This window comes from Haliotis asinina, chromosome 2 (assembly GCF_037392515.1).
Source record: "Haliotis asinina isolate JCU_RB_2024 chromosome 2, JCU_Hal_asi_v2, whole genome shotgun sequence".
NCBI classification, from domain to species: Eukaryota; Metazoa; Mollusca; class Gastropoda; order Lepetellida; family Haliotidae; genus Haliotis; species Haliotis asinina.
Window position 1 is genome coordinate 74,653,769 of NC_090281.1, and position 72,089 is coordinate 74,725,857.

Genomic DNA, 72,089 nt, shown 5'->3' on the forward strand with positions numbered 1-72,089 from the left:
TTCACATTTTCGGCCTTAAGGAGCTGACAAGTTTCTTGTGTATCCTACAACATGTCAAAAAGACAACTGAAGTGCTCTTTGATCTACCGTACATAACGCGTGGCACATTTGTGTCAGACCTGAAGTACATTCATCGTTTAAGACGCCAGTGGCTGATTTTTGTAAACTGGATAATCATGCTGGAACTATTCCATAATCGTATATTTAAATATTTAGTCAATGCTGGACATACGTAAAGCTTCATTTTAAGCTGAAGTAAACTGCAATACAGAAAGATGACAATTTTTTAATGGCACATAAATGACAATACATGTACTGTGAGAACCTACTCTATGTTGGACGACAGATCACCACAGCTAGCAGCTATGTACACTATAAGAGTTAGCTCCACGCCGAGCTGCTGCTGTTGGTATGTACATCTCTACACGCCAACATTCCATACCAGGCCATCCCAACCGTTTTGCCTTTTGAGATCCGGCTTTGTCCGGAGATCGAACAACTTCCGGCATCTTCAGAGTAGAGGTCAAGGTCACATCTTCAAAACTGCGCCAAATCATGGAGTCTCTGTTTGGCTTTTTTCTGTGACCATAGGCCCAGTATTACTCTGTGTTATATGACGTCACAAATGACGTCATCGCAGTTTGAATAGTCCACAAAATGTTGCCATTAAAACAACATTCCGGCTGTAAGTGGCGGATTTTTATCCAATGAGGTAGCGGGGTTGTAATCTGAGCCAGAGTTGCTTAACACGCTGGAGTAGGGTCCATGAAGCGATGGGGGTGTCTGGTGTCCCGGTGTTGCCTTGCTTGGGGCTGGAGGTGGACTCGACCATTTTGTGCTGTCAGACTGGACCTTTCCTGGAAGGGAAGCGAAAAAGGAGGTTAGTCAGGTGCCACGTGCATATCACCGATGTCATAAATGTCATCAACAATTTTGACATTTGACATTTTCTACACATTTGTCTTTGGCTACGACAACGGAAATTAATTTATGGCTTTTGGTGCCAATCAAAAGCCACCTCTTGAGATTGTAGAATATTTGAAATATTGTGACAGACACTTTCAACCTATCTAGCAGATGTCCCAGCACCCCAAGTGTTATAACAAATGTCACTTTGGTAGACAGTCTATCTCACATGTCTAATATTGCATGACGTGTTTCCAAACGTTTCAAATCAGAAGGCACCCGCCCACATCTGCAGGGAAGGCATTCTGAAGGTTGTGTGTCACCGATGTCTATTTATGTGTCTGTACGTTGAAGCATACTTTAGGGAATGCTGCTTAACGCTGTTCAGCTTTCTAGAAATATTACAATGGCTTTTGAAGCGTGTTGACCAACCAGTTGAGTACAATGAAAAATAATCGGCAAAGGCAAAGCCATAGCTTGTCTTCTTCATTGTCGTCCAGACAAGTATACGATACAGGGGATCTATATTTCCCGGTTTTCAAAAAACGTTTCCTTTGACATCGTCCTGAGCCTATTCATGTCCACCCGATGCAATGTTGTGATGATATAGAAACCCACAACCCCCGGACCCGAAATATATCTGGAAATGTTTGTTTGGTTCGTTGTTTCTTTGCTGCTTGTTTAACACCGGACTCAGCACTATTCCATCTAAATGACGACAGTTTGTAAATAATGGAGAGTGATGTTATGAGCATCGATCAACGCAGTAGGATACAATGACATCAATTAAGTCAACAAGCCTAAGCACCCGATTCCGTAAATTTGCTCTTAAGACAAGGCAGGATCACTGCAGACCACAACCAACCCCGATCTTCGTAAGGGGTTTATTTACGTGGCTGCATGAGCTGTTTTGGGCTATTACTAACATCCGAAACGAAATATATTGTGAGTGGACTTAAGTGGACATCACGACAAGAATGAACATCAACTGTAAACATTTGGACGGGACTGAATCTGGATCATCTGCAACAGACCGTTTTAACCATTCCCATAAATCATTTGCAGAGGGGGCATTGCTGTACCTGATTGGTTCGTTGGTTCTTCCATTGACTTGGGTTTGTCTTTATTGATGTTGTTATTGTTGTTGTTATTGTTATTGTTGTTATTTGAGTTGTTGCTGTTGTTGGCGTCTTTATTACTGGAGTTGCTGTTCTGCTGTTGTGACGACTGCTGCTGTTGCTTCATTCGCTCCATCTTCCGGAACTTCGCACGGCGGTTCTGGAACCACACCTGTGAACAAACAAGGAAACGTCATCAACGACGCGTCTCAAACAAAGTCTATCTTTAGGCGATTTGTCGTGTTTGTTTGCTGGTTGGTTGGTTGGTTGGTTGTTTAACGTCACGTTCAGCAATGTTTCAGCTATATGACGACGGTCTCTGAATTATCGAGTTTGTCAGATACTCTACTTACTAACATAATAAAGTGGCGATTCGATGACATCATCAAACAGGCCAGCGAGTCTGACCATACGATACCGTCAAACGCCAATTACGACAAGCATGGGCTGCACACAGCCACCATTTAGCTGGAATATTGCTACCCATTGTACCCATGTGGAGAATCGAACCCGGGTCTTCGGCCTGACGAGCCTGCGCTTTAACCACTAGGCTGCCTCACTGCTCTACCCAGTGTGGGCTTCAGTAAGGTACCTCTGCGCAAACGTGTCCTCACCTCACAATAATACATAAGTACACCAAAAATGCTCTCTGTCTTTGAGCGTGTGCCCACGACCCAAACTCTCACACACACGTCTCTCCCCGCCTCCTCCCCCGTCCCCCGATCAAGGCATCCATAAGGCCCCCTGCCTCTCTGTACATGTGTCGTCACTCCACAGTCTCTACCCACCTGGACCCTAGCCTCCGTCAGGTCTGTCTTCATGGCGATCTCCTCCCGGGTATAGATATCCGGATAGTGAGTTTCGGCGAACGCCTTCTCCAGTTCCTTGAGTTGTGCAGAGGTGAAGGTTGTCCTGATGCGTCGCTGTTTCCTCTTCTCAGGGTTCACGGAACTCTCGTGCGCATGCTGGTACATCTTATAGGGCAGACCTGCAGACCAAATGCCACACGTCTGAATACATGCAAAATCATGTATGCACGATCATTGTAGATAATGTATCAACAATCGACGTAGACAGTCGACGTCATATTGAAGACCTAACGTCGTAGTGATAACATACTAATATGTCAGCGATACGTATTTAGAAAGCATTTATGACTCCTACTATGTGTTCTGACATTATGGCAAATTGTTTCACACCGGACATGACGTAACCACGGCAAAGGAACTCAGTGGGATCGTTTCTGTACAAGTAAACAAACCAACTCGAGCAGTTCTGATGAATAAACTCATCATTTTAAAGGGGTATTTCGAACTTAAATAATGCTTCCAGTGTTGAAGTACTTGGATTTGTTTTCACAAACATTACTTTACTTATTACTTTACCTTACTAACTCAAGGCTACAATGTAGCCTGACGAGGTTTACAAGAGATATTTCATGATTTAAACATTTTAATTTGATAATTGTATACGGGTGTATACATGGTTAAGTATACACACTGATATCATATACATGAACAGTACATTGATGGAATATTTATCTGAATACCCAGGGCACATGACGGCGAAATATAGACGTAAGGCCATATATGGCTTTCATAAGGCACAGTTTATCTCCTGATCCGTGATACCGAAGCTAAAATGGAAACAGCTCCCTTATGTTCATAAAGATAGTGCTTTGTAAAGTCCATGTGAATTAAGGAAAACCAAACGGTTCTAACAATCTACTGCTCTGCTGGTGTAACAAAGAGATTGGTTATGTTGTGCTACAGGGATGCAGGCACACAATAATGTTTCCAGTGAATAGAGCATGCAACTGTGTGGGCTGCTAAGGAACAACCCGTTGATCCAGACAGATAGCGTACGTATATGAAATGAGAATATGACAACACAAAAGGGTGAAAGTTCTCCAACAGATTGGTAAAGAGTACATCCGAAGTGGCGACAACTGGGAGGGGTCAAGACGGGGAGAGGATAACAGGGGCAGAGAGGGGAGATAAACGATGTTATTCACCTCGGATATGTCCAGCGCGTGCCTGCTCACCCTGGCCAAAAATTCCTGAAAGTACAAGGTCAAAGGTCAGCGACCGACGGCATGAGGCATGTGACTAAAGCAACAATGGTAATTTTGAGTGTGGGTGAAAACGCCTGCAGATATTAACTTTAAGCATTCCAAAACGGAACGACACTTTTTAGAACCCCCGTTTATGTTTTAGCAGGAAAATTGAACTGTTATCAGCTCGTGCGAAAAGCGACCACTTGCTTAGGCTCGGGTTGTCTCCCGTGCTAATAGAATGCAAGTGATAGCGTTGTTTTCGAATGTTGCCTTTTGGGCCTATTGTTTAGCCACGTAAAGCAATATTTTGCCAGTAATGCATGGCTTGTATTTTTAAAGTCCGAGACACACAAACTAGTGGTTGACATTACAAACAACGATCCATGTCGTTATTGCGCGATGACATTCAATCATCGTTATCACCAAACCTGCCCAACCTAGTCAGTTTATTCGCCACTTGCGGACAGTTAGAAAACCTAGCAGTTTTGTTGAGGTACGTAAAGAACAGGGTTTCATGGTGTAAAACTGAGTTTTACAATAACGACTGGGGAAACCCAGATATTATCCCCTTAAAATGATAAAACTCTGTATGGTAAGGAAGCATCGATTTCATTTTAATAGGATGGGAGTGGGTGGGTTGGATACAATTTGGGACTCATTCTGTTAACATGTTATTTGTCAGAGAAAATATTCTCCCCAGCAGTAACAAACTTGTTAAAGACTATATTATGCATGTCAGCGTCTTCTTTATTGTATACTGAGCTCGAGGTCTTATACTTGAAATACCATCTTCTACATACCTCTCAAGGGCCGCATTTACACTTTTGTCACTGGGCAAATTATACATTCTAATCATTTTCCCCACTGACACAAAACTTTGACGTCTGCATTTTAAGGGGTAGTTATAATTTGATTTAAATATAAAGTATGTATTTAAAGCCAACATTAAACATGCAAATATAAAATTCATCACTTACATATTAGAAATATTTCTAAACGAAGTGTTTATTTGAAGAGATAAACCCTCTCAATACGAACAGAAGCAAAGAGCATATTCCATTACTATGGAAGAAAATAGATGAAAGCTGGTTTTAAAAATGAGAAAATATGGTGACCAAACCATTTCAGATGAAGGATTATAATAACAGGTTTTAAAAAATACGCTAATGAATGACAACCATTAGCAGTATGGGTCTAGGTGCTGTACAGAGTAGCAGGATTAACCTCGTGGACGTCGTCCTCAAAACAGTTCCATCATGATTATTATTGGGTAGTGCTGTTGAAATATTGAAAGACTGGCTTGTGGATCTGGCTAGAGCCTCTAACAGGTAAAGATGTGGCGTTTACGAGCCTTGACCACGTTTAATGAGTCGGGATGGTGCCTTGAACAGGTGGGAATGAGTTAGACCAGTGCCTTGAACATTCGTGGTGAGCGGTACCATAGCAATACCTGGCAAATTCGACGGGACAGAAATTGCTTGAGAACAAGCGAAGTGCCTGATGTTTCGATGCTGATGACATTACTTTGGTTGAGGCATGAGTCGACATGGCTGAGGTGAGTGAGTGAGTGAGTGAGTTTAGTTTTACGCCGCTTTTAGCAATATTCCAGCGATATCACGGCGGAGGACACCAGAATCGAACCCGGGACTTCGGCGTGACGAGCGAACGCTTTATCCACTAGGCTACCCCACCGCCCCTGGCTGAGGTAGTGTAACTTGAATCAAAGTGAGCATCTGAAAGACCAGGGTTGGGTGTTACTCAGACCGAGGTGCGGATCGAGATTGCTGTGGTTGGGCATGACATGGATCAAAGTAGACGGTTAAAAGACTACGGTTGAACTTTACCCTCATCGAGCCTTGGGTAGAGATTGCTGTGGTTGGGCATGGCATGGATTAAAGTAGATGGTTAAAAGACTACGGTTGAACTTTACCCTCATCGAGCCTTGGGTAGAGATTGCTGTGGTTGGGCATGGCATGGATTAAAGTAGACGGTTAAAAGACTACGGTTGAACTTTACCCTCATCGAGCCTTGGGTAGAGATTGCTGTGGTTGGGCATGGCATGGATTAAAGTAGATGGTTAAAAGACTACGGTTGAACTTTACCCTCATCGAGCCATGGGTAGAGATTGCTGTGGTTGGGCATGGCATGGATTAAAGTAGATGGTTAAAAGACTACGGTTGAACTTTACCCTCATCGAGCCTTGGGTAGAGATTGCTGTGTTTGGGCATGGCATGGATTAAAGTAGACGGTTAAAAGACTACGGTTGAACTTTACCCTCATCGAGCCTTGGGTAGAGACTGCTGTGGTTGGGCATGGCATGGATTAAAGTAGATGGTTAAAAGACTACGGTTGAACTTTACCCTCATCGAGCCATGGGTAGAGATTGCTGTGTTTGGGAACTACTTGATTCAAAGTTGGCACACGAAAGACTAAGCCTGGATATTACTCGGATCGAGACTTGAATCGAAATAGCTGAGATTTGTTATTGCTTTGATCAAAATGGGCAATCGGGATGACTAGGTTAGGTTAGCTTTTGTTGAAAAATGAAACCTTGAGATGAGTAGTGATCAATGCCAAGATTTAGGCAGGTCAGAGGAACTCAAAAACATCTGACGAAAAAACACGTGCGAGTGACTTTCGCTATTGCACTTGAAATATTTATGACGTCTCTAAAACTGATATAGAATATTTTCGACAAAACCTGTCACATCAAAGACTAAAATGAAGTACGTCGAAGAAGGCTGTCACAAGAAGTGCCATAACAAAGTAAGCAAGCAATGAACACAGACTGGGATATTAATCACAGCTCATATGCCAGTATAATGGGATACACAGCAGCGCAACTGACAGGTTCCAGCAGGATTAAAGCAAATCATAGCGACTACTTGTATTGCCAAGTGGACCCGAATAACCCATGTAAATACGTGTACGTGTCCACTTTAAATAAATGGATTTAAGTTTCAGGGGATGAATATTCATGATTGAACTGGCTAGCACCATTATTTTGCCTTAAAATGCGCCCTGTTATCCACAAGATGGAACTGAACAAGCAAGGAATCTGCACTGCAAACGGCAATCTAGGAACCTAGCAAGAAGTGAGTGTCCATATTCGACATTTCGCATATTTTAAGTCTGAACTCGTTCCGTAAATATTCATTATGTTGTTGGAAATAGAGGCAAAAAGGCGAAAGGCAATCTGCAGGTCACCGTCTGGAACCAACATTTTGGAAAAAGGACACACAAAGATAAAATTTAAGCTCTAAGTAGGCCGTAATTGGGCTAAAAACATTGGGCATTTTTTCTTTTATATTAACATACGTTTCGGATCAAGTGGCAAATATGCAGCAAAGTGAAAAAATATATTCGCATTTTGAAAAAAGCTATAACAGTAACAGATTCACAAACGGGCTTTAGACAGAGTCCGCTTCTCGATCACAGAGAGAAAATGGCGTGGATAACACTCGGTCAGAAAATAACGTTTATCTCTGTAAAACTATTTGTGTACTTGTCAGTAGCATCTACATCTGCAAAGCAGACCCTGCTGGCGAGAAAACCCAATAATATTATGGATATATGTTCTTTAACGTCAATTCCAATACCAAATATATGACAAAATTTTGCTTTCATTTTTGCTAGCTGACTGTTGGCTAATTGGGCAGACTTTGTTGTCGTCAGTCCCTGCTTACATCTCGTAACTAGCGCATGTTTACTTTCGGTCTCTGTCACGTTCGATTAGGGTCAGTTTGAGGGATGGTAGTCTTCGCCGCAAGCAGAGGCAGGCCATTATTCCACAGAGACTCCAGAAGAACGGCCTCCTCGGTGGCTATCACTCACAACCGAATCGATAACGTTCACCAATCCGGGTTATTTATTTATCGTGCGTTTATCAAATCAATTCCCTCTACAGAGTCTGTTTCTCTTTATTTGTGGGATCAAAATTGGAGAAATGGAATGATTTGTCGACCCCGGCAAAATTAGATAAGCTGAATCGGGCATCTGGTCTTCTTCATCGCAATGCTGATACGTCTAGGAGCGAGTCCCTTTGCTGGTCCGGTGCTGCGCACTGATCGTATCTTGGATGATTTCGTTACGACATGCACACCCTTCGTAATTACGCTCCTCACAGTTATCGCTTGACCAACTATCCGGAACCGTTGCGTGAGCATTCCTGTCCTGGACTTGCCATTTAACGTTCACTATCGAGATCAGAGCATTACAATGACTGTCGGAGATAGTAATTAGTGACAGTTAGATAGAAACTGCTGGTCTGTCACGAAAGCAAGATGGCTGCGCGGTTCCCACAAGACACCGCGCGCCCCTTGATGTTGCAGCGGAATGACCTTTGTCCGCGGGACGCGTGTCTGGATGTATTTGAACGCAACGTACGCAGTCATCGTAACAACATCGGAGAGTCACATATAAAAGAGCCAAACCCGATAAAGGACTGTGATTCTTGTTCACCGAGCACGCCACGTGTCCCTAGGCTTCAATGTGGATGCTTTATTAGATGAGACAAGCGGCTACGAGGCGGGACGAATTTTGCAATCCCTTTTTAATGGTATAAATTTGATAAAAGTGCCTAATAAAATAAATATTGCACAACAAACCGTTAACCGTAATTGAAAATGGAAACAGTTTTGATCCAGAATTAGGTACATGAAGTCAACGGGCTCCACGTAGCCGACAAAGGTTCTGCTTGACGGAAGTGACCCATCAACGTGTTTAATTACGCCGGCGCCGTGTATCCTTGAAACCACCGTGTCGCAGGGTGACGAGGACAGCATGTGAGACCAACTCGTTTGATACATGCACTGAGAACCACAACAAGGAACCCTACATAGACATGTAATTGCCCAGTGTGAAACCCTTTGTAATTATGCTCGCCACACTTTAATCAAGACGCCAAACAAGCGATATACGTTTGCTCCCTAAAAATAGCACCATTTGTAACGAACTGCATTAAATATTCATCCCCACACCTGTGACCATGAGGTATAAAGTGAAGACGAATTATGCCGAAAGAAAATTGTGTTCGGCTCCCTTGCTACATGAAATGGGACAAAGCGCCAAATGTATATTTGTTTCGAGGTTTTTTTCGTGTTTTGTTAAACAGGTATTGCTTCATTTTCCAAATTGGACGATGGCGGTGGAGAACGCAGACCTGGGTAGTCACGTGATATAGGACACTGTGACGTCAGAGTCGGAGTTATCCCCGGCTGATTTCGATCAGGCCTCATGGGATCTCGTTCAAGAAAAATTTATCTTGATGGGCGGGTTAGCTTTTATCAGGCTGTGCTCTCAATGCTGATTATTCTACAGACGGTTTATTGCATAAAAGTACAATATTTCAGCGCCAAGTCCCGCGGGGCTGCGGCTAATTCTGTTAAGAAAAGGCTCGAATCAGCGCTTGTGACGCAAATTGGGTTTCACATATTGATATTAGTTTTATATTCTAGTAATAAGATTAGGTTGGAGAGGTTTTCAATATAAAATGCGTGTAATTGTTCGCAGAAGCAAGCCTACATGGAACTCTTCTGAGATTGAGGGAGAAAATTAAACGGGCACTTGTTCCCCTTCCCTCAACCTTAAAACTCCTCTAACAATGGCGGACTAAGTTTTGATTAAATAAATTTCCAATTATTCGCCAAACGGGATGACACCTAATCTATCAGAATCGTCCTGGTTGATATTCGCACTAATACAATCAAGCTGTTTGGGCGACCGGGGAAATAAATTACGATCTACACAGGCGATCACAGAGCCCTCTATATCAAAGCGCCTGACGCTAGGGGGCGCTCTCAGTTGAGAATGATTTAAAATCGGAATTTGGTTTAATCCGGAATCGATGCTGATCACATTTGACTCACGCGTATATTGAACATCGTCACCTCTTTAGCACCAGAATCAAGCACAATTAAATGAAAACCAACACCCTGGATCAACCAGCATGAGTCGGTGTTTGAGCGAGGGAGACAAGGTTGCAGACCCCAATTCAATTTGCTATCCGCGATTGTAAACCTGGCAGACCCATCCATCCGGGTATTTAAACTAGGAGTATCCTGTGCGTTATGGAACCAGACAACCCTGATTACAAGAGGGATGGAGATATGGGAAGAGACACTATTTCGCAATTTGCTGTGTTTGTTTACGCTGAATCACCGATGGAGCTGGTTCGCAAAGCCATCAACGTCACTTCCGGCGTTGTCTTCTCAGTCTGTCATCAGATCCACATTAGTTGAAATGGTGATTAGAAAGGATTTGGCCAGCCCCAGAGACTATACTTTATTATCAGTAATGTAATCAGTCACATAAACAGAAATAACTTGAGAAACATTACTGTCCTATTATAGTAACCTTGACATTTAGTGTTTCATTCCTCTGAAGTTGACAGCTGACCACTTTCGCACTGCCCACAAGAATGACCGCGTATGTCGACGAGTTATAATGACTCCTAACCTGAATTTCAAACCTCACCAATGCCTAAGCATACAAATTATGACTCCCTTGGGATTGCGAGTACATTTTGTTTAATGTTTTAGCTTTAGCAAGTTTTTGTCAAGTTTTGAAATCTCACACTTACTGAAATGCTTCAAAACATGCCTTAACTTACTGACACTGTCTTTACGAACCAAACCAACTCCAAACCCGTTTGCACAACTGTTAAATAATATTACACGACTTCGCTTATCCTGTTCAGTGGACTGTATGTAACACCTGTCACCCTAACACCCATCTGCTCTTCCAACTCCGGCTTCAGTCCACCCACAAGTCATCAAACACTGACCTGGTCTGACCACTTGTCTAAAAGTCTCATTTACCCAGGAAACATCCCCGTCCTCCCCACCCCATCCGTCAACAACAATATCATACCTGGCCCTTTTCACCGTTACGTGTGGTTAAATCACTGGGTCGTCCCCACCACCACCACCCCCTCCCCTTCCCTTTCACCGCAACACATACACGCACCTGTCCATCATTTCTATACTAATGGGAACAAAGCGGCCTAGGTAATCAAAATCTACTCCAACCCCCTGGCGACACATTATCTCATTCAGCTCATTGAGATATCTATTTCACCGTGGCTATAATTGCAGTTCTACTCGTTTGCACATCCGTGTATACATGCTTCTCTTACCGGCCACTAATCTAATCACATCATCATAGATATCGCTTCCTATTTCACCAGTGCTCTGATTTATGCAACATTTGGGGTCGAAAAATGTCCTGTGACATAAATTTCGTTTGCAATCTAATAACCGTTGCATCAAAACGTATTCCAGGGTCCTGTCCTTAATTTTTTTTCATCATTTGTATATCTAAACGCTTTGAGCATGTATGTATATGGGATGGACTATAATTATAATAATCTTATATAGTCTTAGTACTTACACAAATAACGAAAATAAGTTATCACTAAATATATATATGTGTATTTTGTTTCCTTTAATTTGTCATGTGCGTAAAATATTTATGGCACGTTCACCTAAGGTAGAAGCCAAAAAATCTGGCGAAGCGAAACAAGTCACAACTCATGCAAAATTTTAATTCTTTGCGATTTTGCATGCAGATAGTGTCGTCTGGATCGAGTTATGACACTAACTGCTCTTGTATGGTATTTAAAAATATCGAAACAAAAATATATCTGACGTTCAAAGTGGGCGGTCACAATGATATGCCAGGTCGAAGTTGAAATAGTTACACTTGTATGATTGGACAAGCTGAAACAATGCAGCGAAAATGTTACTTACCAAAAACAAGAAATAGGATAAAAAAAAATATTTTAAAACAGTTAAACGAATGAAGATTTTGCTGTTGATGATTTCGTTTGGTGAACAGCATGCTTAAAACATTTTTAAATATAGATAGAAATATTTTATATCTTATAAATATCTAAATGGAATCATTTGCGTTTTGAATGAAAAGTGGAGTTTATTTCGTGCGTGCACTTCATTTCAACTGGGATATAAACAAGACATAATAGATTCGTGCAGGTTATGTTCAAGGGTATACCCAGGTAGCCCTGCGGTATGAAATGTACACCATGAACAAGGAAAGGCACAAGAGGTGTTCTAGTGTGTTTCTCGCGGCCGTGAAGGCTATTTCACAGGCGAATGCTGCTATCTATGGATACCGACGTGCGTAAGTTGTTGAAAGGTTCGATACTTCAAAGAAAACCATATCATTCAGTTCCAAAGTACCCCGTTGATAAAATGACGCTATGTCTTTGCCACTGCCGTTTCCCAGCAACCACTAGAGATGGTGGTGATCTCAAGTATCATGGGGTATATATTTTTCATTTTACAAACAGTGAATTTATTAATAATACAGTAAAAAATAATGAGCAAAAAATAAACAGATTCATTTTGTATTGTTCTTGTTTAACTGCGAAAAGCCCTACATACAACCAATAGTCTCCACAGTAGTCCTAGAAACAATTTGAGTGAACGGGAGCCCAAAGAAATACAATTTCCTCTTGTCATGACCAAAACAGATTTCAATCAACGGACGATGTTTGCGGGCCATGTTGTCTTCTTACGAAAAATAATTAATCCCGGGTTTCCATTCAGAGGGGAAATCTATGTCCACGTCAACAGCTTACTCTACAGGGGATATTTTGTTCTTGTGCTGTTCTTTTTTCAAACCGGTGGATCTGTATTTCTGGGACAAGGAATACAACATGAGACTGTGAAAGATTGCATCATTGCCAGATTTAGATAAAACAAAGTATGCTAAAATCTATTGCTGTCGCGACGATGCCAAAAATATTGTTGCAAATAAAAATATTAAGAATTTGGTAAATGCAACATTGCTCATAGATAATGTTATGGAATAAAAATTCAAATGATTTTGATAATGCTGTAAACTTTCACCTATTTGCGCATTGCTGCAATAAGATAAAACGTAAAAAAGACACTGCTTATATAATGCTATAAAATAAAAAAATCAAAGCATTTTGATAACGCTGTAAACTATTTTGTACACTGGTGGAATAAGATAACACGCAAAAACGATACTGTTATAAAATAAAAATTCTAAGCGCATTGATAGGGCTGTAAACTACGTCTATTTTGTACACTGATAGAATAAGAAAACACGTAAAAACGATACTGTTATAAAATAAAAAATCTTAGCTCGTCGGTAACGCTGTAAACATTCGGTTTTTTGTACATTGATGGAATAAGAAAACACGTTAAAACGATATTGCTTATATACTGCTATAAAATATATAATCAAAGCACTTTGATAATGCTTTATACTACCTGTTATTTGTACATTGATGGAACAAGAATCGGTTTCTGTTTACCCCGTTATGTTTCTTTTTCTCTCAAAAAGAAATGTTATGTTTTTTGTACAATGTATCATTATGTGTAATTAGGCCCCGGTCGCGAGAATACCGACTGACTCATTATCGTGATCCTTCCTTTAAAATGGTTTTCTACCGCCTTGATTTTTTCCTTTCCTATTTTTTTTTTCTTCAAGGCACACTACATCATGTTGTACAGCGTTATTCGTCATCTCGCTAGTCGACAGCGGCATAACGGTAGAAAATTCGTTTCTCAATGTTAATGAATTCAAATTACTATTTCATCAATTACAAGCGCCAGCCCAAAGACCGCGCACGGCTTGTGCTCCGCTGTGCAATTTACCCCCCTCCGCGCGCCGCCTCCCCCAAGGCAATGATATGGCGGGGCGTGGTTGCAGAGGGCGGAACAGCCAGGATTAATCAAACTTGCTTAACACACCGGTCACGTGACCATGTAGCAATGATACTGTTGTTGCGCCGTACTGTACACCCATATCAAGTGGGGACAAATTAAACCTATTCCCCCGTGACATAATTTGTCGGTGTCACGTGATACAGGGTTGAACGCGTGGCGGCGACGTGCGCGTCACGAAGGCAGGCGGAATCCACTTCGGTCCTGAACGTCAGAGGCAAGAGGGTAGGGTGGAGGGGGAATTAATTGGGGGGCATGAATTCATGAGCGACGCTGTGTCCGATCTGTTTTCACACTCACATCTGTGCGTTATTTTACCCGCGGGACGTCATTTCTTAATATTTGACAATTTAAGAATTAAGCGATTTATTAAGCATTACTGATTGTTTTTACTTGTAAGCGCGTCACCGCCCGTGAAATATGTGTATTTTTTTCACACATCCGTATACAATGAAAACATTTGTTCGAATGAATAAGAGATCTTTCAGGAAAGGTAACAATATACACAACAGTTTGTCTTATAGGCAGTGCCTTAAATCTTTCACATTGTGACCATTTAGTCTTGCTCGTTGACAACGTAGAAAGTGTTAAACTACCAGATGTAGTATAGCAGCACCAATGTCAATAAAACACAGCAGCAGTAGTGATAGTAGCAGCAATCGTTGTAACAGATGAAGACTAGCAGCAGCAGCAACAGTAGTAGTAGTAGTAGTAGTAGTGGTAGCAGCAGCAGCAGCAGTAGCAGTAGAAGAGGAAGAAGCAATAGTCGCACTAGAAGTAGTTGGGTATGTTGTTTAGCGCCGCACTTAGCAATATTTCAGCTATATGGCGGCGGTCTGTTATATAATTGAGTCTGGACCAGACAATTAAGTAGTAGTAGTAGTAGCAGCAGCAGTAGCAGCAGCAGCAGCAGCAGCAGCAGCAGCAGCAGCAGCAGTAGTAGTAGTAGTAGTAGTAGTAGACGAGGAAGATTACTAGCAGCAGTAGTTGTAGCAACGTAGTCTGTTGTTGTCTGCTTAGCTTGAGTCAGGAAACAAGATGTAATCTTGTTAGCTTCCACTAAACATCCTAATCGGGTTAGAACGTTACAGACTCGAATTTAACTACGTTTGTGAAACAACTCGCTCTAATTCGATAACAACCATGTCACGATCACATCCAGCCACTACCGTCCAACACAGCCTCTAATCCAGCTTCTAAACTAATTAATTATAGTCTAATTTACGTTGTGTTAGGTTATTTCATGAATAGAGGGTTGAAATAGCGACACTCTAGAGTCCGGAAGGCACTTAAAACAGTGAGTATTTCTTCCATTCAATCCAAAATCAAAGTGATTCTTATACTTAATCTCAGAGAAAGAAAAATGCGCTTCCTTGATGAATATTTACAACTAAGATGAGAGACTTGAATACACACATTAAGCCAATTAGCATGGAGATGTCATTTTATGAAACTACAATTTCTCATACTGTTGCAATATAACAAAGACCGATAACTCTGTAATCCGTATCTCATTTAACAGCCCGTTTGGGACGACAGCTGAACTTTGTAATCAAAAGGACAAGCGAAAACATTTCGTAGAAAATTTAAGATATTGCCAAGACTGGTAAATGCATTTTACCAATATGAGAATACTCAATGCATAGTACGCGGAAACTCCAACAAAACAAACACGTGTACTGTACTCCTAAATGTATTCAACATGTTTTACTTTGTAAGTTAACCGAAGTCCTTTATGCTGAATAAAAAAATGATTGAACACGTGTATTGACTTAATCGATTATAAAGAAGTGGGAACAGGTACATATTTTCAAACACATGTAGCTTAAACGTACGTCTATTTCGGCAATTTCATATTACAGCATAACTTGAATAAACTGAAACGATTAGTGTTAGGGACTAGCGGGCAGTGTAATAAAACCTGAAATATATCAAGTGCGCATGCTCAAATTACCAGCACGTCTTGTGAAAATATCTAACAAAAATCCTCATGAGTGAGTTTAGTTTGGAGGTGCTCACAATTTCGCGCACACTTCCTGTTCACCTGTTTTGTGCAGGAATTTGCGATCTCGGATCGAATAGATCGGTCATCTTTAGACTTCTTGTCACTTGATACGCGCATGGGCGTATTTATTCTCACTATACATACAAAATTAGTTTCGGTAAATTTCAGGGAGTAACCGGAATGATTATCAATCTTGTATAATTCGTAATAATTGTTATCCCTATACAACATCGACGGACATTATCGTTGATTGTTGCAGTGCGCATGTTACTATGCCCATGCATTTCCAAACAAGGAAGGTGAGCTACGGACTTATGAGACACATGACAAGGTCAGCCAGCTTTGATACAGTGAATGCCTCTCAGTCTCGGCAACTATCAAAGTGTGATCATGTAGAGATCTCCACCAACCAATTAGCCATATTGCCCATTACGAGAGCTGGCCTCAGCGAGCGTGCGCGCGCGAGACAGTTGCCACGTGACCACAAGTAGCTGCGCCAGCGATGTGGCGCGGAACTAATCGCTGTAAAATGGCCATTTTGTGATAATGTTGGACTGAAGATGCGCGGCGCGATAGCAGTGTTTTCACACATTGGAAGTAGCTTCGATCATGCGTCCGCTTGGTGACAATTGTGATTAATCTGGACTAAACGTTCGGGGAACAGAAGGCTTGCAATCCCAATCTAGTAATTACAGTCCCGGATACATTAGCGGAATTAGTTGATCTTTTTGCGGGGTGACATTAAAGAGAGACCAGAGGCTGGGTGCACGATGTCATAGCTACCTGTCACGGGTTATGGGCACTCGCAACCGGAATGAGACACCCCAGAGAAACTAGGATGCGCCCACGGGTTCTCTATCGCCGGGAGACGAGCAACAAATTTGTATTTGCATATAAGCAATTTTATACAAAGTGGTTTTACAAAAGCTTGAAATATATTCACAGTTAAACCAACACCATATCATTTAATGCACATCTCAACGTACCAGCCGTTATTTGTTGCAACTGAAATTTGAGTATAGCGGTAAACAACAAACCCGCATGATGTTTTATTTCGGCCTAACGAGACTATGAACATGTCAACATTAGAGTGAACCGGAACGTACGTTTCACACAGACGTCTGATTCTCAAACAAAATATGCAAAAACAGTGTATTTGTTTACATTTAGAATACTGTTAGCGTTTGTTAAATTTTGAGTCAGGGCGTTAGTTTCTGTTAGACTTGATGTTTTTAATTTAAATACACAAAATAGTGCATTTCTCAAAATTTCTGACACAAAGGCCAAAATGATGACTGGTGCACATAAATGGAACTGATTGTGCTCTTAAATTAACTATAACATTCTGTATCCCTATCATCATGTCAGTCATATGAGCTCTTTGTAACGTTGGCAGAAATTCTGCAGAATGACCGAACAGCATGATATTGGAACTTCTGAAGAGTGCAAAATTTCCCTCCTCAACTATACCCGCTGATTATGAGAGGTTCGTTGTTAACAATTCGTGGTGATCATGGCACTGGGCGTCGGCTTTGTTGCTGTAAGTTGGGACATACGGGGACATGGCCGAGGCGGCAGACTTGAGAAACACTACACCCTCGGCCCCTCCCTCTCCCCCTCCCCATCTCACTCCTACCCTATATCTCGCAAATTGATCACCACCCAGGGGAAATCACGCCCTCGTGGAGGTGAAAAGTGCCCTATTTAACTATCTTTTAATCGTGCTCAGTTTACACACTTAATTGACAAATTAACTGATTAATTCTCACTGAGATGATATGGGGATTGCGAATGGACTGGGCAAAACCAGTCGGCCTTAACGGGAGAAATCTGCCACGCTTATCACTTTCTGACTCCTTGCAGCGACAACGCTCCGTCCTGTATCGAGAAACCAAACCTGCGGATTTGTATTCTCAAGCATCATGTGAGGCTGCAATGCCTCACAGGCCCCATCTTCCCTGTACGATATCACCTGTCTTTGGCTGTTTATGATATCATTTGTTTCAGAATCCAACACTGTGACAACATGCATAAACATCCGTCACACAAATAGCTTCTTACGAACACGGGTATAAATGATCAGTTTTTAGTGCGTGTACACACAAAATGACACATAAACTTAAATAGATGCCCTGCAACAACGTGATGTCAGTTTTAAATTATAATGACGATTAATGTCTTTTTTCGTGTGCGTACGTAACACAGTCAATATCTGGACATAAATAATGCTTTCATTGTTATAATCAAAACAGAATTAAGAGAAGTTAACGTCTTCTTGAAATCAAAATTAAAAATCAGCCTGTCTGCACACTTTCCACGATGTTTTAGATCAAGTCAGTATGACATTACAATGAGGTCAGTTTGATATATAACAACAGTAATGATTCATGTGAGTTGTACAACATCCATGCCGTTGACACCGTATTGTGTACCTCAGTGCAACACCAGATAGTGATGTGCATGCAAAGTATCTTGTCAGGTATAAACACTGTTTCATATATGCTCTGTACATCAATTTGTGTTGTGTCTATGCAATGTTTCATATTGGGTATATACAATGTTCCAACGTGTTATGGTTTCTCTGCTATCCATAAAATGTTTTATATGAGGTATATACAATGTTTCAACGTGTTATGGTTTCTCTGCTATCCATAAAATGTTTTATATGAGGTATATACAATGTTCCAACGTGTTATGGTTTCTCTGCTATCCATAAAATGTTTTATATGAGGTATATACAATGTTTCAACGTGTTATGGTTTCTCTGCTATCCATAAAATGTTTTATATGAGGTATATACAATGTTCCAACGTGTTATGGTTTCTCTGCTATCCATAAAATGTTTTATATGAGGTATATACAATGTTTCAACGTGTTATGGTTTCTCTGCTATCCATAAAATGTTTTATATGAGGTATATACAATGTTTCAACGTGTTATGGTTTCTCTGCTATCCATAAAATGTTTTATATGAGGTATATACAATGTTTCAACGTGTTATGGTTTCTCTGCTATCCATAAAATGTTTTATATGAGGTATATACAATGTTTCAACGTGTTATGGTTTCTCTGCTATCCATAAAATGTTTTATATGAGGTATATACAATGTTTCAACGTGTTATGGTTTCTCTGCTATCCATAAAATGTTTTATATGAGGTATATACAATGTTTCAACGTGTTATGGTTTCTTTGCTATCCATAAAATGTTTTATATGAGGTATATACAATGTTTCAACGTGTTATGGTTTCTCTGCTATCCATAAAATGTTTTATATGAGGTATATACAATGTTTCAACGTGTCATGGTTTCTCTGCTATCCATAAAATGTTTTATATGAGGTATATACAATGTTTCAACGTGTTATGGTTTCTCTGCTATCCATAAAATGTTTTATATTAGGTATATACAATGTTCCAACGTGTTATGGTTTCTCTGCTATCCATAAAATGTTTTATATGAGGTATATACAATGTTTCAACGTGTCATGGTTTCTCTGCTATCCATAAAATGTTTTATATGAGGTATATACAATGTTTCAACGTGTTATGGTTTCTCTGCTATCCATAAAATGTTTTATATTAGGTATATACAATGTTCCAACGTGTTATGGTTTCTCTGCTATCCATAAAATGTTTTATATGAGGTATATACAATGTTTCAACGTGTTATGGTTTCTCTGCTATCCATAAAATGTTTTATATGAGGTATATACAATGTTTCAACGTGTTATGGTTTCTTTGCTATCCATAAAATGTTTTATATGAGGTATATACAATGTTTCAACGTGTTATGGTTTCTCTGCTATCCATAAAATGTTTTATATGAGGTATATACAATGTTTCAACGTGTTATGGTTTCTCTGCTATCCATAAAATGTTTTATATGAGGTATATACAATGTTTCAACGTGTTATGGTTTCTTTGCTATCCATAAAATGTTTTATATGAGGTATATACAATGTTTCAACGTGTTATGGTTTCTTTGCTATCCATAAAATGTTTTATATGAGGTATATACAATGTTCCAACGTGTTATGGTTTCTCTGCTATCCATAAAATGTTTTATATGAGGTATATACAATGTTTCAATGTGTTATGGTTTCTCTGGTATCCATACCATGTTTCATGTTAGGTTTACACAATGTGTTATTGTGTAATGTTTTATGAGGTATTCATACATCGTTTCGCGTTAGATATGTATAATGTTTCATATTTGCTCTGTGCAATGATTTATGTGATGTCCGCGCATTGTTATTATGTCTGCAAAAAAGGGTGTTTCATTTTGGTTTATTCACCGTTTTGAAGAAAGTGTACTGAATGTTTCATAATTGGTATATACAGTGTTTCATATGTGATCTGTGCCGTGTTTCATGTGAGGCATAGAGTGTGCCATTCAAGTATACTATGTTTCACACGACTATCCTCTGTGACCTATGAGAGTACGATGTTCACAACAGATCCACGTATTGTTTCATGGTGTGGGATCTATATATCGTTTGATATGAGGTCGATATAACTTTTGCACAAGAGGTCACTCCATGTTGTATTTGTGGTGATTATGTATAGTGCAGAAGTATTATCATCCGCACATTCATTGAGTTACAAACAAAACGGCAGCTATAATGATGACATTAAGTTTCATTTATAAAAAGAGGAACAAACTGCCAGATACAATACTGCATCCACCCTAGTTTAATGACGGCGAAGTATGAAGCAAAAATAAAATGGTTATTCGACGATGATATTTTAGATAGTGTCAGCTTTGTTTTTATCATAGGATTGAAGTCTTTAGGCCATTGATCTAACCTTGTAACTGTTATTTTATAATGATGTAATAATTTTGGTCAAACCCAATTTTCAATCGTATACTTTCCCGGTGTTTAATTGCCTGTGTGACTACACAGAGTAGTTAAGCTAAATTAAATCAACGATATGGCTGAAATACTAAGGTTCACAATACCACGTCATGTAATCAATACTGTATGTTAACCGTACATAGAAAATAAAAAGTGAATACTCATGGAAAGAATATGCAAGGACACATCTGGAATATATGGCCATACAATCACATTCAAAATACATCCCCTACTCCCCCACCCCCTCCGAATTCTAGAACTAAGCATAATATAATACACAATTACTATAGCTTTTGTGCACTGAAGCTGTATTGTTATTTTTTATTTCTTAATTACGTACGATTATCAACACAAGAAAAATACACAGAGAAAAAACGTGTTTATAAACATTTGTTTTAATGGACGGCACCATAAAATCTAAGCGATCAAAGTACGTTTTCCATATTTGTGTAATAATCGTTCCAATGGCGAATTTTCAACTTTCTTTTCCATGTACAGTAGTAATGAATGTTATTACTTTCATCATTATAATCGTCATCATCAGAAACACCATGATAGGGAGCATTTGTTTCATTAATGAGGGAACACTTACCATAAAACCAACAGTGAATTATCTAGGCGGTCATTTCCATGTAATACTCGCTTGTCGTGCATTCCGTTATACATAAATACACCTTTTTTTAAAAATAAAAGCAGTGATTGTACATTTATTGTTTATGGTCTACTGGTGTTTGCTTTGGTAACTGTTAACTCACAATTCGTAATATTTGAGAAGACCCCATCCTACCCTGCTGTAGTGAGCGTTCGCTCAAAAACATTACAAGCGACATCTATAAGTTACTGGGCTAAACACAGTCACCGAATTACTGTGTATTTGAGGTCCAAAACACCACTTTGATACTGGTATCTTTTGGAGTGAATAACCTTTACACATTTGTTTCATTGTATCTACCACCAAAAGTGAAAGTATATATTCTTTTCCACTTCACAATGTACAATTGTTACCATGTCTTTGATCCCGTGTGCTGAAGAATTGTCTTAACATATAACACTATTTGTTTCTAGGTTCCAATATTACTATTCTATTAGAAACAAATTTAAAATGTCTTGAAACGTTTAGAGCGCAGAACATTTATCTGAAACAGAAATATGATGGATCCGGCCATCAACACTGTATTTTGCACATGAAAACGGGAATTACAAATTGTCTTCTTAACCGTTGTATATGTACAATATACTGTCGTATAGTATGTTTGGTATGTTTTGTATGCACTGCACAATGACACTGATACATTATATTGTAATCTAGCACCTTGTATTGTTCCACACTGTTTGTTATGTATGCGTAGTACTTTGATATTGTTGTGTTGTACGCGAGCAATTGTGTTCTAATTTTGCTGTAGGAATATGTACTTAGACTCGTATGTTGTATTTGTTTTGTTGTACATGGATTCTTAATTTGTTTTCCTTTATTTGTCTAGCAATACATCTATCGTACACACACGCGCGCACGCGCGCACACGCGCACACAGAGTGAGAGAGACAAACAAAACGCGTATATATATTTGGACTTGGGAATGTATTGTTTTTCATCTGGTATTGTTTTTAATAAGGAACCTATTTTATATTTTTCATTTATATTTTACATTAGACAGTAACATGCGTGATGCTGTATCTTGGTGTGAACAGTATAATGTTTCTTTCGGACTGAAATACATAATAGGTGATCATCACATTCAAGGAGGATGATTTTCGTGTTTAAAAATTCAATGTAATTCATTACGGTACAAAGCATACCGGTACCACTATTACGAACTATTTCAATATAAGTAACTCGTGCACAAGGTACACTGTTGGACAAAAGTAAGCACTTAAAATGGATTTGACCAAATATTATTGACATTGTCAAAAAGGAACTATGTTGAAAACAGTCATCAGAAAAGTGCAAACTCAACGGCCATGCACAGTTAAGATCCTGTATCCAGTACATCACCTTCTCATATCATCATCAAGACCTACACATCATCCCACAAGGATGTATACTAGTATTTTCTTTTGACTGGCAGTGTACATATTTGCTTCAGATTGTATAACGGATCTTTTCGACATCTTTGTGCCTACGCCAGACACCGTATAAAGAATGGCAGTTAGTTTGGTCTGATAAATCTTGTACAATACACCGTGATGTGTAGTATAAATTTTCCCTTAAAAACATCATAACAAATCATCAGCTGATAAAAATATTTTTTAAAGTATCGAATAATCCATCAGATTTACTAAGCTACAGAAATACAGTTGCGTCTTATGTTAATCTAGAACACACTGTATCGATGGCCGTTTGTCTTAATGAATATACATTTGTATAAAGCCATTACAAAACAGTCCCCCGAGAAGTGGCCAGCCATCCTGCATCTATATATACATTCCTCAAGTCAGGCACAGGCCGAGGTGCTGTACGTACATTGATTTTCTCCAGTCGTAGCGAGACGGAATAATCACATCACCAAGATTTCATAGCTTGTAATTTTAGTCTAACGGGAACAGATGCCTTAAGATTCATATATGTATTTCCTGGACATATAAACGTTTTACTATCAACGACCAGGAAACACTATCTATTTGTTATCAGTGATTCTTTTTGGGGGACAATTTTTTTTTGTTTTCCAAACCTATTTTTTCAAAGATGATGAACGTAAAACTAAAATTTCAACAAACACATGAAGCGCTATATTGGTATTGCAAATGCTCTGGGTATTTAAACAACGTTATTGCTAATTCCTTGTTTTAAGACAGTGCTGAAGTTTGTTGAATTTAAGATCGACCTCTTTCTGGATCTCACCCAACCCCTTTGGTTCCACCCATTCGCGACTTCACACCTTCAGTTGTAGAGTGTACATGTTGAATTGTCTCAACAGTTTTACGACCCCTGCTCTTATTCAGGCTCTTTACATAGCATTCAGGTGGTAGTAGCTGCATCGCCCCTTCCTGCCATCCAACCGCCCCACCCTGTGTTTACCACCACCCACCAAACATACCTCTCCTGTACCCTTAATCGGTAATGTTACATGCTTCTCGTATAATATCTAGTCTTCAATCCTTTTTGAAACACCCGTGAACTACTGACATTAGACTTACCACCCGTTCTCCTCATCACACCCAAACCCACCCTGTGTACCCTTTACCCTTCAGCCATAGTTTCCCTGTATGTTAATATTATTTTATATGTACGGCGTTATCCTTCAAACATTTTTAACATGTTTAACTGATAGTTTTAGCTTCCCACCCACTACACCCCACCCCCATTGTCGGTGACCTATCCCCTCCCCTCCCCGCCACCCTGGAGCCAGACATGCCTGCGTGAAGGACGCCTGACAAAAGCAAGGTGAGAGTTGAAGCAAAAAGCCACCGTAGTGTCGACTTAGCGCCGCATCGGCCGCGATCTGACAACGTCGGCGTCTTGAGTTTTTGGCAGTCCGCTTCTCATGAAGAAGCTAAAGGTCGCACACCGATCTCTGAGGCCAAACATTGAATATTTCATTAGCTAGTAATTATTTCTGTTTTCTCCCTGTATACAGTCTCCGGACAAGGTCTTAGATTCACAGGATCGCTAACGGTGACCTAGGTGTTTCGTTGTTTCTCATACCTAATGGTGTTCCCCGTTTCACCAGGCTACCTTAAGGACGATATGTTTCTCAATCAACACATACTTGTAACTGAAACAACCAGGACGTGTGTTATGAAGCTAGGGTATATTGGTCTCACACAAACGAAGAAGTATATACCACCATCAGTCTATAACATACACATGTTTGAGGACAATATATTTTTATTTAGTGAGAGTATTGTCAGGAGAGGGTTTAGGGAAGATATTTACACGCGTATATTTTTGATGACACAAAGCAGTAATGCATAACGGGTAAATGTATAGTCATTGATATGAAAGATTCTTCATGTTGATAAAGAAATATATGTTTAAAAGAATAAAGGCATAGTTGAAAAAATTGGTAGTAATTACTTGCATTTTCGATTGAATAGATGTAGTGTAGTTTTGTTTATTGGTAATATGGAAAGGTGTTTACAACCGTTGTTATCAAAGATACTTGGTTGGAATAGAAATACAAACACATCTTTGGGTGAGAAACGTTAATGAAAGAGCAGCTATAGTTAATTCGGGGCTGCACCGATGAAAACTGTAATAATGAGGAATATGTATAAAAAATTGTGTGTTTAATGGTGTTACATACAATTATGTCAGACACAGCGTACTGTAAACAAGTATTACGTTCAACTGTAATCTTCAGTTTGTGTTCTAGTGAAACTTCAGTTTGCGGTTATCTTCTGAATACGTGCATTTTTTAAATGCATTATAGTATTAGTGTTGACTACATGGATGAGAGATCACACAATTGCTTAAAAGCAACAACCATTTGGGATGAGGTAAATTGAGTCGAGATATGTTCTAAATGAGAAATAACAGCAATCGGCATAACAGTAATCAGTATTACAGTACAGCGTAATATTGTAGACCCCCGCACACACACACGCACACACACACACACACATCGTAACCTTTGGGAATTAAAGATACAAGTACAACACTGGAAAAGGTAAAATCTAATTGTCATAAATAATTGACTAAATGTTCACAGAATATGCATTATATGAATACGTATATACATCATATCGCTTTGTAAAAGATGTGATAATATTAGTACCATAGTAGGACAGACGCCTGATATCAACCTTCTTACTGATAATAGTAATGATAGATACTCCACAATTATCAATTATAGACGAGATAGATCAAGGTAGAATTATCACACAGTGAAATCGACACATCTCGTTGGTAAACAGCTGATGCATAAAAAGTGCTTCTACTTGCTCATGATAAGTATTGAAATGTTATATTGAAAGCGTGATTGATACAGAAGTATGGTTTCGTTAGTTCTTCGGAACAAAACATTTAATTTAAAAATATGTACATTAATCAAAAATATATACATGTGTTTAAATACATGCGTAGTTTGTGTAGACAAGGTAAGTGCAGTGCCCTTACATATTTAAACGATTAGTCTAATATTTAAGGAAATATACACCATGGAAAACTCGAATTCGTAAGTAATCATAATAATACTCTGCGCATACACCATCACTGGACTCCAACATCTTCCCATCCCCACATCCTTAGAGTGTGCTATATCTCATGTATAGTTTCAGTGCACTGATAAAAGTCAAATTGTCATTATTACTTCTGCAAAAAGAAAAAATAAGATTGTTAAAAAATATATTGATGTTTCCCAGACTTTAACAAAGTTCATGGCCGCTGTTCCCTCGTTAAAATAATTCATACTCGCCGATCAATAGTTATGCCCAAATTTCGTTTCAAATCTAATACTAAGAAACGAAAAATGACAAATTTGCATCAAGAGCTACAAAGCTCAAAAGAAATTATTATGTTGATTTGATCGTAAGTTTACAATAATTCATGAAAAAAGCCGTTCCGTTTCAGCCACAGTTACCTAAAACGTAATATGCAGCGTCTAACCAGTACAAAAAGCCGTGTTTTGCTAAGACTATAATCCCTGGCTTCATAGTGTAAGTGGTACTGGCCGAGTAGAGCAGTGCATTGTGACATGTATGTGTGGTATCAACTCTCAAGGCTCTCCGCTGTACAGTAATTCCTACAATATTCCTCCGCGGGTTGACATATACGGATCGCATCTCTATACTCATACCCACGGCAGGACATTAATCACAAATGTACTTCTTGACACGAAAATAAATTTACTCAATTTGGACACGGCGAAGTATATGCAACGTATATCGTAGTTAGAGGGCATTCTGTTATCTAATTCAATCAAGTACGAAGATGCTCGAACTGACACAACCGAAAGTATAGAGAAGTGATGTGATGAATGTATACTATTTACATACGTCGTCAGTACAGTTTTGTTTATTTACGTTATGTTTATTTAAGCTGTTGCCATATTATTTTAATGTGTTTATGTCCAGTAATCAGTTTTGATATATTCAAAAGGTAGCCGAAGAAATTTACATTATTCAAGTATTATTTGAGGAAGTATAGCTGTTGAAATCCTTTTAAAAGAATTGTCAGTAAAAGGTAATTCAAAAAAATGAATTCTTTATCAAAGCGAAATATTCAAAGAAAAGCGAATATAAACTATAATTTTGTTATTTATGTAACTTTGCAACTGTTACATACTTTGTTAAAATAGATAAACGGCGAATACAAGTTCTGTTCCGTTTTTAAGTTATCAACACTAAAAAATATCTAAAACGTATGTTAAATTTTTCGAGAGTTGATTAATGTTTACAAGTAAGAATATTTTCATCATCATGAATTGATTCAGGAAACGGTGTAGGAGCGCGTATTTATATAGTCGCAACTCACGAAGATCAAATTCCCACAAACGTAAGTGGAAAAATATAAAAAAGTACTTTCATTTTTTAATTAAATATTTAACTTTGGTAATATATCTGGGAAAAAAATCTTCAGAGTCAATATTTATAGAAACACTTCATATTCCACATGCTGATTGTCCGGGTGAAGTTATACTACCTGCCAGCATATTCCTTCTTATTTATATTTACGATATGATTATTAAATTGATTATTTTCCTTTTTTCTTACCGAGTTAGAATAAACAATGTAATTTAGACCAATAGCAGACGGAAATAATTAGATTATTGTCAACACTCATACAAAAATATGCCTTCAAACCGTTATGTGCTAAATTTTGTTAAATTAGTCAACGGCTACGACCTAGTTCCAGCTCCCATGTAATTCACACTGAAGATTTATATTCTGTGTATTTAAATCAGACAATTTCAACCTAGGAACAACGCGGTAAATAAAATTATCAATAATAACACTTAAATGTGTCTGCGCATTGCAACAGCTCGATACCAAGTCGAGTCAGTCCTCTGATTTATACGCGGGGACTTCAACTTTGATCAGCGAAGCAGGGCCGTCTGCTTTATCCAATACAGTATAATAAATACAACTTGACATTATATAGATTTATTCAATAATGTTTTCGACAATCTTTATGTTTATGGAAAACATAACTTCATTTAAAATAAATGTATTGGGCTAACCTGCTATGCAGGTTTAGATACTCGAGATGGTTGTCCTCGAGAATCATGGTGGCCTTCGGACGTCCTATGTAGCACACGACAAAAATGTACCGAATCGATATATTCGTATACAAAAGTATCAAGAACAGTTTTTTCCCAAATAATTATTAACCCCGCGGTAATCAGTATTAGTGCGATGCACAACAGGAATAAATGATATCTCAAGTTACGAGACTGATTAATCCTAACCTGAATTCAATATTTGTAATATACTTGTTTACTACGACACGTATAACGGTGATACTAAACGTATTTTGATGATAAGCAACAGGACATTGTCTGGTACATGACTGTATACGATGTGTTGTGTCCAAAAAATGATAAAAAATTAATTAAATAAACCGAAAACAAAGCAAAAAAATATGTTCATTGAATTTTGCGAAGTCGGTCGTTGTTGTTTATTTTCAATAAGATATGTATTGTTCACAAATTTAAGAAACCACATTACTTCTCACAGTTTGTGATCATGGTCAAAGCAATGGGCAGTCTGTGACTTGAAATACCTGTCTCGTTACGTCTAGAGAAAAAAACCCCGAAAATAACATTTGCTTATCAATAAAGAGATAGTTCATAAAGTATATGAATGTACTCTAAGGGTTATATGGTCATTACCAACAACAATGATTGTTTACATACCAAAAGAGTATCCAATATCTGAAGTACAAAACAAAAAGAAAACATTACATACAAAATAATTTTCAAGTACTAAAAGTTTTGAAAATGTTTTTTCAAGAAGTGAAAAAAATCGCGCATAGTGTCAGTATCTTAAATTTCAAAAGTTATTAAGGAAAATGATTTTGTTTTGGTTGCAGAAGTAAATAAGCGAATGTAGCAACACAATATATACCAAGATATCATTTGGAATGCATATGTAATGTATACTGTAACAATTTGGCATTTTTTATACTTAATTGTGATTCCTGGTGTTGTGTTTGTATAGTGTCGTGCTGTTAAAGCGTTGTCCCCGATCGGTCATCCAACTTGAAAATGTGTGTAAATCATCGTTGATAATTCCATGAATCGGTTAGTTTTACTAAATCCATTAGCTAAATAAACACTATGAGCAATATAAAGAATCCATGACATGACTATAGACTGATATTTAGGTTCTGTTGTACAGATTGTATACGCTATTCAATGAACACTCTATAGTGCATGTATTCAGAAACCATCATTGTCATGAAATGAAATAGCATATGCTTCAAAACAGGCAAAGCATCAATGGAAAATTTTTTTAAAATGGAAGTACGGAGAAAAAACGGGTATATATCTGTGAAAAACGTAAAGATCAACCATTTTCATTTTTAATTCCAAAGTAATACAGGAATAGGATGACTTTTGTCGCCGAAGAAATGGTTCAATATTTACATCACATTAGGAAAAGTCAACACTATATTTCATAATGATATAGAGCCGTGCACACAACTGTCTAACGTGTGAGTGAACAAATAAAATATATTGAAGGGTGGATAATAAAAACATTGTAATATAAAATGTATCTGAGAAATGTATTCCATTTGTACCTGAAAAAACGATTTTTAGCGGAGAGCTTTAAAGATTACGGGGATGGTGCAGAAGTATACGTGGGTAACTTAAACAAAAAATTAATACTAATTAGAGCGATAGATGCTGGCTCTAGTTTCATAAGAAATCTCTGAAAGCAGAGTCGATTGTACAATGTGAGAAGACCATGAGCAAGCGTTTATTCAGTACTATCAACTAGTTCCCGCGAAATACTTATAACCAATATCTTTCTTTCTCTCTCTCTCTCTCTCTCTCTCTCTCTCTCTCTCTCGCTCTCGCTCTCTCACTCACACACATACACACAGAGAGCGAAAAGTGGACAAGAAAAAAAATCGCTATTGATGTAGACTTTTCGGTAGATAAAACAACTGGTCATCTAACCATCGGAATATCGTCTCATGAATTAAAACACATATATATTGACTGAAGTCGACTGGTCATATACGGATTCGATCCGATAAACGTGTATCCTCTCAACTGTCGAAACCAGGTGTGCCCGTTCCTTGATACCACCTTTTCCCCCAAGCATTTCCTATGAAGACTTAGCTGTATTGATGAAGTATGACCCGGATGTTAAAATACTACAGGATTTGAAATGCAATATGTCTAATACTAATAGTGAGGCTTCAGTCTCACATAATTTCCAGATATCGAGGATAGAAGTTGCCAACACTTATAATAAGTGGAACAATGAGGGAATATACTACTTTTCAGCAAAATAAAAATTAAATATCCAAGAAATCTGAATATTATTTCAAGGCGCAAATCTGATTATTGACACTGACACTAGCAACTGATGTTTAGTAACAAAAATAATAAAGAAATATTTTGCAAATATGTACTTTTTGCTGGGGTCAACATTCTTTAATGCTTATTAACATTAAAACTTAATAGGAATATTTTGAAAAACACCCCACAGATATATATTGCAAATATGTACTTATTAGACGGGTTCAACATTATGTAAGGCCTAGAATCATTCAACAATTCAAAAGCATACCGCAATATATGATCGCAACCCATAGATTCTTGCTTGCAAACTACCAAAGTTTGGAAAGAAAAAATCGCAATGCTCTATTCATTCAAGACACTTAAAATCCACGTTAATTTCTATGTAAGGGAGTTTATTGCGGCCAGAAATGACACATCACCATTACCGGACCCTGTTTTACGTTCCCTCGCCCACTTCACGGCATACACGTGCACCTTGTGGTCGACAGATGGCCCCACTAGCGGCGGTCAGCCAAGCGAGGTTGAGCGACACGGACTTGGAGCTAAGTCCTTAATTAATTTTCTATTCTGTTTAATAATTACAGCTATTATGATATCAGTAAACCATAACAGTGTTTAGAGAACTTGTCTCCCATGTGTCTGGTGGATTAAATAGTGCAACACGCATACAGATGAAGATAGGGATGAGGATGGACTCTCTCACACAGATGGTCGTAGTTTTCATCTAACGGAGAGCGCTGCCTACTGAAAATTAAATCACCCAGTTGTCTTTTTCACTATTTGAATTGATATTAGATGCGATTAAATTGATTAAATTTCTTTACAAATTCGAAATAATGCTTTATTTGTTAGTTAATGTAAGCAATAACGTGTTTTGATGTAAATGTTCATTGAATTTGCACTCAGTTGCAGTAACAGATAGTTTTGCCGTTAGATCGGAACACCTATAAATATTGACACTAGGATTCAATTATTATTCAAAGGCCTAACGCGGTATTTTTACGCAATGAAAGTGTAATGCCTGCATGTTTGTTAATATCCTCATTTTAAGGGTATTCACTACATTTATGTCAGTTGACAACAGGTCTTTAAATGATTTGTAATACTTCTGAATTTTTGAAACCATTACGAAAACCAGGGACTGATGTTTATTGCTTTAATAAGTGTTTTTTGCAGAATATAATTTGAAGTCCGCTTTTTCAATTTAAAAAACTCCAAATTTGCTCATATTTACTTGTGGGGAAAAGCGTTCTGTTCAGATTATGTTTCAGGTTTGACTTTAGACAACTTCAGTAATACGGGTTTAAAGAAGAGAGCAGCGTCACTGTAATTTTGTCATATTAGTACGCGACCGAATGTATCGTACGAATATATCGTTAGAAACAGTCACTTCACTACAGATCTATACTATAATTTGTTCAATAGTTTAAGGAACGGAACTTTGATCATTACTGACACATTTGAGGAAATATATTCCAATGAATCCGAGCCAAATACATGACAATAAGATATTTGTCATGCACTTTTATGAATTTTTATTTGTCTTACAAATTCATTATGCATGTAATTTGACCAATATTCAGGTCGATATCCTCTCACTGCATACGTACTTCAGGATTTTGCCTGTTGTTATATGCGATTGTCATGAATGTGAAAGTCCATCGAAATTGTCTTCGAAACGTTTTGGTTTTGTAATCCGTGTGAGGTTACCTGGGTATTCAAATAACGATGTTAGATTTACCAATTAATAATGTTAAAGATGGATGTTTTAAAGCATAAAAAATATGCAGCAATTAAACAGGTGAATCCTCAGATAAAACATTTGATAGGACAGCTAATGCAACTGCAGTTTTAGAAATCTAATTGGTTTGTATAGTATTGTTATTTTGTACCACAAATTTTAACAGATTTCATAAACCTGATGCACAGCAACTGAATATCTATGAAAATGGTGTCATATGACAGATCAGGTATATATAACGTTCAATCCTTATGTATGACCGTAAGGTTATGTTCTTTTTCGATACCGTAAAAACAGTAATGAAAGTTCTAATTAAATCCCCGGTGTGTGCCGCGTCGACCAAAGCAAGGTTAAACAAGCCCGCGTTCTCAAGACCTATATTTTATTTACCTAGTCTCTCTCCCTAACAACGCGTTCGTTTCCATGTAACTTACACCACTGACGAGTAAAAATATCCCAGATTGTAATTTAATTTTACCCCAATAACTGACGAATGCAATTATTCAATTTAACCGTGTAATTGAACAGTGTTCCGTGTTCTTATTTGTTTATATTAGTTAGCTGAGTCAGTGATAATCGTAAAGTAAACACAGTGCTTTTGTAATATAATAATACTTTTGATAGAAAATGGTTGAACAGAAAACGAAAAGGTCATTGCCACTGTAAAAGAACTGTTGAATTTATTAATAAAAGAAACGAAAGAATTGGTCCGAATATGTTCAATGCGTATCATATTTCACACCTTCCTACTGAAACAGATTCCTCACCGAGATGAAACAACAACAATAATAAATAACAATAACCGTCAATACATTATTTGCTTGTCGTACAGTATGTTGTAATAGGATACTCTGTGAAGTTTCTCGTAATGTAACCTAGAATATCGTTTGCTGAATTCTGTAAAAGATCGCGACAACTAACATTGGCATTCCGAGGTACGAGCTTTCGAAGACGAACTCCCACATACTTTACAATATCGTTATATATCGGTGTACAATATAATATCTCACTGAATATGACATTATTCGTAAGTCTGGATATAAATGACGATTATCAAACACCTTGAAATGAAGAATGCGAAAATATAAAGTTAAATTAAAACATTTAGTCAATAAACTAAAGGAAAAGTTTGTATTACTCGTAATAACAGATCACATGCAGTTGTAATTCACAATCGAAGTGTCTTAATATAAGTATGAGGCTGAACGTGTGGTACTTTCCGCGAAAAGCTGCGTGAAAATGTAATGTTTTCAAAATCATAAACTTTAAAGTTTTTTTAGAGAGTTAGCAGTAGTTTGACGTTGATATTGAACGCTGGTGACGTTAATGAATGGAAATAACACTGATGTTGATAGATGCATGGTAAATTGACCCCCACTTATTGTATACCCCTATGCTTGTCGTCTCCTCTCTACTGCCCTAGTCGTTAAGCCCGACGACACGCAGGTAAATCACGGGCGAAATAAAGTACTTAACTTTACCCGTTATTCAATAATACTCAAATCAAATTTCATTTAGTTTAAAGCACTCTTTTAGTCCGTTATTTGGTTATATTGTCTTATTTGATTGTCGACTTTCTGCCTGTCCGTACCCACTACTATCAACTCTGCGTAATGAAATTCCGGCTTGTAAATTGAGGAAAATACGATAAAATGGATATGAGATAAGGACATCGGGAAAATTAGCAATTGGATTATTGCGACAAAGCCAGTGCGCCCGGTGTTTTGTCACATATGCTGGTTACCCGTCATCCGCCACCGACGCTAAATGCTGCAAATTGTTCACAATCGGAATATTTATCTAATTTTCTGACAATTTTCTTGTTTATATTAATTTTGTTCGGTAAATAAATAGAAAAATTTCGACCGCGGCGAAAATTATGCAAACTCTGTATCTCTACATTTGGTAATCCAATTTGGCCTCAATCAGTTGCACTAAGTAGACGACGGTAACCCAGTTAGGGCCACCTAAAACAATTTTCCTCGCCCAAATCTTATTTTCACCGGAATCGCTTTCTCAATATAAACTGAACAAGGCGTTTTACTTACCAGAAGGGAAGACAGGCGGCTGAGGGTGCTCACGGGGCCGGGGGACCATAGAACAGCTTCCTGACCCCCCAAGGCTCGGGTTGGTGACGGTGGGAAAGGTCCGTACCCCATTGTAGCGGTACCCCTGTCCAGGGATCTGAGCGAAGGGCCCCGAGTCCCCATAGGAACACGGTATGTTGCAGTTCTGTAGAGAAGCGTCCATTCCGGGTAGACCGCAGTTAGCAGCGTCGAAGCTTGGTTGGTTGAGGTACGGGTAGTCCATCTTGGAGAAAGGCTGACCACCAACTGGACACAAGCCCAGCGCTGACAATAATTATTAGGGAATATGAAATTTTTATGTAGAAGAATATTGTTGATTTCTCGTGTGTGTCAGGCGGCTCTCGAGTCCTGTTTCATAAGATTAAATTAGAAGTCGGCTGTCGGGCAAAAAGAATGCTCGGCTAAATTCTATCTGTCGGCTATCTAATTTGTGTACGTCTTGGATAAATGATCATCAAGTTTAGAAAGTGAGAAATTTACTAAGTACCGTGCGCTTATGTATGCGCGCCTAATTAAATTATAATGTGCTTCAGATATGAAATAGCCTTGATAGAAGTGAATGCCTATTCGCGCACAGTCAGTGACGTAGACAAACGGGGCGACTTGAAACCGCCCACCGTTTCCGTGTCCCCCTCCCCTCGCGCTGCCATACGCCGCACGCAGAGTTAGGGGATGGGACCGAAGTCAAGAAATGACAGAAAAAATGTTAATATGAAACAGAAGAGTACATTCGTTCCACTTTCATTGTGCGGCAAGAAAGACAAAGAAAGTGTTTGGCGAGGAAGCATGAGGCCGAGGGTCTGAAGGGATTGGGGAAACCAATGTCCCCCTCCCGATGCACACATGATGAAATGATAACAGCGGCTGATATTGCGATGATTGCTTGCATTCAAAGTCAAGAGGCCTCGCCAAGACCCATATGGGACTCTGCTCTCTGGCAGAACTCACAAGAACAAATCTCATAATGAAGATAGTTTTTCATTCATCATAATTCATAGTCCTTGTAGTCAGTTATTTTTCTTTAATTATTTTACTTCATGGAAACGTTACGCATGTTGTAGATTTTGGCAACGCGGTTTAAATGCCGCGATGGAAGTTTGGATAATTTTTGTGTTTTAGGAATTTTGAATTTAGTTGTGTTGCACTTTTAATTTAATGAACCAATAGAACGTTATATCAAAATAATGACATTAAAAATCGGAATCTACAACTACTGAGAAAAAATGGGTAAATGCCATGGTAACAGATGAAACAACTTTGCTATTCGAGTTATACTTTATGGTCATGAATTATGTTTAATATTCCCCTTACGTATAAAATTGATACCCCCTTTTTACTGAAAAGGACGCACATTGCATGCATCATTGATTAAAGGATAAAACCGAGAATGTTGTTTTATCTATGCCACATCATATAAACACATTGTAAGCGAGGTGAACAATCAGGCACATTCTTGGACAAATAATTTGACAATACAAACAATTTTTTAAATATAATTTCATTTTGTTTTTTCAGTTTACATTACACACCTCTGACAAAAGTGTGTCACTTGATCCCTGAGCCAGACAATATTCACACGAGCAAGACCGAGTCACTCATGTTGTTGGGAACGTATACACGAAAAAGTGTTTAAGAGTTTGCAAAACAACAGACCGGCTATTTCGTACTCACAAACCTAACAGCCCACATATACCATTAGCTATCTTTATTCAATTACCATTTTTGAATTTGTGAAATATTACTTTTTTCACTTTTGTCTTATTTAAAGTGTACCTGTGAAAATTGGCCAAGGTGTAGAAATCCCAACTTAATGGTATTTCTTGTTTAAACGCTTCTTAATACCTGTAATATGATTATCAATTTTATGACACATCACAAATGGTCCAAACCTTTTTTAGATGAGGGAAAAGGGGGAAAAGACATAAAATATATAATAAAATTATTTGATTATGGATGACGCCACTTCGCTTCCACAAACACAAACCATGAAGTACTGACGAATCTATGAGGCTGTTTTAGCAGTATGTTATGACTGGAATATTTCGAACTTCCGTCCCACATGAAGTGAAGTGCCGAGACGTCATATTGCAACCGTTTTGCGGATTAAACTATTTATCACTTTAGATCAAAATAAATGTAAGATTTAAAGCATAAATTTAAATTCAAGAAATATTCCGTTTAGTGTATATGGCAAAATATAAAAACAACATTTGAATGGATCGCGGATGACATAAAGTGTCAATGCATTGCAGTATTTATTCATTCTATCACTTACAGCACCTGACTTCATTAATTATATTTCATTAATTTGTTTAAATAGAGAAAACAATTGCCATGTGTTTATTTACATACATGTTTTGCCACGAGAACGCGACAAACACACACGCACACATCCTCACACGCGTTCATATCATGTTTGAATATTATGAAAAAGTTAAATTCAAACTCTGAATATCCGCCTGACAAAATGCATGGCACAATCTAAAATGCACCGAATTCATATGTTTCAGTCAAGAAAAGTCGCCCAAACATATGCATGCATCCTAATCCACATTGATATAATGAAAATTGATGTTTGAAATTTGTGAGAAGTGTGAAATTCAAACACTGCATATTAACGGGACATTACGTTACAAACGGGATGAACCTCCACCAGCTGTGATTGTAGGAAGCAGCCTGATATGATCAGCTTCAACACTGCTCTGAGATACGTCAACAGTACATTAATATTGTCGTTTGTTTGTCTTCCAGGATAAACGGCAACTCGTTACTATACTATAATCTTGTAGCAGTGAACAGGTCAAACAATTACATGAAAATAATAAAGTGGGGATTTTCAAATGATTAACAGAAGCGATAGAGAAATCAATTACAACGTTCATTGAGAGTAGTGTGTTGCCTCGACCAGCTCGTCGTCTCTTTGCGCGGGGCCATCTGGCGACTGCTGGGCACTTCTGAAGATGGAGATGAGGATGGTGGGCTTGGTGCACAATGCGTGATCGTCCGTCGGTGTGTCTGTGTGTGTGCGCGTGCGCTTGCGTGTAGTTGTGCATGTTGGTGCGTTGTTGTATGCGTGTTACAGTGGTGTTTGGGTAGTAGCCTTGTAGTTTCAAAGTTATATAGAGAGAAGTACAGTTCAGTATCTTAGGAAGATAAATAGAGCAACCTTGTCATGATTAAACTTGATCACTTGATTGTCTGGTCCAGACTCGATTGTTTACAGACTGCCTTCATATACCTGGAATATTGTTGACAGCAGCCTTAAGCAACAAATAAACAAACAAATGAACAAGCACGACTCACATTTCTTTATGTTAAAGTGACGTCAATGACAGGCCATATCATCCTGGGAGGAAAACCTAATGTCTCCTATATCTTGTGTTTGTTGAGGTATGGACACGTGTTGTCTGTGACGAGGCGAAACCAATATTGTCAGTTAACATCTTAAAACTATTGAAAATGTTGCAATGGTGCACTGTATCAGGGTTGCCGAAGTTTGGAACTCAGAAGAGACTGACACTGAACCGGAGAGTTTTCATAAACATTATTTTCGAACACCAAACTAAATCTGGAAGCAAACTCGGACTTTTATCGACTGACAAAAGCTTTACCCTGTAGGCTTATAAATGATAGAGGGACAGGGTCTTGTAATACAACATTTGGATAAGACAGAAAGAAACACGTTATGTTTCTTGGAGTCGTGAAAAACTGAAGAAAAATACCCTTTACTACTGATGATTAACATAAGGGATAGGATGGTTTCATATTTGTGGACTTCATATAACAAGGCAGCTAATCATCCAAGCGTATGACAAAGTACCATCGGTGTGACTTCATTCCCTACTCCCTGGGGAGTATAACTTTTAAAGTTTTCATCATGTAGGTTTACTGTGAGACCTGTGTAACAATATTGCAACCACACCAAGGCGGGGTATTTCAAGGCTGGTTTTGAAAAGACTGTGTCCAAGTTATGAATCGAACCCTTTCTTTGACGAGATGAGCTAACGATTTAACCGGTGGGCTGCTGAAACCTCAAATGTCCCCTCTTTCCATCTATATAAATGTTTACCTACATATCTATGATATTTGAATAGTCACGTGAAATGCAAAGCCATTCGTTCCAAATTGAGCACAACAGTTTAGGTGAAAACGTTGGCTTATCCTGTCTCACAAGTGACGTAAAACACGTGAAAAGATGCTGTTTGCTGGTACCCTGGCTAGCGCTTGTCGTCTTGGGCTAAACCCTGAACTATCGGACACGGAGCCAGTTTAATGAGTAGCAGAATACAGGTCTTGTGACCTCGTATCTTAATGAGTTTGGTTTTACGTCGCTTTTAGCATTATTTCAGCAATATCATTTTGGGAAAACACCACAAAGGGGCTTCACATACTGTACATGTGTGAATTCGAACCCGGGTCTCCGGCGTGACGAGCGAACGCTTTAACCACCGGGCTGTCCCACTGCCCCAAATCCGAGATAACTCCAGACCAACACATACTGTCGTATGTACACGCATGCATGCACATGTATTTTTAAGCCGCTTTCATTTCTCGTTAATGAACACACATTGAAATGTTTCAAGCAGTAAACTACGTTAAAGAAGAAAGCTTACAACGAACTGTTTTGGACCAGTGTTACCTTCTGTTTCTAATTTAGTCGAAATGCATTTAACTACGATTAAACCTATTTCCTGTTCACCGATTCTGCTCTAATTGCGACTGGAATCACAAGATGACAGTGAAGTAACAAACTAATATGCAAAATCATATGACGAAAAAATCAATGAAATCAAATGTACATTTCAAGTGTGGATAAGTCTGGTTTGGGCCAATACGTCTCGCTTGTCTCTGAAAGCCACACACTAAAATCACAATTAAACAAGATGCAGTTTCCCATTACTTCTGGTATCGGTGAAGATATTTGCCTAGATTTTTGAAAATCACTTTACTAATTCATCTCTCGTCAACACCATTTAAAGGAGAGTTTGAAGAGAATTCCCGCGGTAATTCCCAACCGTTGTAGGCGAGTCTGTGCAAAGTGACAGGGTATACTGTAATGTTTGTAAAACTATCGATTTTACGGTCTCGTGAGATGTAAACCAACATTCTTTCTGACTTTATAAGTTTATCTCGACATTGGGGCCAGTTCTATGAATGGACGTGTGTAAACAATAACAAACATCAGTCTATTCTAAAGTGAGTGAATGAGTTTAGTTTTACGCCACGTTCAGTAATATTCGGCTATATGGTGGCGGTCTGTAAATAATCGAGTCTGGACCAGACAATCCAGTGATCAGCAGCACGAATATCGATCTGCGCAAATGGGATACGATGCCATGAGTCAACCACGACAGCGAGCCTGACCACCCGATCCCGTTAATCGCCTCTTACGACAAGCATAGTCGGCTTTTGTGGCTGTTATGGTTTGTTGAAGACCTATTCTACTCCGGATTTTCACGAGTCTCTAGGATTAGGTGTCTAATTGTCCTCTGTAATACTCGATAAGAACATCTTGGTGAAATTGCATTACCATGCTTAATAACATGGCTGTGGGACTTGTGTTTAATGGTGGGTTCCACTGGTAGAGCAGGACATGGACCTTTTTCGGGGATATCTGGTGTCATCACTAATTTTCTGTGATCCAGTAATATAATTTTCACAAGTGTTCTTCCCTTTACAGCAAATGGAATTTGTTTTAGAGGTTAATAATCCCTGGGCATTCTTTTTGCACTGGCGTTCTATACAGTGTATTTAAACCATCGTACAATAGGTATAACCTTTTTGGTACACAAATATATAAAGTATTTTACATATCAGCTAGCTGTTGCGTATGTAACATACGGAGTATGTTGTATGATGTCTGTATGTGTTAAAACTATGCTACAGTGGTCCATGGGATAGCAAAGGTGGTCTAGTGGTCTCAGGCACTGCACTCCGCAGAGTTAAACATGGCTGAATCCTATCATCGTAGGTTCGATTTCCAGATTCTCATCGATTTTGACGTCAGTATGGCATTGAATCCCAGGTTTCACCAAGATGACAAGATCTAAGACGTGCATTCATTCAGGTTTTTCTGTCCTGATAATTCTGTCATCACTAATTTACTATTATTAGAGCAAAATATCTGAGGAATACTCCTTTATAAACATATTCTATACAAATACATGCACGTGCATTATCGAGTGCATGAGGTGTATATACCTCCCATTAAAGGTTTAGACTTTGTGTAAATATGCCCACTAACGTCACCCAACTTTTATACATTATCTTTTGCATATATTCCATACTGCTTGAAGGTACTTTTCACACATGAACTGATGTATTGTAAAACAAATTCGTAACGTTGAAAAGGTAATTGTCATGAGTTCAATATATGATAACACTCAGTGAAAACTGGCGAACTCTTAAGAAACCTTTACTCCAACACGCAGCCGTCCATGTGATATTTGCACATGCTTATCAACAGTTTCAGTTTCATTCCCTTGAGTTAGCGGAGAAATCAATCTTCGATGTAACCATATATTTATATATAACATGTAGCGAGTGAGTCTAAACTTGTGATGGGTAGTAAATTAATAATTCATATTCCTCCTTAGTGTCATTTTTCCTTCCCCAGTTAGTTATGTGGTCAAACATACATTGATTTTACAATTATTAGAACTCATTCAAGTATTAATGTATGCGACCCTATGGTAGCCCATATGGCCGTGTCTTTACTCTCACTTAGAAAACATACAATACAAACATATATGTATATTGGTTAGGTGGTTGTGAATGGATCCTAGCTTTCATTCAGTAAAGCTCTCATAACTACTTCATTGTAGAGCTATAATAACGCACGGGGTTTTGTTTTGATCGCATTTACTTATATATCTTAATCTCTTCTAAAATGCAGTCGTACACGTCTGCGGTGGGAATAGGTTTTCCACTCTCGGATAGTGTCTGTCTGTATCAGACTCAGTGATATTATAGACTTTGTGTGTGAGAAGTGTCCCCGATGTTGATAGAATATTGCAAAAGCGTTGTAAAACCCCATGCACTCACACACTCGCTCGCTCATTGTGATATTGATGGAATATTGCCAAAGCGGCGTAAATTCACACTCAGTTACTCACAACATCTTGACCGCATGACATTGAACACCAAAAGGAAGGACGATGTTCATCATATCTACCTTCAGTTTGTCTGGATCAGTGGCAAACGTGCTTGACTCACACTACTCAGTATACAACAAAGAACAAACATACTGCGTGCTACTGATAACAAGTAGTAAACAGAGGCACGTTTACGCACATTGAGAATTCATTGTGAAACTTCATACTAACAAATACACATTGTTGTGTGAACGGAAACTTGATATGTTGAGATTTCTATAGTGAGTGGAAACATATCGATTCCTCCCTTCCCCGATTCCAACTTGCCTGTCACAATGACATCCTCACACACAGAAATGGTAAATATTGGACATTTCCCCCAGAAACAATTTGTTTAATGGCATCAGCTTTATAACCATTGTTTCCATTGTGTAAATTGGCATTTTTTTTCATTTGATTTTGTGTCTAGAACCAAATATCTGTAAATATTATTTGCAAACTTTCTATTTCAAAGAGATACATTTTGTCCATGTGTACATTTTGAAACATGCATTGTTCGTACTGTAAATATTTTGAAGTAAATTTTACATATATCAGGTGTGATGTATTGATTTGTTTCGTTGCAAATTGTATTGTTGCTTGTAGATTGTAAAATCGTGAATGCTGTAGGTCTGCATTTATTGTGAAACTTGTAATTATTGCGAACACTGGGTATATTGAACGCAATGAAATACGGTTTAACAGTCGAACTCTATATACCCTATATATACAGCCGGCAATACCTTTTCTATTGTCAAAAGATATCGTTTCCAACACCGGAGTCCTTTCTGCGATTCCTGGTATATCAAGATGCATGTGCTTATGAATGCTATCAAATAGCGGTATTAGCGGGGGGTCGCGAAAACTTTTTCTGTTTCCTTCTCAGAAAGTGGCAACGATCATAAACACATGCAAAGGCACAGTGGTACAAGTCAGAATAGGGAATTGGGTCAGGCATCAATTGAGTCTCAGTGGTGTCAGGGTTGGAAATGGCCTTGATATTTACACCTTAAAACGTTTGGCAGACATTAGGCAGTAACGCTGTGAGACGCGCTTTGTATCTGTGAATATAGTCTCATAGTCTTCCATATATATATATATATATATGACACACATGAGCTGGATGTTGTAGCCCTTGTATCTCACGTATTCTTTGTGTTGTTGGTTATGGGACCTGTGAAGATCCGGATTAGAACTGGTCTTCAGTAGCCCACGTGTTAAGAGCGACTAACGGGATCGGTCAGGCAGTCTTCGTATCCCAATTCGCGTGGGTCGATGTTCATGCTATTGATCACTGGGCTGTCTGGTCCAGACTCGACTATTAACAGATAGTTGGAATATTGCTTAATGTGGTGTTAAACAACAACCAAAACACCAATCATTGTGTGTGGTTCTAAATATGAAACAGATGAAGTGGATTTATTTGTTTCTAGCCAGGGAGAATAGACGACGCAGAAGCTGTAGATGATCCCTACTCTAGCCAAGGTGAGTACATAGGTAGAAGGGAGTGGATTTGACAATTACTAGATCCCTGATGAGCAAAAATGGGAATACAGTAGGTACTCATGGTAATGCTTGTCTAAATGCACCGTGTCTCAATGCTGGAATATGGCGCTGGTTGTATCTGAATACGTTTTTTTATACGTACTAGTATGTTCAACCGTAGCACACACTTCCTTTACCACTCCCTGTGTATGGGTGATAAAGGAAAGTCTCGACACTACGTCCGACCATAAACGTTAGTCAAACACCGTTATATCGAAGTTGCTTTTACTTAGTTATCCCAAGTTAGGAAACATACTTCGTGTTAACCGAAGTTAAACACAACAGCAAAATGATACATAAATACAGAATAGAACCGAGAAAATATTTCCATATCCAGAAGAATCGATAGTGCAACTGCACCAATGGACAGGTCTTTACTTCGAGTCAACCATCAACGTTCGACACAATGATGTTCGGCTGTATGTAACCATAATGAGTGAGTGAGTGAGTGAGTGTAGTATTACGCCGCTTTTAGCAATATTCCTGAAATGTCACGACAGGGAACACCAGAACGGTTTCTTAACACATTGCACCCATATGGGGAATTGAACCCGGGCCTTTAGCGTGACGAATGAACGCTTCAGCCCTCGTGCTACCCCACTGCTCGTACTCTCCATGAAGGTTGCGTGATGGAGAGCTGGGTGTCTCTGTTTGCATTAACACTCCGGGTACTACATACAGTATTGTTCATAAATGTTGAAGAAATATAATTAGTGCACAATAATTCATTAGAAATAATTTGGAAAAAATAGTAATAAACTCCTGTTTTCTGTTTTTCTCTAATTTCTGTCAGAAGGGATGCGAACATATTCTAGCTCCCCGTAGTGCACAGCAACATGGCAGCTGCCATATGGTTATGTTTTTCTTATCGACCATGGTTTTAATTACATTCGTTCATGCCTTATGGGTATTCATGTTCTAACTTCCATAAGAAGAACCGTCGGCCTTGGTCCTGGAGTGAAGGGATTCGTTTCAATGCCAAACTGAACCAATATTTCATATAGGTGTGGTTGGGTAGCCTAGTTGTTAGAGCCTTCAATCACGCTGAAGGACCGGGTTCGATTCCCCACACGGGTACCATGTGTGAAGCCCATTTCTGGTGCCCTACGTTGTGGTATTGCTAGAACATCGGCGTAAAACTAAACTCACTGACTCATATACATCATAAATACTGACAGGATGCTGAATGAAGGCCCAAAGTCACGAAGATCTGAACGGGAATTTAGCTTTTCGCAAGAAATATGTTCTATATAAGGTGTTGACTATTTATAGCTTGACCTCACCATAGTATCCAAGACGGCCATGACTATATTTTGCATATGTTTATGACGGGTGCCACTGGTGGGGCAGGATTCGTTGATATATTAACTATTTCATAATACCTGATGTCTGTCATCATACCGCATGATGCCAAGCACTGGATTGTTTGGCCCAGACTCAGTTGTTGTCCAACCATGTCTTACAGCTGTAATAATTCTGAAACAAATACACACTCATGTGAGTCAGAATTGTACAACCAACTGTCTTTTTGCAGAGATTTCTTATGTATGTAGATTAGTGTTTTGTCGCTTCTATTTGGAAACTGATGCAACACACTTCTGCTGTTTAGAGTACTGACATTTTGCCCTCCATCATCAAAAGTATTTCCACAGTCCAGCTTTAGCCATGGTTACTCTGTGATTTCAAAATGGTCAGCTCACAGTGACCTGTTCATATGATTTTCACAGCTATTCATCGCTTACACCGACCACACAAACAAACTAACTAACTAATTAACAAACAAACAAACAAAGAAACAGGTGCTCATAATATAGTCAGGATTGTAAGTTTTCGTTTAGATGTGGAAAGGTTATTATCTTTATATTATTCTGAGTATAGTAAAGACTGGGTATTTTTTGCAGGAAAGACACATATTTATGTTATTCTGAGTATAGTAAAGACTGGATATTTTTTTTGCACCAAAGACACATATTTATGTTATTCTGAGTATAGTAAAGACTGGGTATTTTTTGCAGCAAAGACACATATTTATGTCATTCTGAGTATAGTAAAGACTGGGTATTTTTTTTGCACCAAAGACACATATTTATGTTATTCTGAGTATAGTAAAGACTGGGGGTTTTTTTGCAGCAAAGACACATATTTATGTTATTCTGAGTATAGTAAAGACTGGGTATTTGCTTGCACCAAAGACACATATTTATGTTATTCTGAGTATAGTAAAGACTGGGTATTTGCTTGCACCAAAGACACATATTTAGACTTTAAGTTAAGGAAATACGCTAACATTCGCACACATTTGTCGTGAAGGAAAAACACCAGTTTACTGATACACCAACAAGTTGTTACACTTGTCTATTGTTATGACGTTACTTGTCCAGTAATGAATTCTACGCGTTGTGATTGTATTAATAATGACATCGACAAAGTTGAAGCAATCTTGTGAAGCTATTCATATCTAATAAACATAGGGATCATAATAATCTGCTGATCACACCTGGCACAATCTGACATTTAGATGACAGATCACGTGACTCATACATCCGGATGATGACGTCATACGTGACCTATGCTGTTTGTTAATTGACTTGCTAATTAGTAATCAAGTGGTTTCACTGTATCTGATCTTTGGCACCAGTCACGTAGCAGTATTGCGCCGTTTTTCTATCAAAGGCAAGGAAACCAGTATAACTGTGTATTTCCGAAGAATGTGTGTATGACAAATATTGGTTTTACCAACATCAGTAGTATAGTCAGAGAGCGCTTGGAAGAAATAAGCTTGAAGCTATTTATGACCATGAATGACTGTTTATTCTAAGGTAATGTGTGTATGACAAATATTGGTAAGTAAGTATTTTAGAAGCAAGAAGTAAGTTTGAAAGGTAGGTCATTAGGTTGTTTTTCTTGTTTCTTTCTTGCGATGATTTCTCTCTCTTTTTCACAACAAACCCAACTATGAAAGGCACTCAAAAGGTTTTGTTTCTCAGAAAGCATGACTACTTGTTGGAAGTTCTTTGGATGTGTTTGAGTGTTTGTTTGTTTTATGTGTGTTGTGTGCTGTGTGTACATGCGTGCGTAAGTGTGTGTGCGTGCGCGCGCCTGCACGCGCGTGCGTGTGTGTTATTTCACACTAACGTGCATGACTGCTCGACCCCATCTGGTTTTATATGGCACGCCCCGTAAATAATTGCTGGTCTTAGTGAGCCGAATCCTATATATATAACAACAGAATAACTGCATGAGCTTGTTTATTTGTTTGTTTGTGCGTGCATGCATGCATGCGTTTGTTATATGTGAGTGGTTTTGGAGATCTATATAAACCTACAACCCCACAGAGTAAATTACTCCACGACTAGAATATGGCCGGTTTAGACATACACATTATATTTTCCAGTTGTGAGTGAGAGGCTTGTGTGAGTTGTTTGTTGTTGATAGGTTCCTGCTTTCATTGCAAGTCAACCGAAATACCCAGTATTAATGCTGTTGGGTTGTTCTTGGTAACTATTTTATCGCAGTATCAACTAATACTACTTCAAAAGCCAAGACAATAGTGTAATTCTGCCTTTAGACTCTTCAGAAGTTTTTTTTCGCTCGGAGACATGAAACCTTTATAGATAACAACCGGTTTTTATCAGCGCCTCAAATTTGACATCGCTGGTTCTTCTCAAATGTGCCTTAAGAGGTCGCCACAAGACACAGTTAGGGTCACGAAGACAGTGCTCTTACTGACCTGGTCAATTACCTCTACAGAATTGTGAACTGCACTTGGAAGGAGATGTGTGGTCATTAATGAGTTTCATTTCTAAAAGAGAATGACTTGTTTGTTTGTTTTGATTAATATGCACCATTAACCTTAAGTTTGCAGTATATTCCAGCGTGGAAATATGAAAACGTTAGCAACTATTTCATTACAAGTTTTCAAGTGTACACGTTCTTTCTATTAGGCAGTGTTATGGTAACAAAAAAACACACCCTCTTTTCCCCATGGACAATATGTATAAATTGCTTTTATAACGAACTCACTTATAACGATCTGACGGCTGCTGTGTTTTGGTACTTGACTATAGCTTATAGCTGCTGTTTTGATTAAGAAAATTACTTTTTTTGTGGCTACGTAACATACCGTTTCTTGAGCATTCTCTATGTGAAATTATACATAAATAATCCCCACATATGGTTATAATAAATATGGAGTGTCAGAATGTGTTGAACGAACGACAGCAGTAAGGAACTAAAATCAGAAAGCGTAGTTGGGTTTAGCGCACAGCCTTACTTATCTTACAAGATGTGACACTTCAAGAGTTTCTCGTTTCTGAAGTGTTTGATAAGAGAGGGATGGCTACCATTGTTAATCCATGTGTCAATGTACGTATGGCTATCATTGTTACCCCATGTGTCAATGTACGTATGGCTATCAATGTTATCCCATGTGTCAATGTACGTATGGCTATCATTGTTACCCCATGTGTCAATGTACGTATGGCTATCAATGTTATCCCATGTGTCAACGTACGTACGGCTATCAATGTTATCCCATGTGTCAATGTATATACATCTATCATTGTTGTCCCATGTGTGAATGTACATAGAGCTGCCATTGTTATCCCATGTGCAGCTTTGTTATCCCAGATGAGTACCAAGAGTGACAGATGAGTGATTGTTAATATTGTTACTGCTGCTTGTTAATAAGCTAGGGTGAGACGACAGTACTGGTGGTTGATAGTGTGTGCAATGAATCCGTCCGGGTATGGTGACACGCAATCAGGCGACGCTCCTGGTTTTCATTGTAGGTTGTTATCATCTTCAGAATTTGTTTCTTTGTTGTTATCGCCAAACGCATCACAATGTGAGCTATATGGAGGAGGTCTGTGAATAATCGAGTCTGGACCAGTGATTAACAGCGTGACCATCAATCTACGTAATTGGGAAACGATGACATGTGTTAACCAAGTCAACGAGTATGACCACCCAATCGCGTGTATCACCATACAAGCATGGAATACTGAAGATCAATTCTAACCCGGATCTTCATGGGTCTGGTCCTACCAGAATACCCACGAGTTCGACATCGACATTCAACACACGTTGAGCCTGACTTTATGACAGGCAGAGACTCTTGACAGAATAAATTGTTAAAGCTCTTTTTCACAGAACGTGTGATGTTTATATGTCAAAATTCGTCTGGTATGGATAATGTACCGCGATAATGAAACACAACCTATCTAAGATTACATGCATAGTCGTAAATAAAACCGTTCCTATCATTAAACAAACAGTGCACGTCTTTAGACAGTCAATTTACGAGGAAAATCGCTGTGAATCGTCTACAGAACGCGTTCACCATGACCACGACAGGCTGTCGTTGGTCACGTGGGTACACGAAAGTGTTGCACGTGCAATATGTTGTATATCCCATGGGTGAGCAGAGGTGCGAGGAATGAGACAGCACCATGATGGACAGTTGTCGGAGTCGGTCCAGGCGAGGATGATGGCGCATTGTCGGGCTGCAGCGTCAGATCGGAGTGGTGTCAGGCATCTTCCTCTTCTCCCCCCATCCCTTCTCCATTCTCCATCCTCGTCCACCTCGACACTCTCTCCCTCTAGTCTCCTAGCGAGATGGCCAGTCTAGGATAAACATACGACACCATTCGCCTGCTGAAATATGCATCATTTGACACTGCAAATGAAATGGGCCTTTTAAATCTCTCTAAACAAATTAGATGTTCAAACTGGAAGGAGCGCCTTGTGTGTCAGATGCTGGGCCGTGCGCGTGTGTAAACTGAAGAAGGCGATATGAATGAGACAGCACCATTAAGATATGGTCTGCTATGGACAGACGATCGACTTGGGGCTACATCATCAAATTGGTAAATATTGACAGAAGACATGTTAACTGGGAGAGGATCGCTGTCAATACACCGCACCTGTTCACTAGTAAATCTTGGTCAAAAAGTCACGACTTCGGAGCTCAAACCCTCCACGCTCAACCCCTTATCCCTTACCCTCCCAACCCTCCCCAACCCATCTACTTCTCAGAGCTCCACCCCCTCCCTCTACGTGCTAACCGACATCTTTCTCGTCTAATGCTGTATTTTGGTTGACAGATTCAGTTCTTGGACACAAAGTCGCGACTACCGAAGTCACGACTACCGAGCTCCAGCCCCCATGCTAAGGCTCTTTATTTTTTTTACTCGCAACCGTTCACAAGCATCTCCTTCTCTCATCTCCACCCCCACGCTCTCCCTGCCCACCCTCATTCTTCTTGTGGGAGTTGTGGGGGTAGTCTAGTGGCGACATCGTTCGCTCGTCACGCGAATGACCCGGGTTCGTTTACTCACATGGGGCAATTTGGGAAGCCCATTTCAGGTTTCTCCAGGTTTCCGTAATATTGCTGGAACATTGCTTTAAAAAAGCTGTGTAAACCCATACTCACTCACTCATCCTTTAACCATCTATGCCACTGGACTGTGTCTTATAATAATGCAAGTCATATATGAAATGGTAATTGTTTAAAAGACTAGATATATTTGCTTACATGTAAAGCTTCTTAAATGCTGCTTGTTCACAAACGAAATATTGTCTTTCGAAACAATATTTGGCATTTAACATGAAACATAGCTGAACAAAAATTAAAAAGGAATAGTCGTACGCTTGAATGGTTGCACTGTAATACATATCTGCAAGAAATATGTTCGCTCTTGAGTTCACGACTACATGCTTCTAGTCTTAGGACCGACCAATCATTACAATGTTTACAGATGCAAAACAATGTTCATTGATAATGATGGCAAGCGATGTTTTTAAACAATGCGGAAGCGGAAAATGCTTATTTGTTTGGTTAAACATTCTCAGAAGGTCTTTGCTTCGGAGGTATGGGAAATACTCCTCCTCGCTGAAAGCTAGTTCCTATGAAGGTGTAAACAATAGGTCCCAAACTGTTCATTAACAAGTGAAAAGTTGTCACATGCAAATATTATTGAACTCCTATCAGTTTCTAAAGTAAATGTTTTCTCAAGTAACACATGTCGCTAAACTAGGCATTGTCCCGACAAAGATGTGAACATCGCCTGTCTCAACCTGATCAGAATAAAAGTTGTAAAGCTTTGCTGAATCTTAGCTACACGATACGGAGAGCTGTAATTGTTAAGCATCTTACGTTTTCATGAAAGATACGAATATTTATGAGTATCTTCAGATTAAAAAATCCAAACAGCATTGTCCGTTTTGTGCGATTGTTAATCTTTTGTGATGTTTTCTATGCTGCCGAAATTCTGCTGACTTGACAGGGAGAGAAATGGTGTTTGCACTGATTTGACAATAGTGAATGAATATAATCTTACGTCGTTTTCCGCACTATTCCAACAATACCCTTGCACCGACAGAAGAGTTTAAAATATATACCACGTGGAGAAAAGGACATGGAGAGCGAACACTTCAAACGCTAGATTAACTCGGCATAACAGAGTTATATCTGTATGAACAGAAATCCGGCCAAATGGAAGTCCTTGCAATTTCTACCCTCGTCATTGAAATGAACTTCAAAGGTATTTCTTTTCACTATCTGACTTAGAATGACTAATGTTAACTGTTGAACTACCATGGGCAATATACCTACATATATATATATATATATAGTTTTTCAGCGTTGCATACTCACATATTACTAGTTGTACCAATATCCTCGAACTTTGTATTGATGGGAACAAAAAAAAAAAAAAAAAAAAAAAAAAACAACTTCAAAGGTATTTTGTTTATGCCTATTAATCTAATATTATAAGGGTCTTACGCAATCTCAGTTAAAGAAATTGCAATGATTATCAACATTTTGAGATAGCCATGCTTACAAACACAAAGCACACACTCCTCCATCCAGTCATCCCTTTCACCCAGTCATGCACACTTACAGTAGACGTTTGGATTATACAAACACTATCACAGGTCTGGAACAGAGATTTCGGGGAGTACAATAAACACATGAAATTCTGCTTTAATAATTCCGGATATAAAAGATCATTGTCACATATTATCGTATCCCATGACCGATGCTCATGCTATTGATCACTGGACTGTCTGGTTCAGGCGTGACTAAGTACAGATCGCCACCACTAAGTGCAGCGTTAAACAACAAACACAAAAAGCCTTCATTTCTCTGCACCACATGAAATGACAATCGTAAGGAGTATTTGACCAAATGTGTTTCCAACATGACTGGTCCTGGTTGTTTCCTTGCTTTGTTTGATGTTTAACCCCACCCTAAATTATTTCCGCAATAATACAGCGGCAAATAATCGACCAGACAGTCTAGTGACTGACACCATGAGCATCGATTCAACTGGGATACAATGAGATGCAGACACCAAGTCAGCGTGCCTGACCACTCGATCCCGTTACTCATCTCTTACTATAAGCATGGGTTGCTCAAGACCAATTCTAACCCGGATGTTCACAGGGTCTTCAAGTACTATGGCTTCTAATACGGTCAACAAAGACAGAGCTTCACCGCACAATACACTCAGGAACAGAACAGTACGGAATCTCGCAGAAGAACTGATTCGATTATATATTTATCAGGTCAACGATTAATCTTATTAACCAAATGAAGATGTTTCAGTTATGAATCAACGTCTCTGTAGTTTAAAATAGAACGCGCATAGCGCAAATCGGGAGAGTCATGGTATAAATGTGATCCAGTGTATTTCACAGAGCAAACCTCCACTGTTGTCCAGCTTCATCGGTTGAGTTGACCTTTGGTTTGTTGACTGTCGAAATAACGTAATCTCCTTTAACGCAGAAATCGGTCTCATACGTTCTGTCTACACTGACACACTAAATGGTGTTGTCTAGCTGTGACAATATGTGTTCGTGTCTATTTGGGGAAATATGGAGCATTGTAGTCTCAGTGTGGATATAATACGTTCTGCCCTTCTATAGACGTACTGAATGATGCTGTCTAGCTGGGAACAAATTCTACGTTCAAGTCTATTTGTAGATGAACCGACTATAGTTTTCTAACAGTGGCCATATTGAGTGGTGTAAGATGCATGTGGCAATATTGAGTGGTGTAGGATACATGTGGCAATATTGAGTGGTGTAGGCTACCTGTGGCAATATTGAGTGGTGTAGGCTACCTGTGGCCATATTGAGTGGTGTAGGCTACCTGTGGCCATATTGAGTGGCGTAAGATACATGTGGCAACATTGAGTGGTGTAGGATACATGTGGCAATATTGAGTGGTGTAGGCTACCTGTGGCAATATTGAGTGGTGTAGGCTACCTGTGGCCATATTGAGCGTTGTAGGCAACCTGTGACCATATTGAGTGTTGTAGGCTACCTGTGGCCATATTAGTGTTGTAGGCTACCTGTGGCCATATTAGTGTTGTAGGCAACCTGTGACCATATTGAGTGGCGTAGGCTACCTGTGACCATATTGAGTGGCGTAGGCTACCTGTGGCCATATTGAGTGGCGTAAGATACATGTGGCAATATTAGTGTTATAGGATAGATGTGGCCATATTAGTATTGTAGGCAACCTGTGACCATATTGAGTGGCGTAGGCTACCTGTGACCATATTGAGTGGCGTAGGCTACCTGTGGCCATATTGAGTGGCGTAAGATACATGTGGCAATATTGAGTGGTGTAGGATAGATGTGGCATATTGAATAGCATGGTGTATCTATGGACACACTGAATGATATAATCAGTCTATGATCATATTGAGTCATGTGGTGTGTCTATGGTTATACTAAATTATGCCGGTTATCTATAAACGTATTGACTGCTGTAGTACATATAGGGACATACTGTAGTGTGCCGGTGGTCATATTGAATACTATGGTGTATCTTTGAACATATTAAATGATGTAGCCCATGCTCGGATAACATTAATCATGTAGTCTAACTTCATTCCATGCGCAGCATACATGACCACAAATCAAAACATCTTAAACATCATTAAACCATGCTCATGATCTAGCATCGCTATAACCATAGTTTCTTATAACCATGTCAAATTAACTATTGCCATTTGAAAAATCACGGGTTCCTTTACTTCTTCTAAGAAGTATATTTGCTTATTGCAGGAAAGGCGGTGGGACTGCTTAGCGGTTAAAGCGTTCGCTCGTAATGTCGAGGACCCGGTTTCGATTCCGCAATGGGTACAATGTGTGAAACCCATTTCTGGTGTCCAACGCCGCGAAGACCCATGAAGATCCAGGTTAGAAATGATCTTCAGTAGCCTATGTTTGTAATGTGCTGACTTGGCTGACACATGTCATCGTATCCCAACTGCATAGATCTATGCTCATGATGTTGATCACTAGATTGCTTCTACGGGCTACCGCCACATATCTCGAATATTGCTGAGTGCAGTGTTAAAAAAACAACCAACCAACCAACCAACCAACCAACCAGCCGTGAAATTGCTGGAATATTGCTAAAAGCGGAGTAAAACTAAATTCACTCACTCACCCACAGTCTCAAATCAGAGCGTACCCTTGCGCTTGTTATAATATTTCGAAACACAGTTCAGAAGTTCAACAGAAAGTTATATCCATTTTGAAATGTAGCCTGGTTTGTATTTTGGTCTAGTCGAAGTCGGCACTAGCGGTCGTGTCCGATTAATTGATTGATTGGCGGTCAGATTAATAACGGGTCAGTGGCACCCTGGCGACATAAGCAAGTGTTAGCCTACTCATTAGCTCGATGTCGGGGCGTGTTACTGTCTCATTCTAGCTTTCTCATTTGTCTCCTTTCTGAAAAAAATACAGGCCGATATCTCTTGCAAATTTAGTTCCGCTGAGGGAATCGTTGTAAGAGTATAGTGCTGTGGTTTTTTTCAAATGACGCCACATACGGAGTTCTTTTGGGATAATCTTCGTATTTTGGTTCCAGCAAAATACTGGTACGCCTAGTTAATTTACATAATGAATTCATCATACTAATAAGCACTGAAATCCCGGATACATTTATAGTCGTGTTGGCGTTAGTAAGTCATGTTTCAGCTCATATTCAGCTGGCTTGTGTTAGTTGTTAACATGGGGTAAATGTACCAGTTGATCGTAATAATGAGTGTCCTATCTAATATTAATATGACATGCTACAGCTGATGTCAACGTGAACAGTTCCAGCTGATGTCAACGTGAACAGTTCCAGCTGATGTCAACGTGAACAGTTCCAGCTGATGTCAACGTGAACAGTTCCAGCTGATGTCAACGCGAACAGTTCCAGCTGATGTCAACGTGAACAGTTCCAGCTGATGTCAACGTGACATGTTTCACCCGATGTTAACATACCATGCTATACCTGATGTTACCATGACATGTTTCAGCTGACGCTGCTGTGGCATGTTTCAACTGTTAACATGACATGTTTCAGCTGATGTTAATATGACATGTTCGCACCCGTACCTATTAATAACAGTTTTATAATGTGCTGGACCACTAAGATATCTTATAGCAGTTTGATTTCGGTAACCTCCTAAGATGCGCTACGTTGCGTCGGATCCGTCAGGGTTATACGGTTTTCAGCGTATGGGTCAGGTAGGTTAACCAAAAGTACCACCCTCTTATTTTGATACGAAGCGTACAAGATTCCCCGGACAGACATGGCGGGCTACTGATTGAAAACGTGTGAACATAGCATCTTTCAGCTACATATAATATGGTATGTTTCGGTTGATGTCAATACTCACATCGCTACATGTTTAACAATTCAGTACATGTCCATATGTACATAATGACGATACCCCATCCTTCACAGATCTGTTTAAAGTTAGATAAATATTTCTATACATTGATTCACATTTCACAAACAATATTAGGTGGTCAGGCTCGCTGACTTGGTATACATGGGTTATTGCATCCCGGTTACGTTACGCATTATGTTGATCACTGGATTGTGTGGTCCAGACTCAAATATTTACAGACGGCTGACATATGGCTGGAATATTGCTGAGTGCGGCGTTAAACACCGAACATTACACGTTCGTAGAGTACACAATGAAACCAACCTTATCATTCATACATCCGTTTAATAAATGTATTGGTACATTAACTCTGGCTTTTCATAAAAGTTTGTGCTGGAAGGTTCCGACGGACATTTAAAACAAGAATAACTCACCATACAAAATCTTCATGCAAGAAGTGATTAGTAAGCACCCGAAAGGTCTTGCCAATTAGTTTTACACCATCCTGTCAACCATGGTTGCACTGACACAAAAACACGTCGTTGGTGATATTATCTGAGAGAACCCTGTGTGCGGTGGTGGGACTTGTTCAAACGAAGCTAGAACTTAAGGCATCAAAATTAAAACATACTTCGCCTATTCTCCACTTTGGATATTAATTTTTCATTTTCACAATTGATTCTCAAACAGGACCTTCCATTACTGTTTGTCACGCTGTCTTTTGTGGAACACCAAATTTTGGAGATAACAAACTCAGCATAGTTATCATTACATCTGAGCGGTCTTTAATCAAGGCCGGAACGCTGCCACTGGCTCGACCCCTACCCTCCAAATGGCTCTCCCCTCCACCGTTGGGCAGCCATGCGCTGCCAGCCGCCCCTCCCCCTCAGGGAAGAAGGCACGGGGGAACCATAGTTCACGGATGAGCACAATCAGCTAATTCACTTTTTACAGGCAGAGCGGGAGTCTAATTGACGTAATTGATTTAACATGATTCAAGTCTCCGGCCAAACAGTTGTTGATGTGCTGTGTGATTTATACTAGTGTGGTGATGCTCACTTAGATAACTTTTTAATCTGCCTAATTGCGAGTACACCGAGAAACCAACCGCACGGAATGGATGTTGAAATATTAAACGCTTAAGCTCAATTTGAAAGCTTTCGATCAAAAGTTGCAGGTCGCCAGAGAAGAAAAAGTGTACATCGCTTACTTCCTACTCACCCCAATTAAAGCTGGTGTTTTTATTTCAGGGAAGGGTTCCCTTGAGAAATAATCATTTTGCGCTCCCCTCCCATTCCAATTCTGATGGGAAATCAGAGAGCTTCGCTCCGGTCTCGATAAACCAGTTTCTCACATGTAACTACTCTTTCCGACTCCAGTTTGAAGAGCGCAGAAAATTCGCCTCAGGCACTGAAGAGCGCTTATGTTTGTCTCATGTTGTCAAGTCAAATAAACCCACGTGGCGCGGGGCTATTACTTGGGCAAGTTGGGAAAGTTTGAAAGAGCGGTCTCTCTCGAAACACTGTAGCTTCGAGGCCAGTAAACATGGGCATTTGGTAGGGCAGGCTTGCAGGAAACTTAATGAAAGAAGCACACAACCTTAGATGTCCCCTCGTTATGTCTCTTTTGACGCTAGACGACTTCTGCCGCTATGTTTATATTAGGACCGGAATCATACTTTGTATCCACGAGACTGCCGGCGCACGGACCGAGTCTGAGGATGGGGAATTAATTCGAGATAAAATTCTCTATTCACCATTCTATTGACTCATTCCAGGAAGCTGCGGGGAAGCGCTAGTGAGTTCGGCGGTACACAAAACATCTCCAATTGAAACACGGTCGGTACACACACAGGGATATTGCTGTTGGGTGTAAAATATAAGTATGGTATTATGAATGCATATTTTTCCATAATCATATTTCCAATTTTATGAGAACAAAACTATAAACTCAACAGTCGGATGTAATACTCCGTTGAAGACTAGACTTTGGTGTTGAAATGCAATGTACGTGTCATACAAAAACAGATCATTGACCTGGTATGAAATGTTTATGTAAAATGTTCGGTAATTCATCATTAAACCTAGGTTAATAATAAAATATGGTTTACTGGGGGAGATACTGATTTATTTTTTAAATATACAGCATTTATTGTTTGGTGGGACACGAATGGTAATGTAGTTCAAGATAAAAGTGAGTTATTAGATTTAGGTTCCTTAGACGTACCAGGATCCGCTTAAAGCAGGTTCGATTCCCAGATTCTTCTTCCAAAAGATTTTTTGTAAGTAACCACATACATAACACATCTGTACGACCCGCCTCACGTCGGAGTTTCCACTCGCACAAATCTGACCTACTATAAATTTTTGGATGCTGTTTCACTCACTATGTGTTTCCAAGCAGCCTAAGTCGAATGTACGCCCCCCGCCCACCTACCCTAACGCTGATTCTTTTATTACGTTTGTACTGAGTATTTCTCAGATCAGTTTTGTGTGTATTATGCCGAAGTGTATTGCTACAGGTGTCTGGATTTGACGATTGTAAAATGATAGACAAAATGGTTGTTTGGTGCCCCCAGCGATGTTGGAATTTTACTACAAGCGGCGTGAAACCCAGATAATTCACCGAATCACCCAACATGCTTCTTTCGTACTAACACCATTGATACTACTCAGGACAAGTTAAGGAATACCAATAGAGAGAGATAAACAAAAGCCACTTTATGCGAGCTTAACTAGTCATATACCGAAACAGTCGCAACACGCATTATGAACTTCAACTCGATATCAAAACAAATGGCAGAAAATCCACCATCAAACACATGGAATGAGATTCAAACCAGTACAGTTCAGTTTCGGTTCAATGCCTACCCAGAACATCTTAATTTGCTTGGAAATATTTAAATATTTTTAGAAATCAAATATACATTTCAAGGAATATGAAAGAAACTGTTCTTTAACTTCTTTTGAAACCTGTGTGAAAAATACGCATAACAATTGTCATTAACACGTGTTTATAACTCAAAGTAATCCACCATCGGTTGTACACGAGTATCAAAACAGAGTACATACAAATGTCGCATATTTGAGCAGAAATTCTGCAATTCTGTGATTATTCACATTGAGAGGAAGAGTTCCGCTATATTTATGTGAGAAAGTGAGTTCAGTTTTACGCCGCACTCAGCAATATTCCAGCTATATGGCGGCGGTCTGTAAGTAATTGAGCCAAACCGTACAATCCCGGGATCAACAGCATGAACACCAATCTACGAAATAGGGATACGATGACATATGTCAACCAAGTCAGCGAGCCTGTATGGTCTAAACTCCAATGCAGTTTTCAAAATTTCCTCTGGACCGGCAGCCCAAGACTACTAAATCGTACTGCAGACAAGGGAATATCCAGTCATGGCTAGTAGAGCTGGGTTTCTAATTACTTCTAACGCTTACATTTTGCTAGAAGGTGAAACTGAACAAAACTTATAGAATATGTGATTCAGTGAGTGAGTGAATATAGACTTACGCCGCTTTTAGCAATAGTCCAGCAATATCACGGCGTGAGACACCAGAAATGGGCTTCACAAATTGCAACTATTTGGGGAATCGAACCCGGTTTTCGTCGTGACCACCCTGTGAGAATATGATTAAGATGATAACGGCGGTGGTGATGAGGACGACGACGACGACGATGGTGATGTTGGCGATGTTGGTGATGATGACGACGATGGTGATGATGATGATGATGAGGAGGAGGAGGAGGAGGAGGACGACGACGACGATGGTGTTGTTGGTGATGATGACGACGATAATGATGACGATGATGGTGATGATGATGATGATGATGACGATGGTGATGACGACGACGACGACGACGACGAATGGTAAAGAATGGAGTTTCCCTCTGAGAGCTTCTTTAAACCGAGTTCCTGAGTCTGCATGGCGTTTAGATCTCCATGTCGAATAGCCGACCTTCAAACAATAGGGTTCCGGGTTTTTTTTGTTGTGTGTGTAAAAGTTATAAACGTACACACAAGCATCCCGAGGGGGCAAAAAGTAATTGGGGGATACGAGTAGCAAAACATGTACCCCCTAATTCTTTAATGTTCTGAGTTTGGGGACCAACTCATAATGATGTGATCAGATTATCCCCGTCCAAAATGTCTACATAGCTGCGAACGCAGTATATATTTCCGTGTGTATATAGATTTTGCCCGTATGTTCCATCACCCTCGGCCATTACTCTCACTATATGGAAAGATTCTTTAAAAACATCGCGAGCGTATATACAGATGAAAGAAAATTAATCCGTTTAAGAACAACCTGGCTCAGAAAAATATATTTTTCTTCCATTTTTACTTCCCACGATTACATATTGGCTTTCAATAATGCCGACAAATATCGTTCCTAAAGTCGGTGCCATGGAAACGGACTCATAATCCGTGGTAATATTGATATACATATTGAGATACTAGTTTTTATGGGATCCATATACAAATCCACTTTTAGCATGGCACAAGGAACATTCCTATAATATTTTGGTCAAGATGGCGTGTTAAGTTATGTATTTAATGATGGAGTTAAACAAATTAATCGTAAAATATGTTTACAGTTCCATATTGTATGTTCGTGCGTCTTGAGAGATTGGGGCAACTGCAGCAACGAGGAACTGACCTCTGATTCTAGCCGTGATTACGACCTCTCTTAGCCTTAACAGAGGCTTTATAATTCCTGTATTTTGTTAATGGTTTTAGCAGTATTGCCCACCAGATGGTACCACTGTGGTAGAAACCCTGTTTTGGTCCCTGCTCATTTCACCTCGACCTTTCCCGACCCCGGCTAATAGCGACCCCTACCGGCCTGGCACACAATGGGAGGCCACTCTAGATCAGTGACCAGACAGAAAACGCAGCATTTTGGGCTAATTCACTCTAATCTAAGAGCACTTTGTTTTAAGAATTTAATTCACTTTAATTCAAGCTCAACACCTCGGTGGGGTAACGATGAACGCGTGCCGAGAGGATGGCAATCGGAGAAGGGTTTCCGCAACACTGATCACAATAAAAATTAGTGGAAAATTAATTGTGATTAAAGTTTGAAATCGGATCTGGCGATTGTTTAGAGAGAGAAACAATTTGTGAATGGCCGTGTCCGGTACACGGACCAAGTCATCGATATCCTCCGTCTTTTTGTGCGCGTTTTCCGCCTGGCTCGCCGCGAATGACTGCTAATCGTTTGATAGAGAGCCATAACGGCAGCGTGGGTCTCCCTCCACGTCGGCTCACTCTCTCCATCTGGACACAGTCTGGTTGCTTGGCTCCCCCCAACGAATCCTCCCTCCCTACGGGCCAAGCTCTCGTCCACCACATTGTCACCGATTGCCCGGCGAGGGACGGGTATCGTCTTCGCTTACAAAATGATCAAGCGGCCCCCAGGGGGCGCTATGTCCCGCTGTTATCCATCAGTTTCTCGAGCATCCTCATCATCCGGTAATTAACTTGAGTGCGCTCCTCCTGTGCGACAGTTATTTATCTTCAGTGCATGTACACCCCGATCCAGATCTCGTACCAACAGCGCGAGATGACGAGAGTTGAACGTGGCGCGTAGCATCCGGCACAAACGCTAACCATGTTTGAGCTTACCACAGTCCTCGTTTCAACTCCTCATTTGCATAACTTATTACTACACGAACACGGAAGTGTTACATGTGAGGTGCGTTGTAAAGAACAACTCATGCATAGAAGCAAGAAGTCAAAATTATTTATTGTGAAAAAACTGTCAGTTTTAGATTTTTCTTACCATCAGGGGACAGTGCACTAGCCTTTAAAGCGTTCGCTCGTCACGCCGACTACCCCGGTTCCATTCCCCACAATGTGGTCCAATTTCTGGCGTGCCTTGTGTGATATTGCTGGAACACCAAACGTCCCGGGGTAGAATAGGCCTTCAGCAACCCAAGCTTGCCACAAAAGGCGACTAACAGGCAACTAACGGGATCGGGTGGTCAGGCTTGCTGACTTGGTTGACACATGCCATCGATTCCCAACTGCGCAAATTGATGCTCATGCTGTTGATCACTGGATTGTCTGGTCCAGGCTCAATTATTTACAGACCGCCACCATATAGCTGGAATATTGCTGGGTGCGGCGTAAAACTAAACCTAAACAAATCAGTAACCTTAGGGGTCGTGTCAAAACCAAAACCAGGTAGGAAACACAAAGTAGATACCTATGATAAGGGTGTCGTACACCTTGTCGTTTACACACTGTATGGACACAAACTCCCACCGACGTGGGCTGAAATACAAAGTGAGATCAAAGATACACCATATGTCTCGAAAAGAACACTTGTTGTAGCTCTGGTAGTCATGGGTTCAGGTACACCGAAAGAGGGGTGGCAGAGATGTGTTTAATAAAAAGTAGTACTCAATCCTGTCCTTTCGATCAGCTTATCTCAGAACAGCAGAAGAATACTACAATTATATACCTTGATGAAAACCTGATATAATAAGAATCACTCAACCGATCGAATGTGGCTTCCTTCAGATTGTTCTGAGGTACCAATGTTGCCATGATAACGCCAGTTACCATCACCAGCGTGTCCCTGGTACCATATCACATCCACCATGAACAATCTGAAGGCTCACCTGCAGTATTTTCTCATTTCCTGTAACGTGCCTTACGGGCAATCAGAAACAAAATCCCAGCTCATGGAAAAATCCGGTAACATAAAGAGCCAGTTCAGTACATCTCTGGTGAACTAGCTGCAAAACAAGGCCACATTGTTCTGCGTACACCATACTGTGAACTCAATCCCACCGAGCTCATCTGAGGTACTGTTAGAAATTTTAATGCTCGCAATAATACCACATGTAAGTTTTTACACGTTAAAGAGCATGTGTGTGCTTCTTTTGCGAGAATTGCCCGACACATGTGGCAAAAGGCTGAATACCGTGTTCTCAAAACTGAGGTTTCACCTGTTGTAATTCCGCTAGAGTCTTGGACTAGCAGTGACACATATATTTTGAGGCGGCCCCTGCCCTGCCATGTACTGCCCGTACGTCACACGAACGCTGTCATCCTGTGTGCCTGCTAAATGGGTCGCGGTTTACTTTGTGTCTTCGAAGTGCTTCTACCATGGAATGTTTTCTAATTTTAATCATTATCATTCGGGAATGGTACATCGTGATTACCAATATGGCATATTAGTTCGAGGTGGCATGAATGGTTAGTTTTTGTCAGTGTTCGAAATTACATTAAGTTTTGAATCTGAAGTATCGACCATTATCAAATAATTGCCCAGAAGCATTTCCAAGCATTTCTGGCATTACTTTGATAACATCAGAACCAGACTATCCAGTGGTTGACGTCACGAGCATCCGTCACCACAGATGAGATACACTGACGTGAATACATTGAACAGAACCAGCGAGCCTGACACCCCGATTCCTACACATCTTGCGACATGCATGGCTTGCTAAAGATCAGTGCTAACCAGGATGTTTAAGGGTCGTCTATTATTTGTCAGTCAGAATCATGCAATTGTTCGTTAGGTTCAACAAGGTGAAACATGCCTAACAGGTCTCTCAGTATTCTATGATCACAAGGATTTATTCACAACATGTCGATGTCCCTAATTGCTTTGGTATTTACAAAAACACGACTTCCCTTTTCCAAGAAATACACATTTGCAGCTGATGGAAGAATCCGGGGATTATGATGAACTGAGACCGACCACAATCATTTGATAACAATTAAGAATGGTTTTTGTCATTGTTCGAAATTACATCGAGTTATGACACAGCATTTCTCGCTACACTATGTCACTATGAATGTACCGAGTCACCCTTTTTCAACATAACACCCACCATCCAACCATACCCTTTTGCATCCCCTGACAGAATTTCCATTTTTCAGTAGATCGAAATGAAAACGAAATTCTCTGCCATCCACTCTCCATCTCGACCATCTCTGTTGAATGTATGAGAAATCCATCTACCACAATGTCCCAACATCGCGCCTATAACCCGATGTGTATGGATAGATGGTACGAAAAATGTAATACCCCTCTCAATACCCCATCGATCGAGTCCCTTTCCGAAATGATACACAACTTATGCGACATATCAACAACCTCTTTTAATATCCCCTCGATCGAATCCCATCCCGCTAGATTGAAAGAGAAAGTCGTACAATATCCTCGAGATAGACATCTCAGCATCTCATCGATCAAAACATAACGCACTTAATGGATAACAACTTTCTTTATTCGTGAGAGCGACGTTTCAGTACAGATTATGCTTGACAACGGTACAAGAATCTGTACCGACACGTCGCTCTCACGAATAAAAAAGTTGTTATCCATAAAGTTTATTCTATGCTGTACTTCCCAACTTCTAAAATGCCTCTCAAAGAAGTTATCTTATCGATCTATGAGAAGTGCCGTATGGGTAGATTGTTGGAGAAAGGCATTATCCCTCTCAGTACCCCTTAAATCGCGTCCCACTCGACCATACGGGTAGATTGTTCGAGCAATGCACTACCCTTCTCAATGCCCCTTAAATCGAGTCACACTCGACCGAACGGGTAGACAGGGCAGTAGGCGAGTCCCTATCCTTCTCAATATCTCCACCACGGACACTGATTCCTGACCAGCGCATATGGGTAGATGAGCTTGCATGAGGAGTCCACTACATTAACTCAGGGAGTTAATCAGTCCTTTCATCAAGACTATCGCATTTAGAGCTCTCCCCAGTCTATTACCGGCATTGTCCACTTGATCACGCCGGCCATTGTCTCGGTGATGAGTTCATCACAGCCTAAGTTAACACCCTCCACTCACACACAGTCGAGTTAACACTACACCAACTGCCGCCGGCCACCTCCAATAGCGCTCAGTGTTCTCGATAAGCCATCCACATTCACAACCATTGTTACTATTCTCTTTCAATTATTTCAATTTTAAAAAACCTGGAGCGTCAAGTACACGTAATAAAACTCAATGAAACTATAATTTGAAACATGTTAGGAATAACGGGACTCTCGTCGGACAAGTCTGAACTGGACGGTGAAGCTGGTTTTGAGATGGTTGTAACTGATGTTTACGAGAGAGACGGGAGTATGTCCAAAGCCAAATAAATGCTGTTAAATCTGGAATATTCAATTTAGGCTTTGGTGATATGCATGCCTCTTCTCGGCATCTGTAACAATCAAAACAACGGTTAAATGGAAGCATGTGTTATTAAAATCTAAGTACAGGTGAACATTTATTATTTGTTAGGTTTCGGTGTTAAAAGACACATACAGGTAGTGATAAAACATTGGGGATAAAGATGATGAAGATGATGACGACGATGAAAGTAAAATCTACGATTGACACCGACAACGATGATGATGACAATAACTCTGACTATGACGATGATAACGTCGATGATTGTGATTAAGATGATAACGTCGATGGTAATGATTATGATAATAACGACGATGATTTTGATGATGAAATATGCTACCCCCTCAACGACGATGATGATGATGATGATGATGACAATTTTTATGGATATACAACCTCATGTATGTATGTATGTATGTATGTATGTATGTATGTATGTATGTATGTATGTATGTATGTATGTATGTATGTATGTATGTCTGTGTGTGGGGGGGTGGGTGTGGGTGTAGGTAGGTACGTACGTATGTATGTATTAGAAAGTATGTCAAAACCTCGCTTTCACGGGATAAAAGAACTTGTGCATTCATAAAAAATAGTTATCATTCTTCATGATTATGCTAATGAAATGTGACACCACCACCATCCCGAAGACGACGACGATGATGATGACGATGACGATGAAGACGATGATTATGATCATGTCGTCACCACCACGATCACAATGACGATTAGATGAAATATAACCCCACTAATATCAGACTGTAAAAATCGTTACAGTATCAAAGACCATCGCAATGGTAGCATATAAAAAGCAAGCATCGGTTACAACGTTTTTATTGTGCGGTTATCCTTTGATATTGTTTGATGACCAGAACTCGAGAGGGCATCTGCAAGTAAATAAAGACGGACGACCCGACAAAACCTCACATTCGCCGAGTGATCCATCACCAACTGCTGTTAATTTCAGTCGATGGAGTCTTGTAACAAAAACATTAACAAAACAGTGGGTTTTTTTCACAACTTTTTATATTTTCGCGATAAAGACTTGTACATTTACTGCTGACCACGTGGTCCATGACGAGAAAGGCGCCTCACAGGCCAGGCCTTTTACCGTTACTTACAAAAAATGCTTAATCCCTCGATGTTTCAAACACAGTAATTTGAGGAAATGTACCACACTCGTAGAAGGCTATGGTACAGATTAACTCACTTAAAGTAATGTCATAGGAAATAAGAGACACCGAAACCAGTATCTCCTAAAGCAAAACGAGAATGGTTCATGTGGCTTAGTGGCCATATACAAGTTTCTATAGGGGTCATGGGCATTCCGTGGAGACAGTTATGTTACTTGATGGGCCGTTATCACCTGGGTGATTGAGTTGGGTTAACATGTGTTTTAGTTTGTGTGTTTAGTTTTACGCCGCACTCAGCAATCAATATTCCAGTTGTATGGTGGCACGTGGGATTTCAGATTGTTTCTTTTGTATAATACAGGCTATTGTATTGGAACTAAATGGTACATTAAATGGAACACTTTTACATTACGTTATCCTTCCATTTAATAAATATATTTAGCATCGTCGTATCATTAATGAAACAATTCCGCACTTCCCTACTATAAAAGAAATATCTTATTTTTCAATAAAACTACCCTATATTACCTACCATGTATTCTCCACTTTCTTCCATTATCCGACCATTTAGACTGACATCTAGTCTTTAAAATGAAGAAATGATTTTACAGAAAAAAAGCGCTAATAAATTACAATTGTGAATCCTTGTATTTTGCTATTTTACTGCTCAATACATAATATTTTAGACTTCTCGGTGTTATATTTTGCTGGTTCTGAGGGGATTTCTTACACCTGTTGTAACGGCAAAATTGTAACCGTAAGAAATAAAATATAGTAAAAGGGAAACTAGAGACTTTCTTCATTTTCCGGAAACTGTGGAAATCTCGACTTGCCACATATACTCGTCTTGCCTGGGGTTTCTCGGATATATGTGTTTATTTCAGGGTCTCCATTCAGTGAAGCAGTTTCAAACAACCCCTCAGTTAACCGCGCTTTCTGCACTATATTAATACTACTCTAAAGACACTACCCTAATCTCTCGATAACAACTAGTTAATTCACAAGGTCTTTGGTACAATGCACCTGCCGTTGTACCAATGACAGTAACACAAATAGTCCCCCATATTCCACAAATAACAGAATCCTCAAACTTTCCCTCCCCTGCGCATAGCAACTTCTCTCACCCATCTAACCTCGCACCGTGGTTGCCACTACACATTAAAATATCACTACTGATCTCCATACCCCACAGAGAAATCGTACCCTCAAATTTCCCCACTCTACCGTAACAGCTGCTATATCCCCCCCACCCCCACCCTGTCTGCGTCCCTGTCCCTAGTACAATGTGCCAACCACTATCGTACTAATGAAAACAACACAACTGAACCCATACCTCACAACCCCTTACCCTCACCCTCACCCCTCCCCGTAGCTATTGCTGCTTTGTTTCCTGTCTCCCTTTCCATGTTCCTTAAATAGTCGATACCCAACAGACAACCCGTACCCTCAAAGTCACGCCCCAGCCATTTCCCGTATTATTAACTACTGTATTCCCCTCGCCAAGACTGGCTCCGCCTCAGTCCCTTCTACATCGTACTTGCCGTTATACCTGAACAAATCTCAACCCGTACCCCACAGAAAACAGTTACCCCTACACCCCACCCCTCTCCCCCACCCTACCAAATACTGATCCCTCCTCTCTCTGACGCGCTAGACCCACGTAACCGCCGTTATTCAGAGCCCCGATACTGTATTCCTCGCCGCTGTTACAACACAAACGTGCGAATCAGAAGAAGACAAACAATCAATTAGGAAGTTTATCTAATACAGGAACCGTGATAACGCTATCGGGCCTTAACACTGATCTAGCCTGATGTAATTTAGGTCGTAATTAAATTCTACCAATATATTTTATTGCAAATAATGTGTAGAGGGAGAACCATGTTCAATCGCGTGAACATCAAATACGTTGTCGGGACGAAGATAAGATTTGTGGTGAGGTAACTCGTTTATTGACGTGTTTCCTGCCCGCTCTAGCCAGCGCGGGGCATGTCGGGTAATTGCCGTGATCCACTTTCTCCATAACGCCACCCACAATTACCAATTAATGACCAACATCGTCATAATGAAATATTAATGCCAACAACGTTTACTGTAAAAGTTTGGAGGTCAGGAGAAACGTGTACACAGTTGGGAAAATTAGCTGTCAAACAACGAGGGTCAGCGTAATGACTCGAGATTGAATTTATTTTTTTTATTCCTGATAACAGTTTACATGAATAGATAGCACATATAGCTGTGTGGTCCCAAGGGGTTTAAAAGTACAAAAATATTTTTAACATTAAGGAAAGACGAAAAAATTAAAAACCCCAAACAAATAAATTGAAAAATTAGGTAGAGCAGTAGACAATGATTTTTATGTTAGGGTAAGGTACTCATTTGGGACAGTGAGTGAGTGAATTTTAAGCCGCAGTTAGCAATATTCTAGCAATATCACGGCGTCGGACACAAGAAATGGGTTTCACACATTGTACCCATGTGGGGAAACGAACCCGGGTCTTCGGCGTTACCCCAGGCTATGCCACAACCCCCATTCGGGATAATCTTACGTCATTGTACTGTTTTAGACATCACAAATTATATCTTTGATAGTTATCGATATTCACTTATGAAGTGACGCGAAGTGCATTGTTAACGATCGTGTGAGGCTATTATAAGTTGATCTAATGCTTTGACTTTCAACCTTAACGTATCAGACAGTGATTATAATCGTCTTTTTAAAATAATCTTTGAATGTTAAATAGTGTCTGTATCCTGTTTTAGACACGTTCTTATACATATCCTCCTGAAATTTTATATCTGGTTGACAGTGCTGTCTAAATGTAGTCCTCCTCTATGCGTCCGTTTCTGGCGCAGATTGTAAAATCTGTTTCACCCAAATGTAACGTTTTCGTGCATTTCATAGTATACGGGATGCGTCTCATTGTCTGTTCTTGACAAAATATGTTTTCAGGTTTCTCATTATGACGATATAGTGCTTCGTTTGTCTCACTGTAACGAGATAGTGCTTTCCTTTTGTCTCATTGTGACGTGATAGTGTTTCATTTGTCTCACTGTGACGAGACAGTTTTTCATCTGTCTCACTGTGACGAGACAGTATTTCATTTGTGTCACTGTGACGAGGTAGCGCACAAGTTGTCTCTTTGTGGCGAGTTAGTATTTCATTTGTCTCACTGTGACGATGAAGAGTTTTCTCTTGTCCGGTTGTGGCGAAATAGTGATTACATGTGTCACCTTTGTGATGGAACATTGGTTTCACGTTTCTCATGGCGATATTCGTGTGTTATGATAAAACGTTTTATTTCGACAAACACTCTGTGGTCTATCATTGGTATTTGAGACTATCAACTGAGATTGTTAGTGGTTGTATCCTCAAAGGGGGTTAAAGTACTGTAGAATTATTGTATTTTCCCACAAGTTGCCAGCAGCTGAAGGAATACTATAAACCCAGCTAGGGTCCATGCAGGAAGCAACGGTTCTTTAAGTCCCCATAGTCCCTAGTGTGGTCATCTACCTTTGGTTGCTGGTTGCTATAGATTATTTAAAATTGTATTGTCCTAATTTGAAATCCATTCACAGATAAATACTGGTTTTATTTTCTTATGTCTGTGATATTCTATTTGGTTTTATTGTATGTCGTGACCGGTTGGCTGTTACTGATTTACATGTATTTATGATAAAGTTTACAATAGTCTATCATAACCCTAAACGGATGACTCACTTTTATTCTTATATGTGTCCCGTATCTGTATATATGAGGTGAGACTCCAATAAATAACCTGTCTGTCTGTCTGTCTGTACACCCTGAAGTGAGGCCTGGCGAAAAGGGGTCACCATTCAAGATGAGGTCACTGATATTGAGATATGTATTTCAGACAGGGTAACAACAAGCATCATTTCATTAAATCTTAAAAGGCAGGGAAACAACAAGGTTCATCTTTAAAGACTTGGTATGGCCAGTCAGGGAGAGAACCCATGACCTCTGCACAGTGCCTGGAACCGCTGGGTCATCAGGTCTCCACATGGCGAGAATGAAATATCTTGTTATCGTCAACCTGACATGGTAGTAACAGCTTCCAGTCAGCGATAATATCATTACCACCGTCTGTTTATCTACATTTGTACTGAAGGTAAATGTATTACTTTTAGACAATTCTCCTTCGGAACCGCTTAAATCACTTACAGTTCTTTCCAGTGAGCGGACATTGTAGAGTATTCCTAGAACAGAGGTGTAAAATAAGTGCCATTCTTTTCTCCCGTATCATGAAGGTTAAAATATTGATAGTTCGTAGAAAGCCTTTTGGCTGGCAGGTAAATCGTCCTTAGCCTCATCACTTACACGCCAGAGCATCCCATGTGCTGTTTTACACATACTGCTCCCGCTGATGTCGGTTGTCACTTTAAGTTTGTTCATCGCATCTCTCGTCTCACTTCCCCTCATACGCCGCGTTAGTTGACGACTCCCCCTCCTCGCTGCCTCACCCCGTCGAGCGGCCGGCATGTCCCCCTGGTCCCCACTGACACAGCGTCTCACGGCCATGTCCCCCCGTCCTCTAGTGAGTCGCGCGTGCAGGGTCCCTCGGGATCCCGGTCCGCTCAGGGCTGGCATCTTCACTCGCCTCAATGGCACTACTGAGCGGGGAGTGTCATTTCAGCGCGATGCGCCTACGAATAAAGCTAAAAGCTGCTTCAAACGTCAAAACATTAAGTCGGCAGCGGGAGATGCATTCACAGCTCAATGAATATAGCTGATACGTTTCTTTTTATTTCTCACTTCGACAGAAACTGCTTTTAACTGTTTTTTGAGTGTAGTCTCTCCTTGCCGTGTCGGAAGCGAGCGGCCAGGCCGTAGATAAGGTGACGTCACGTGGCCGTTCCGAAGACGGAGCGGCGACAGCGTTCTCTGCTGATGTTTTTTTTTTCTCCGCGCGGAACTATCATGGCGCTAAGGGGCTGACGGCTAGGCATACGTACAAAACTAAAACCTCGTCTGCGTCGGCTGCTCAACAATTACTTCTGAAATACTGACAATTTTTGTCTCCTCAAATTCCGAGGGCTACCAAACTGCTGAACATTGGCTTTGTCTAGTGAGGTGTGTTGGTGGTGAAAAGTGTGTCATTGCATGTCATATTGAAGACAGAACGTTATACATCACCAGCGCACTGTTCTGACACTGTCCGCAAAGAACACGGCGTACGGGCCACAGCAGAGCACGCACGTCGCGTATGTGACGTACTGCTTAGCTAAGAGGTTGTGTAGATTTACTGAAGAGTAAAGCGGTTGATAAGATTTATTGAGTAGTAAAGCGGTTGTGTAGATTTACTGAGTAGTAATGTGATTGTGTAGATTTACTGAGTAGTATAGTGGTTGTGTAGATTTACTGAGTAGTAAAGAGGTTGTGTAGATTTACTGAGTAGTAAAGCGGTTGTGTAGATTTACTGAGTGGTAAAGGGGTTGTGTAGATTTCCTGAGTGGTAAAGCGGTTGTGTAGATTTACTGAGTAGTAATGTGATTGTGTAGATTTACTGAGTAGTAAAGAGGTTGTGTAGATTTACTGAGTAGTAAATCGGTTGTGTAGATTTACTGAGTAGTAAAGAGGTTGTGTAGATTTACTGAGTAGTAAAGCGGTTGTGTAGATTTACTGAGTAGTAAAGCGGTTGTGTAGATTTACTGAGTAGTAAAGGGGTTGTGTAGATTTACTGAGTAGTATAGTGGTTGTGTAGATTTACTGAGTAGTAAAGAGGTTGTGTAGATTTACTGAGTAGTATAGTGGTTGTGTAGATTTACTGAGTAGTAAAGCGGTTGTGTAGATTTACTGAGTAGTAAAGCGGTTGTGTAGATTTACTGAGTGGTAAAGGGGTTGTGTAGATTTACTGAGTGGTAAAGGGGTTGTGTAGATTTACTGAGTAGTAATGTGATTGTGTAGATTTACTGAGTAGTAAAGAGGTTGTGTAGATTTACTGAGTGGTAAAGGGGTTGTGTAGATTTACTGAGTAGTATAGTGGTTGTGTAGATTTACTGAGTAGTAAAGAGGTTGTGTAGATTTACTGAGTAGTATAGTGGTTGTGTAGATTTACTGAGTAGTAAAGCGGTTGTGTAGATTTACTGAGTAGTAAAGCGGTTGTGTAGATTTACTGAGTGGTAAAGGGGTTGTGTAGATTTACTGAGTGGTAAAGCGGTTGTGTAGATTTACTGAGTAGTAATGTGATTGTGTAGATTTACTGAGTAGTAAAGAGGTTGTGTAGATTTACTGAGTAGTAAAGCGGTTGTGTAGATTTACTGAGTAGTAAAGAGGTTGTGTAGATTTACTGAGTAGTAAAGCGGTTGTGTAGATTTACTGAGTAGTAAAGCGGTTGTGTAGATTTACTGAGTGGTAAAGGGGTTGTGTAGATTTACTGAGTGGTAAAGCGGTTGTGTAGATTTACTGAGTAGTAATGTGATTGTGTAGATTTACTGAGTAGTAAAGAGGTTGTGTAGATTTACTGAGTAGTAAAGCGGTTGTGTAGATTTACTGAGTAGTAAAGCGGTTGTGTAGATTTACTGAGTGGTAAAGGGGTTGTGTAGATTTACTGAGTGGTAAAGCGGTTGTGTAGATTTACTGAGTAGTAATGTGATTGTGTAGATTTACTGTGTAGTAAAGAGGTTGTGTAGATTTACTGAGTAGTAAAGCGGTTGTGTAGATTTACTGAGTAGTAAAGGGGTTGTGTAGATTTACTGAGTAGTAAAGCGGTTGTGTAGATTTACTGAGTGGTAAAGATGTTGTGTAGATTTACTGAGTGGTAAAGCGGTTGTGTAGATTTACTGAGTAGTAAAGAGGTTGTGTAGATTTACTGAGTAGTAAAGAGGTTGTGTAGATTTACTGAGTAGTAAAGAGGTTGTGTAGATTTACTGAGTAGTAAAGGGGTTGTGAAGATTTACTGAGTGGTAAAGCGGTCGTGTAGATTTAGTAAACGGAATGGTTACTGCGCTTGTCGTGATGTGCAGGGAAGTATTGGTGTACTTGTCATAATGTGCAGGGCGGTGTTAATGTGCACGTCAAAAGTTAAAATGTGCCTGGTATGCTGCACGTGGAAGTGCTTGTGTGCCTGTGTACCACAGTCATTTTTTTTGTGTGGTTTATCACATTGCATAGTGAGGCGTTTATGTACTTGTCGACCTACGTACTTACGTGTTCCATATATCCTGTTGTAACACCATACCAACATCCACCATAAAGACTTCAACATGGCAAATGTGACGTAACATTAAAACTACACTATAAGGCCCCGTTATACAAGCTTGAAAGAGAAATACATTCATTTCATGTCGCAATTGTACGTAATGATCACGTGACATCAGTCAGCAGTTTTCTTCACAAATCATGTTGGTAATTCTTCCCGTGGCATTAATACAGCATTCATATACGTAACAAATACGTTTTCTTCTATCGCGTTTGAAGATAAAAGAAAACAATGAGCTTTCTTCGCACCACGAGAGGAAGCCCCTGACACATTCAAGAGACCTATGCTTCACATTAAGTAAAGACTATCAAAG

At 39.6% G+C, this 72,089-nt stretch overlaps 1 protein-coding gene across 3 annotated transcripts; it reads right to left on the reverse strand.

The window, feature by feature from the left end:
- Positions 1-270: 270 nt before the first annotated feature.
- Positions 271-34,318, reverse strand: LOC137272866 (paired mesoderm homeobox protein 2A-like). 3 transcript variants are annotated; one of them, XM_067805273.1, is made up of 6 exons: positions 33,862-34,318; positions 28,453-28,470; positions 4,039-4,083; positions 2,813-3,012; positions 1,989-2,196; positions 303-857 (listed from the first exon to the last, which is right to left on the reverse strand). In XM_067805273.1, the coding sequence occupies exons 1-6, from the start codon at positions 34,121-34,123 to the stop codon at positions 667-669; spliced, it is 924 nt and encodes a 307-aa protein (XP_067661374.1). In that variant the 5' UTR covers positions 34,124-34,318; the 3' UTR covers positions 303-666. The 3 variants fall into 3 exon arrangements, with proteins under 3 accessions (XP_067661375.1, XP_067661374.1, XP_067661376.1); XM_067805274.1 differs by lacking the exon at positions 28,453-28,470 and having other exon boundaries at positions 271-857; XM_067805275.1 differs by lacking the exons at positions 4,039-4,083; positions 28,453-28,470.
- Between the last annotated feature and the right edge of the window lie 37,771 nt (positions 34,319-72,089).

What these genes read in the sequence shown, in the direction of transcription:
- LOC137272866 (XM_067805273.1), bottom strand. Translation starts at nt 34,123, where the DNA reads ATGGACTACCCGTACCTCAACCAACCAAGCTTCGACGCTGCTAACTGC. An exon ending in ACGCGCTGGACATATCCGAG is followed by an intron (nt 3,013 to 4,038) that starts GTGAATAACATC and finishes TTTGGTCTGCAG; the next exon opens with GTCTGCCCTATAAGATGTAC. An exon ending in TGACGGAGGCTAGGGTCCAG is followed by an intron (nt 2,197 to 2,812) that starts GTGGGTAGAGAC and finishes GTTTGTTCACAG; the next exon opens with GTGTGGTTCCAGAACCGCCG.